General features: G+C 38.3%; 1 protein-coding gene across 1 annotated transcript; it reads right to left on the bottom strand.

The window, feature by feature from the left end:
* Positions 1–29,144: 29,144 nt before the first annotated feature.
* Positions 29,145–51,353, bottom strand: ICOS (inducible T cell costimulator). Its single transcript, XM_059168305.1, has 5 exons — positions 51,217–51,353; positions 35,245–35,583; positions 34,235–34,341; positions 33,145–33,233; positions 29,145–31,197 (listed from the first exon to the last, which is right to left on the bottom strand). The coding sequence occupies exons 1-5, from the start codon at positions 51,272–51,274 to the stop codon at positions 31,161–31,163; spliced, it is 630 nt and encodes a 209-aa protein (XP_059024288.1). The 5' UTR covers positions 51,275–51,353; the 3' UTR covers positions 29,145–31,160.
* Positions 51,354–72,089: the final 20,736 nt, after the last annotated feature.

Here is a 72,089-nt window from a genome sequence, read left to right on the forward strand (position 1 = left end):
CCAAAGGGACTTACAGAAGCAACTAAAATAAGTATCTTGAAGTAAGGAAGTTATCTTGGATTATCCCCATGATCACTAAATGTAATCACAAGTCCTTATAAAAAAGAGACAGGCAAGCCAGTGTTGGAGAGAAGGTCTTGGGATGTTGGAAACAGAGATTGGAGTAAGGCACTTTAAAGATGGAGAAATATACCACAAACCAAGGAATGTAAGCAGACCTCAAAAGCTGGAAAAGATAAGGGAATGGATTCTCCCCTAAAGCCTACAGAAAGATTGATTTTAGCTCAGTAAAACTGGCTTTAGACTTCTGACCCTCATAACTCAGAATTAACTTATATAGTCTTAAACCACTAAGTTTGTGACAGTTTCTTCTTGTTACTATAAGAGTTTACCTTTTTGACCATAATACAATTGAGTACCTCTGTTAATAAAAATAATAGTAGCTGCTAATATTTATTAAGCCAAGTGCTTACTGTGAGTCAGATTCTGTGATAACCACTTACTTTCTTTTCTTAACTCTCACAACAACCTTGTAGGGTTGATAACTTTACTATCTCTCTATTATTGTGGATATCATCCTATGATAATCCAGATTCATCTCTTTCCTTCTCTGCCCTGGAAGGTGAATCCGTATTGACTGCCTCAACAGGCTCCCTTGATCTCTTGCATCTAGGCAAGTTTGTCCAATTTGAGGCAGAAGCATGAGATATGGAAAGTGGGTTGGTGGGGAGGTTTCTAGCTCTCTTTGTCCCAGGTTATTACAGGTGGACTGCATCCCTCTCTAAAGATCACAAGATCATGTCAGGTAACTTCTACATGCAGCTTACTTGCAAGGTCTTCGTTCCTGCAACCTCTGGTAATATCCCATCACTTGTTGCTTTTCCTGAATTCTGCCCACACTTCTGTAAATAAACTTTGATTAAACACTCCTTAAATCACCCAGTTCATAGGTCTTGATTTCTGCCAGGACTCTGCCCAGTATTCTCCAATTTACAACTAAAGAAACTAAGGCTCAGAGTAGTAAAGTAGCTTATACATTTCATCCAAATATAAAGTAACTAAAGAATGGGATGATTAGCAGAGGTTCCATCTGCTTTTGCTGTGGTAGGAAGCATTGCTGAGGTCCTCCCAAACTTAAAAATAAAACAAAATCATTGTTAGTGTTGGGTCTATTGATCACATGCACGTTTAATCTTGCCTGCATTTTTATCAGGCTATCTCCCTTAACTATTGTGCTCTCATTTTGTAGGTGTACCATTGGGTATTTTTTAATAATATATGCAAATTTTGTGAAAATGATTTTCTATCTTGTTTTGATCATCTTGACACCACATTTTCCTGTTACACAAACATTTTAGAGTGTGGTTTGTCCTCAAAGGCCATGCCAATTGAGAGGAAATGTGTCTGTGAGCTGTCTGTGAGTTATATGTGGCCATTTTTTGATGAAGTTTGCAATTTTGACAGCTGTGTCCTAAATTAAGAAGATGGGCTTTTCTCCAGAGATGAACTAATTCATCAAGAACCCATCTTGCACATAATATAAAATTTCAATAATTCAGCCTTACTGAGGGGCTGGCCAGGCTGAAACATGTTGTTTAAAGAAATGCAGTTTGTTGACTTTGGAATACAAACAAGAACTTGAACTAGGTAAATAGAGTGTGGTCAAGCACAGTTATGAGGGAATCTCCTTGAATAAATAGTTCAGAAAGATCTATAATTGGTGCATCAATTATTTCTATGGGAGTGAATGTTTTTATGATACTTGAGGGTACTTAAAAAGTTTGTTCTCATAAGTAATTTAAACATTCTTCTTGAAATACTGTTTGCACTATTTATTTATCAAATTAATCACAGAATAATAACATTTTAGAACTGGAAGAGGCCTCAGAGAATATCCAGTGCAACTTCCATTTTCAAGCAGTTTCTTGGATCATTCTTTGTTCCATGCTCACAGTACAAGGGCCAGACCTCTACACCCCACCCCAATCTAGTTTTGACTCCTGTAGCACTGGCCCAAAGCTGAGGGTCTTGCATAACTGACTGCTTCTTACTTGCAAAAAGAGATAAAAACATGTCATCATGAGGCTGTACAAATAGACTTTGTTCTGCTCTACTTTTTGCTATAGTTTTTGTCAATCACATACCTTCCCAGTCACTTCAACTATGGAAGACTTAGAGGAGGACCAACTTCTTTTTCTTGCTTTGCTAATGTTCCTCTTTCTCTACCCCTCTGGAATCTCATCCTCCAAATGGCATTTGCCAAGGCCATTAATAACAGAGCTCAAGGCTCCCATGACTTGACCATTCCTTGGTAGCATTTGGAATGGCCGCTGCCTCCTTTCTAGAAACTCTTTCCCCCTTAGCTTCAATTAGAGTGGCTCCCTCCTGATTCACCCACACCCCTCTGACCAGCCCCTCTCAGTCCTTCTTGTTGGAGTTTGTTTTCATCTTTTCTTCTCATTCTTCATAAGAAATCCCACCACTTTCTCGACTACCTGTAGGCTATTTACTCTCATAGTTAAGTCTCTGGCCCAGATTTTTTTTTTTTTTAACATTTTATTTTTTGAGAGAGAGACAGTGAGAGAGAGGGTGAACCAGGGGAAGGTCAGTGGGAGAAGCAGACTCCCCGTGGAGAAGGGAGCCTGATGTGGGACTCGATCCCAGGACTCCAGGATCATGACCTGAGCTGAAGGCAGTTGCTTAACCAACTGAGCTACCCAGGTGCCCTCTGGCCCAGATTTTTGACCCAAGCTCCTAATTGTCTATTGGACACCTTCTGAAGTTCCACAAGTTATCCAAACTCTACACATCTAAAACAGAACTATTTTTCCTCCCAAATGTGTCCCATACTTGTGTTTTCTTCTCTTTGAATAACAATATCATGCCCACAGGTGTGCAAGCTAGAAATATGGAAATTACTAGATAAGTCCATCAGTGTCCAAGATAAAAATCCTACCTTAGTGTAAAATGTAAGAAGGTCTGTGAGATCTGGTCTTACTGCTTGCTACAACAAGCTTCATCTTTTATATATGTCAGTCCCCACATCCGCTCCAGATAGACTGTCCTTCCCATAACCCTCCAATAAACACTGACTCATTGTCCAAGACTCAGTTCAAGCATTATCTCTTCTATAAAAGTTTTTCTCACCTATTTCCCCCTCTCTGGAAGACTCAGTCATTCCCTTCGTGCTTCATCTATGACACTTAGCTATGCATTGTCCTAAAAAAAGGTGCTGAACAAGGTTGTCATTAGGAATAGGAAGAAAGTTCGAGGCACAGAAAAGAAACAATAGTGTTGAGGAGATTAAAGTTGTCTCCATTAGGATGAACTAAGTAACAGTTTTAAAAATAAGAGATATTTCAGAACTTTGCCTTCCCTAATACTTCTTTGTGAAAGATGCGTTCCTGAAAGTGAAATAGCTCTATGACTCTGTTCACGTCACTTCTGTGGGTTGTTTGTTTTTTTTTTTTTCCCTTTTTGCTGGTGAATTCTGGAGATCAATATCATTGAGTACTGCTAATCACAACCCTATTAGTGGGGGTTGTGTAGGGGGAGGAATGTAGGTAGGGAAACCTGCCCTGAGTGTTTATTTTTCCACTGTCTGATGTCTTTAATCTTTTAAGACTAGACACAGAGGGTAAAACAAGCTAAATGACAGATGAGCCAAGAAATTGCAGGTAAAAAAAATCTGGGGGATTTTATGGAACCCAGTGAAGGATGAAGGCCGGTGTGGTAAGATGGGGAAAAGGATTTATCTGTTCGTTTTATCTACTTAGAGCTAGGATGGAGTTGTTTGTGACTCTTGTGCCCATGCTGTCTAGGCAAACACCCACATATAAATAATATCTCCAAAGATTCTGCAAGTTATACCAGTCTTTACTTTCTTTCTCTCAAATTCCCTCTAAGACCTCACACAACCAGGGCTACTGAAATCAGATTTCTGGCAACAAGAACAAATAAACGTTCAGTCAGTCCCCACACCCTGCCATGTGTATGTTTATACTCTTTACTTGAGTGTTGAAATATGTCATGTATTTTTATCTAAATAGTCTGAACTCTCATGTAACAATTTGTGAAAGCAAGTCTTTTTCACCTAAAGGTACCTTAATACATGGTTTCTGAGTTGGAATATAAATGTAAGAAAACCCTGAAATCTAAACCTCAGAAACCTTAACTACTTAAAAAGTCTTAACTACCATCTTTCCCAATGAAGTCTTTCATAGCTTTCATCCACTAATGTCAGAATGAATTATCTATAATAATATCAACAAAATTGGCTTTTTTCTGGGATTTTACTGAGGAAAAAAGAAACACTCTTGCACATAATTATCTTTGTCTGACTAAGTTGCAAGTTTCTGAATGATTAAAACACTAGAACTCGACTAAGTCAGAAACCATGTGGTCTATAACAGAACACCTTCTAAAGAAAAACAACATGAATTTCCAGATGAAGCAAACAGATGATTTCTGTAACTTCATAACCAGGACAAGCACTCCATTTGCCTTCAGTTCCAGGTGAAGTCCCTGAATTGAGGCAACACCAGGACAATGGGGTAAAATGTGTTTTCAGTAACTTCTTGGAAAGAGAAGAAGTCTCTATTGAAATTGAGCCCTCTGATTTATTTCAATAATGTCTCCATTTCAGATAGGAAAATGGAAGTAAGGGGAGTGAGTTTTGAATTGCCTGCTTTACGAGTATAAATGGTTTTTACATATAATATTTTTCTAATAAAAAAAAAGCATAATTCTCACTAGTGGAAACCATGCTAATATTCTGTTGAGTCTACCATGGATTAGACACTGAGAGAGGTTCTTTTATATACATGTTCACTTTTAGAGATAGTAACAATGATAGAATTCTATTGGCTCAGCCACCATTGAGAACATCTGTGTGTGTGTGAATGCTAAGTATTTTACACAGATCACCTCACTTTCAGGTTTTCAAGATTCACCCATGGTGTAGCATATGTCACTATATTATTCCTTTTTGTGTTATCTTAAGATAAAACTAAATCAAACTTGACACTAAAGATAACTTCAGTGTCCATTGACTCTCCTCTCTTATTGTAGTCTTATTAGCTCCTCTATAGATACTAATTTCCACACAATCTCAGCAGTCCCCATGAAGTGAAGGCAACCAATATTGTATTTTTTAAGAGGCACACAGCATTGTATGCATCCTTCATTATCTTCTTTTGGAGATCTCAGGCCAGTTGGCTTGGGAATATCTTACTCATTTATAAATCAAAGGCAAAAGGACACAAAGATGCCAGACCTATGCCAGCATAGGATCAGATTAGGAGAAACTAGATTTTTTTAAAGTCTGCTAGCTCTTGTGTGTTTATCACCAAGGTAGTTATCTGTTTTACTGCTCCAGGATTTGGGCTTCCCATGAACTCCCTCTTTTGATTCTTTTCTGCCTGTTAACTGATCTCACTGGTACAAAAATGTAGATGGAGTGACCAGAGTGGGATTGGACACACTATTTCTATGTAGCATTTGAATTCCTTCATTAGATGATATGAGAGAATCACAGTACTAGAAACAACCTTGGTTAGCATCTTCTTTGTAAGGGGTATGACTCCAAGGTCACACAGTCAGTTAGTAGCAGAGCTAGGGTTAGAGGCCAAGGAGAAGTTTTTCATCTTGGTGAATAAAAGATAACATGGATGGACTTCAAAAGGTTTAGCTGAGAATCTTTATGCTGTCTCCTCTTAGCTGGGAATCTTGCATAAGTTACCCAACCTCCCAAACCATTTCATCACAGAGGTATGAATACTAAATTAGATAACATGTAAAGTGCCAAACATTTTATATAGTCTAAATTATGGATGAATGTCAATTGCTATCTTTTCCAGGTCAGAGCTCCTTGATTTTGGACTTTGAGAGGTCCCTAAACAAAACCCATAGTTTTTAATTGTTTCCTCCACTTCCAGGGCAAAGAGACTGTTTGGTCACCTGGCCACCTAGAGATGTGTCCTTTTGGTGAGTTGTAACTGGGTATCAGTGAACACAATGCTAGAACAGAGTAGGGGACTATGCATTTGACAGGCACAGGGCTTTCTTCAAGTCCAGAAGATGCTTCATTTTAGTCCTAAAGCACCTAAAGTCCTTACTCACCTCAATCTCTTAATAGTGATCCCATCCTAAGAGTATCTGGTAGATTCCTAAGAAGTGTTTTGGATGGAAAGTAACAGTTTATTTTTCCCACTTTATAGTTCCTATGGGTGAGAATGAACCCAGAATGCATTCTGAGCTCCCTCTTAGGTCCTAAAAACATTATATTATCAAACACAAACCACTACTTATAATTGAATTTTATTACTTAGTCATAGTCTTCCCAATACAAAATATTGTCTTAATTTTAAGTAGCATGCTTACTCCTCAAAATCTGAGAACTTTCCATGCTACCCAAATGTCCTATCTAAACAAACAGAAGCTCTGTCTTACAGTAATGCTTGTCCCAAACTTCCTCCTTTTTCATAGACTACTGACCCAGAGTATTTTTACATTTTGTTACTTACCCAAATATGGATCTACCTGATTCTGAGACACATTTTCCTCAACTTTAAATTTTCAACATTTCACAGACAAGCCTACTATTCTACTCCTTACTCCTCCTAAATCTTTTTAAGGCTTTTCCCGAGCCCAACCCAAAGCAGTCCACCTTCTCAATACTTTTGCTCCAGCCACTTGGAGAAAAAAATAAAGGACATATTCCCTGACAATTACTCAAAAAATTTTTTTAAAGATTTTATTTATTTATTTGACAGAGAGAAATCACAAGTAGTCGGAGAGGCAGGCAGAGAGAGAGAGAGGGAAGAAGGCTCCCTGCTGAGCAGAGAGCCTGATGCGGGACTCGATCCCAGGACCCTGAGATCATGACCTGAGCCGAAGGCAGTGGCTTAACCCACTGCGCCACCCAGGCACCCCCAATTACTCAAATTTAAGGGAGCCTACGATATGCAAAAACTGAACAGAATTCTGTCACTTCATAAGTGACCTAATGCAAACTACTTAACTTTTTTTTAAAGATTTTATTTGAAAGAAAGAGAGAGGGAGACAGCACATGTTGGGGGAGGGGGAGAAGGAGAAAGAGAAGTAGACTCCCCACCAAGCAGGGAGCCCAACATGGGCCTCTATCCCAGCACCGTGGGATCATGACGCACGCTGAAAGCAGATGCTTAACCAACTGAACAACCCAGGTGCCCTGCTACTTAACATTTCTAAGCTTCAGTCTCCCCGGATGAACAAGGGAGATAGTTATAGAACCCATTACATAAGATAATTTTGAGTAATAAGAGATAGTGAATATAAAGTACTTAGTATAATATCTGGCACATATAAGTAACTAAAGTTTGCTAGTGTTGTTGTTATCATTAGAAAACAGAGAGTACAAAGATACAGAAGACGTATTCCTCACCCTCCGGGAGCTTACAAGTTACTTGGGATAGCAAGACAAAACTGGGTGACAAGACAACAGAACTGTGTGACAAGCCAACAGAATTAGAGATATCCTAATAAACTATGTGATGCTATTATTTCTCAGATGAGTGAAGGACAGAATACTTTGGGCAGAATATAACCTGGAAAGACTTTAGGTTGATGAAGGAATAATGATCTTGACCTTGATGGATGAAATGGCCTTAGGTGGGTAGTGAAAAGAAAGAACATTCAAAGTAGGGAAAAACCTAACAAGCAACAGGCAGAGATAGGAGTGTGCAAATGTTTAGAAAACCGTAAGTGACAAGTTCAGAGGAGGATCATGCCAGTGTAAGTTACAGCCAAATTAAATTGACTAAAACATTAAGTATAACTGTACATTGTGGGCATTTAAGGTTTGAAGACCCAAAGCTATGGAAGCCTAGTGGGGTGGTGGCACACAGGGTGAGTTTGGGAAGAAGGGACAACAGAAGGTGAACACATTGTCAACATCACCTAAACTTCCTGTGAAGTACAGAGATACAGGTGACCATCTAGAGGTGTAAAGTAAAGCTAGGTCTGAAAGACACTGAGAGGGAAGAACTGTGTTCTGACATAGTACCCAAGGGCAGAGTGGAGTGGGTGGTGTCAGGAGGAAGGAGACACAGAGCACTCTAAGGTTTTAATTCCAGGAGGCAGATTTAATCCCAGATGAAGGTCATTTATTAAAGTCATTTGTTCAACAATATGAATTTCCCACAGTCTACATCTGACTCTGTGCCAGGCCTTTGGGATCCCGAGATGAACACAGCAGTCCCTGCCTTCCAGGAAGTAACTGATTTGTCAGAAAGGGAAACTAGCCTGGGGAAGAAAGATGAATATTTACTCATAAGTTATAGATCTGAAAAAACTTAAATGTCATCTAGAGTACTCCTCACTTTGCCCCACCTGAAACAAAATGTAAAGAAAACTGAAGTCCAAAGAGAGTAAAATTCACACCTCCAGTTACTGTCAAAGCTAACCCAGAATTCTTTTATGTTTTTTTTTTTTTTTGAAGGGGAAGTGGTTGGTGAAAGGAGCTGGGAAGGTGGACTGGTAACCCAACAGGTTACCTTCATGCTCATGTGATTCTGAAGGAGAGCCAGGCTTCGATTTAGACTTGCCATCGACCTGTGGAAGGGCCAGACTTTGAATGAGGGAGTCTCACTGGAATATTTGGGGGTAGAAGGGGTGGCACATGGGATCCTTTTTGCCAGGTCCACTCTCCCAGAAACTTCCTCTGAACGATTTAGGCTCTGGAAAAGGTAGATGTGTGCAGACGTGTTGTGAGGCTTCCCTAGGGACATTCTCTTTGGCATTCTCACCCTAGACAGCTGTGGCTGCTGGGGGAGGGTTACAAGCCCTCTGAGGAATAAAGAGCCACTTTAGATGCACCACTTTTGCAAAGAAGAGTTTGTCTGGAAAAAAAATAATGAAATAGATGGTTGAGCCCAGAGGAATGAGAGACCTTAGTAGATTATCTGCCCCTACAACTAGGAAGAACCAGGACTAGGAGTCTTTAGCCCTAAACCCAGAGTTAGAAACTTCCTAGGCAACCAGCTCTGAGGCTGCTGGAGTTTGGCCTTGGCCTTGTCACTCACCAGTGAGTGTGTGGGCACCACCAGCTTCATTAGCTAGACCTCAGCTTACCTTCTGTAAAATGGCAACTTCAGTGTTGGCCCCTTCTAGTAATTCCTTAAAAGAACTTCGAACCAGAGGGAGGTCTACAAGTGCTTTGATTTGATCCCTACAGTTAGTGTTCTAGGATGTAGGCCTACAGAAGCAGGAAGGAGAGGTAGGATTTCTTTCCTTTTTATGGATGGGTAATACGCCACTGTATGGATGTATCTGTCTATGTCCTTCAGTAATGGACACTTAGGATGTTTCCATGTCTTGGCTATCGTAAAGAATGCTGCAACTTTCTTTACAACACAGGGGTGCAGAAATTTTTTCAAGATGAAGATAATGTTTCCTTCAGATAAATACCCAGAATGGAATTCCTGGATCATAAGTAGTTATGATAATAGGTAGTTATGCTAATAGTTAATTTAATTTTTGAGGAACTTTTGTACTGTTTTCCATAGTAGCTGTACCAATTTATATTTCTACCAGTGGTACCCAAGGGTTCCCTTTTCCCTACATCCTTGCCAACACTTATTATTTCTTGTCTTTTTGAAAATAGCTATTTTAACAAGTGTGAGATGATATTTCATTATGGTTTTGATTCCCTTGTATTTCCTTCATGTTGAGTATATTTTCATGTACTTGTAGACCATCTATACATCTTCTTTGGTGGAGGATCCGAAGAGATATTTTTCCAATTTTAATTGGATTTCCTTTTTCTTTTCTTTCTTTTTTCCCTTTTCTTCCTTCCTTTTGTTTTTCTTCTTCCCTTTTTCTTCCCATCCTTCCTTTTGTCCTTCCACTATTGAGTTGTGAGTCCTTACTTATTTCAGGTATTAACCTCTTATTAACTATATGATTTGCAAATATTATCTCCCATTCTGTAGGCTGTCTTTTCATTCTGTTGATGGTTTTCTTTGTTGTATAATGGGTTTTTAGTTTGAAGTGATTCTACTTGTTTACTTTTGCTTTTCATTGGCTTTTCTTTTGGTGTTAATACAAAAACTCATAGTTAAGACCAATGTGAAGGACCTTATCCCTTATGTTGCCTTCAAGGAATTTTATGATTTCCAGTCTTAAACTTGAGTATTTTACTCTTTTAAAAAACATTTTATTTATCTATATGACAGAGAGAGACACAGCGACAAAGGGAATACAAGCAGGGGGAGTGGGAGAGGGAGTAGCAGGCTCCCCATTGACCAGGGAGTCTGATGTGCAGCTTAATCCCAGGACCCTGAGATCATGACGTGAATGGAAGGAGAGGCTTAACGACTGAGCCACCCAGGTGCCCCTTGAATCTTTAAGTCCTTTTGAGATGATTTTTGTATATGGTGTAAGATAGTGGTCCATTCTTTTTTATGTGACTGTCCAGTTTTTCCAGCATCCGTGATTGAAAAGAATTTTCCTCATTGTTTATTCCTGGCTACTTTATTATAAAATGACCATATACTGTGAGTTTATTTCTGGGCTATCTGTACTGTTAGAGTGATCTATGTGGCTGTTTTTATGCCAATACCATACTGTTTTGATTATTAGAGCTTTATAATCTAGTTTGAAGAACGGTCTTCTTGCTTTGTTGTTCTTTCTCAATATGGCTTTAGTTATGCAAGGACTCTAGTGGTTTCACATAAATTTTAGGATTCTTTGTTCTGTTTATTCTTAAGTTTTTATTTAAATTCCTGTTAGTTGACCTATGTGTGATATTAGTAAAGAATGGTCTTCTTGCTTTGTTGTTCTTTCTCAATATGGCTTTAGTTATGCAAGGACTCTAGTGGTTTCACATAAATTTTAGGATTCTTTGTTCTGTTTATTCTTAAGTTTTTATTTAAATTCCTGTTAGTTGACCTATGTGTGATATTAGTTTCAGGTGTACAGTTTCTGATTCAACACTTCCATTCAACACCCAGTGCTCATTACAACAAGTATACTTCTCAGTCCCCATCACCTATTTAACCCATCCCCTCTGGTAACCATCAATTTCTTCTCTACAGTTAAGCGTCTGTTTCTTAGATTTTTCTCTCCCCTCCCATGATTGATTTTTTTTTCTCAAATTACACATATAAGTGAAATCATACGGTATTTATCTTTGATTTATTGTTCTATTTCTATGAAAAATATCAAGGGAATTTTTAGAGACATTTCATTGTAGATTGCTTTGAGTAGTGTGAACATTTTAACAGCATCAGTTCTTCTAGTCCATGAGCATAGAATATTTTTCTATTTGTATCTTCTTCAGTTTCTTTCATGAATGTCTTATAGTTTTTGGTGCACAAGTCTTTCATCTCCTTGGTTATATATATATTCCTCAGCATTTTATTATTTTTGATATGATTATAAATAGGATTGTTTTCTAATTTTTTTTGATCATTTATTAATGTATAGAAATGCATCACACTTCCACATGCTGATTTTGGATCCTCCAACTTCACTGAATTCATTTATTCTAAGAGACTTTTGGTAGAGTCCTCAGGATTTTCTGTATATAATATGTCATCTGCAGATAAAGATATTTTTTTCCCTTTCCATTTTGGATGCCTTTTATTTCTTGCTTAATTGCTCTAGCTAGGACTTCCAGTACTGTGTTGAAGAAAAGTGGTAAGAGTAGGCATCTTTATCATGGTCCTGATTTACAGGAAAGTTTTCAGCTTTTAACAATTGATAATTTCTGTGAGTTTGTCACATAGCCTTATTATGTTGAGATATGTTCCCTCTACACTCACTTTGTTAAGAGTTTTATCATGAATGGATGTTGAATCTTGTCAAATGCCTTTTCTGCATCTATTGAGATCATATGATTTCTATTTTTCATTTAGTTAATGTAGTATATCACTTTGATTTATCAGTGGATATTGAATCATCCTTGTATCCCTGGAATAAATCCAGCTTGATCATGGTGTATGAGGTTTTTAATGTGTTGTTAAATTTGGTTTGCTAATATTTTATTGAGGATTTTTAAATATATATTCATCAGGGATATTGGCCTATAATTTTCTCATAGTGTCCTTATCTGGTTTTGGTATCAGAGTAACGCTGACCTCATAAAATGAGTTTGGAAGAGCTCTCTCCTCTTCTATTTTCTGGAAGAGTTTGAGACAGATCAGTACGAATTCTTCTTTAAATGTTTAATAGAATTACCAGTGAAGATATATGGTCCTAGGCTTTGTTGTTGTTGTGAGGTTTTTTATTACTGATTTAATCTGTTGTAGTCAGTGTGTTCAGATTTTGTATTTCTTCATGAGTCACTCTTGGAAGATTGTATGTTCCTACAAATTTGTTCATTTCTTCTAGGTTGCCTAATTTTTGGTGTATATTTCTTTATCATAGTCTCATAATCCTCTGTATTTCTGTGGAATTGTTCTAACATGTCCTCTTTCATTTCTGATTTTCCTTATTTGATTGAGTCCTTTTTTTTTCGTGGTGAGTATAGCTAAACTTTGTCTATTTGGTTTACTTTTTCAAAATTTAGCTCTTAGTCTCATTGATCTTTCCTATTGTCTTCTTAGTTTCTATTTCATTAATTTCATGCTGATCTTTGTTATTTCCTTCCTTTCACTAACTTTAGGCTTAGTTTGTTGTTGTTGTTGTTTCCTAGTTTTTAGAGGTGCAAAGTTAGGTTGTTTGAGATCTTTCTTTGTTTTGTTATGTCAGCGTCTATCACTATGAAGCTCCCTCTTAAACTGCTTTTGCTATATCCCATAAGCTTTGGCATGTTGTATTTCTGTTTTCATTTGCCTCAATATATTTATTTCTCTTTTGATTTCTTCTTTGACCCATTGGTTATTCAATAGCATATTGCTTAATCATATATTTGTGAATTTTCCCCAGTTTTCTTCTTATAATTGAATTTTAGTTTCATGCCATTGTGGGCAAGAAAGGTGCTTGATATTTCAATCTTGCTAAGGTTATTAAGACTTGTTATGTAGTCTAACATATGATCCTACCTGAAGAATGTTTCATGTACATGTGAGAAGAATGTGTACTCCCCTGCTTTTGGATGGAATGTTCTGTAAATGTCTAAGTCCATCTGGTCTAACATGTCCTTTAAGTCCAGTGTTTCCTTATTGATTTTCTATCTGGATATCTATCCACTGATGTAAGTGAAGTATTGAAGCTCCCTACTATTATCATATCCTACTGCTGTCTATTTCTACCTGTAGGCCTGCTAATATTTGCTTTATGAATTTTAGTACTCCTATGTTGGGTACATAAATATTTACAAATGTCATGTCCCCTTATCGGATAGCTCAGAATTCTTTGTCATATCATGCTACCATCTCCCCACACATAGCCCTCACTGTTGAAACCATTTGTTTGACACTCAGTCATGCATTGACTTGAGATATCATTCACAGGTTATCAAACAAGGGAATGGAAGGCCATCACAAACTGCAAACTGGAGGGAAGGCAAACTATTGCTAACTCACTTTTCATGTACTGATGCCCTCTAATCTCAAAAAGATTCTAAGTTATTTTCAAGGACCCTGTAGTGAATATCTGTGAGAATAAGGACCTCATCAGCCACCCTAGTGAAAGCCTGCCTCCCCTCTCCCCTACTGGCTCTACCTTAACATTCCTGACATCCTACCACTCTGTTCCTTCAGTGTTGCTCAGATTGTTCTTTTATTTATACCACCATTGCTATTGTCTTAGCCCAGGCCCTCGGTGCAGTTATCTCTTCATTTTTTCCCTCCCTCATTACAACCAACATTTTTCACTCTGCTATCACTGAACAAAACATGCCCCTCCTCTCCTTAAAATCACTTGTATTTCCTCATCTTCTAGAGGATAAGAGCCAATCTCCTCAGTACAACTAGTTCTTTTTCTCCTAGAAATTCCTTTCTATTTATTTCTAGGTATTCCATGATCCCACAAAAAACCACCCACCATTGGGTTATCTGAACACCCCAAGATTTTCATCTCCCCATACTATAAATTCTGTTTCTTTCTCTCCTTCCTGCCACCTGAACTCTACCTTTCGATGCCCACCTCAAAAATCAACTTCCTTCAATATAGACCTCTACTAATTTTATTTATTTATAGCATACATTAAGACATAAAATAAAATGATGTTTCATTCAGAGAAACACATTATATAGCAATGTGAAATATATTCTAAAACTTGGCAAATGATACGAAATTAAGATGAAGACAGGAGTAATATTAGGCCATGAAGTGCTTCTCACATAATTCTACACATTTCCTAGCCCTTCATAGTATTCATATAAGTCTCTGGGGCCCCTCAGTTTTTGTGTTTTACTCCTAGACTGCAAGTAGGTAAGAACAAGAAATTCATCTTCATCAATTCTGTGCCTCCAGTGTCTCAAATAATATCTAGTATTTGCTAAGCACTCAATAAATTATTGGATAAATGAGCAAATGAACATTTCAATGGATAGTATACTCATCTTTATACCCCTCTCCCAGTACTGAATAATTTACATGCAATGTATGAAGTGATAGAAATTCAGAGAGAAATATCCAAATACTTGGAAATGTGATCATCTTCTTTGAGGAAAATAGATTAATCTTTGGGGATACGTTAAATATCAGAAAAGAAAACTTGGAAACTAAAAAAAATGGACAAGGGAACCAGTAAAAGAGAATAAAGAAAGTGTTGAATGGAAATGAATAATAAGGAGTTAGGGAAGACAGGGAGAATAATGGGTGAATGCTGTGAATATTTAAGAGACACTAGTTGTTCTAGAGTCTGATGTGTTTCTATTCCCTGTGTCCTTCATATAGTAGGTGCTGAATAAACAGTCGTGTCAGAAGTTGGGCAGAAAAGCTTAAAAGCTCCAAATAAGGAGCACAGCAGGATGAATAACTTTCTTGTCTTCAGATTTAGTTTGGGCCTCCTTGTGAACACATCTTCATAGTATTTTATATATTTGTATTTCTGTCAACTTTAATGCATTTCTGGCCACCTGTTCCTCCCAACACTGGAGCTCCCAGAAACAATTTTTTAATCTGCATTTTTTTATCTGCATTAACAACCCTGGTTGTTAACTCATAGGAAAATAGGCATTCCTCCAGATCCCATTTGACTTGTGCATCTGCCTAGGCATTCCTGACTTACGCCCTAGGATGTAACTAGTGAGTCTACCTGTGCAGTCTTGGGTAGACTCACCTCACTCTTCTAATGTTCATTTGCTCCCTGTACAGTTATATCACTCAGAAACTTTCTTCTCTTTCCCCATTCCCAGCCTTGACCTCTTTGGCCCTCACAGAGTCAGAGATTAAAATGCTTTTTGTCTCTTACCCCAAGTTTTTAAATTTATGCAAAAGGAAAACTATGCTGCTTTGTTTTTTATTCCAATGAAGCTTAAAATCACTATAAATTCTCAAAAGACTGACAGTTGGTGACAAAAGACAGTGATTACATTGAAATATTCTTTATAAATCTCTACTATGTTTTGTGTGAAATCTCATCCAAATGTTTCTGATTTTGAAATTGCTCACTTGTAATTGCTATTTAAGTCCAGGAAGCATTTTGACTATCATCTGTAACATTTTAAAAAGAGTTTTTCCTTTTGAAATAACTTTTTCAGAGCTTGTATCACATATATTCTTGTTCTATAAACCTATGAATTAGTTTGGTTGCTAATTCAAACATATTCCCACTGTAAGACTGCCACAAGTAAAACTGGTTATTTAATTTGCAAAGTCATTCCCTTCTATGCATTCTCATTGGAAGAGCCCCCTTCTCGCCATCTAACTTTCAAGGGGGAAAAAAACCCATATAACTCACAATATAAAAATACGAAAAATGGGAAAATGGGAACTTCCAAAATGAAGTTAAATCTAAACAGACTACCTTAAGCAGGTCAACAAAGGGTAGAAAATGGAAATCAACAAAGATGGTAGAAGATAGAAAATATCTTGCGATCTGGGTGATTTTTTTCTCAGGGACTTTTAGGGGCCTTAGGACTTTCCCAGAAATTAAATAATAATAATAATAAATTGTAAAAAGCATTACTGTGCAGCTTTAAGAAATACGAAGTCTTATAAAAACTGTTTTTTAATGGGAATTCATCTTGCCAATGTAATTTAGATACCTTTGCTTACAAAGATCATCTTGAGAGTACAAATACAAGTTTGTAGCCCTGAACTAAATCAACACAGACTCTGATACTCCCCAAAATTATCACCAGGATAGATTTTAAGAAATGCTGAAATTCAAGTGCTGAGGTTGTAGGTAAAGATTTATAAATCCTAAAATAGTTATACAGATAGCAGAGACTTCAGAAACATTTTGTAAATGAGGAAAACCAGCCCTCGAGTGTATTAAATGGGGAGTGAAACGGCTTAGTGTGTGAAGATAAGGGCACAGACAAAAGGCAACATGCTTTAGATAATAGGAAAAATTATGTGCCAAAGTTAGTCCTAAAAGGGATTGGGTGTAATCCCATTTCTGTGGGATGCAATCATCCTCAAAGACGCCAAGCTTCAGTCTAGGCTTACTAGTGGCACACTCTTGACTTCTTCTCCCTAAGTACAGAACAGTGGGTGACAATGAAGATGGTGATACAAAGAAACTTGAAATTTGAAAACCAGTGATAACTTGGAGAAAATGAAGAGATGTACAGTATGAAAGCCAAAAAGCTCATGATAATTATGAGAACAGAAAATTGACTAATTTTAGACAAATTATTAGTGAAAATTGTATAAGTACATTATGAACTTTCTTTCAGGCATGTAATTAAAAATGTGTCTTAATCTATTTTTTAAGTGTCATTTTGAATTCAGGTTTGTCATTTTTAAAGATTCATACATTAATTTGATCTACAGCAACACTAGGTACTACTTCTTTAGAAAAGCAAATTATACTATGGAAAAGAATGCTTAGCAAAAACTTCTGTTTTGTTCTTTGTGGGGGTGGCGGAGTTTCTAGATTATAGGCACCAGAACCTAGTCTCGTTATGTCTCTGAATACTGTGTCCTAACTTTGCTACACCCCTATGTAAAAATGGCTCCCAAGGTGGCCTCAGAGCCAGCTGGTGTTCAAGGTACTTTTCACAAACATAATAGGCTTGAGTTTGAGTTAGGTGGGGTGCTTAAAATGATAATATTTCGTGCCTCTAGGCACCAGAGTTAGCTGTTGATAAAGAAGATAATAAAAGGAGGGGAAAACCCAAATGACTTCAAATAAGCCTAAACTTCAGAAGTTTCAAAACTCAGAGGCTGGTAATTTGAGTTAAGGATCTTTTGTGGGCTGAACTCGACTTAATTAATGCCCCACCCCTGCCTTTACCATAATGCATTCAAAAAAGAGAAATAGAAACCATCTTTTGGAAATCAGGTAGAGGAAAAACTAGGTCCATTTGGCCAAAAGAGAATTGGAAAAGAGGTTAACAAACCATTCTCAAGGATATAACATGATATCATGAGAGAGTTGGCAGACTTCTAACAGTAATGTGAGCTATCATCACTAATGGCAAGAAGAAATTGGTTTAAATTTCAAAAACTAAGCACAGCCTAGTAGATAATTACTGAAAAATTCCTATATATGAAGATATTTTAAGAACAGAGCAGAAGGCAAGAGAATAGATTGTCCTTTCCTAGATCATATCTTATTTGAACATATCAAAAGTAATATGGGATTATTTGGAAGGAAAATTATTGTATTGTCTCTGTGTTCCCAAATTCCTAATATATTTTATAGAAGGAAGAGAGAAAACCTTGCGCTAGCTACAAGTGTCTCTTGCCAAGCCTTCGAGCAGTAGAGGACCATGGAAGTGGGATAAAAAGACTAGGAGAATAGAGGGAAGGAGAAGTGAGAGTGAAAGATTCCTCAGAATCAGTGCCATCCCAGCCCAAAGGAAAAAATATGACTGTTGAGTCTAAGCTGATACCAAGGACTCCTCTTCCACCAGAACCCAAGCTGTTCCATCAGAGGCATAAGAATTTCTGGGAACACCAGTTGTAAATGAAGACAGTAACTATGGACTCTGACTGTCCTGTAACATGTTATCTGAGCCCACGTTTATAGAACTCCCACCATCTCTCCAGCCCCAGGAGATCATTCTTCTCTGCAAAATCCCAAATTGAGACAGAAAATTTAGGGGTTTTTTTAGTTGATTCCTTATTATATTTGGCAAAACGTATTTTCCAAGCTTTTCCTCTTCCCTTGAAGCTACCAGGCTTTCTATAATAGGAATAATAAGGACATCTGATGAAAATTCTCAGGTATCAATTCTCCAAAAGACCCCTCACCCCAGAAAAATCTGTTACTCAAGCAAAACTCACTGAAGTAAGGGAGGATACCACTTTGATAGTCTCAAAACAGAAAATTGAAACAAGTTATCTATAGAGTTTTAGGGCCCAGGCCGGATGATTCTAAGGCAGGGTTTCTAAGGCAGGAAAATGGTTGAGATTGGGCTGAATTTATGATGAAATAACTTGATTTGGTGAATACAGTGGGTCATGGATGTTAAAGCAAGTCCTGAAGTAAACTGGTGAGCTGACATTATAGGTTGCATTTTTTGTGAAGCAGGCTTTGGGGTATAGCTTAATATTCAGGATAGTCACTAGGGAATGCACTTGAGATCAACACCTGTGCTATAGAGGGAGAGAAAACCAGATTGGTCAGGGGGAGAAGTCAAGCTTGTGATCTTTAGTCTCTGCCAATCTCCATAGAGAGCTCTGTGTGTATAAAATGAGGCCTCAGAAATGTCCCACACTGGACCACAACACTGGACATGAGCTACCTCTGGAAGGAAGCAATGGGCAAGGCAGCTTTCTGCAGCTGAGGCAATCTTTGAAGGGAATGGCGGATAAAAGCTTTCTGCCAACAGCATTTGCCAGCAGCTAGGGCAGAAGGAGCGAGACAGTATGGTCCAGAGTCTCATCAGCCACGAACATGTATTCCTTAAACAAACAGCCTTGGTTATTGCTTGGTCTTAGCACTGTTTAGCATAAGAATAGGAAAATATGTCTGGTTCCATTAACTAACACAGGAATACAGAATTAGGACAGTTCAGTTTTCAAAACAAGTTCAGCTTCTTTCCTCCTGATAAGCCATTGACCTGAATCTCAGAGAAAGAGATGCCCTTCCTTTAGGTCAGTTTGGTTCTTAATCCATCTATATTACCCACATTTTTCCATTCATGTATTCCATGTATTAGTCCCGTATTCTATGCATATTCCATTATCCCACGCCACCCATAACTTCTCTACATAAAAACTTTAAGCTTTCCTGGTTTCATTAATTCATTTGATTTATTTAGGCTTATAGATCTCTGTATAATCTCTATCTTCCTTTCATCATCATCAAAAAAAAAAAAAAAAAAAGAAAAGAAAGATTTTAGTGGCCTCATTTTTCCTACCAATTCTTCCTATTATAACTTTACTGTTCTATTGAAACTACCCTTGGGAAGTCACAGTAATCTCCCTTGCTATATATAGGATGATCCCCTATTGGCAACCTTTCTCTTAAAAGTCTTCTTGCCTTCTTGTATTCTGCAGGTTTATCTTCTGCCTCTCAGGCAATTACTTATTTGTCCTGCTCATTGTCTTTCCTACCTTCATCATTTCTCTCAAAAACAAAGATGTTTCCCATTTATAGCTTTTCCGCTCTAGCTATACGTTCCTAGTTATTGATGTCCGCTCATAGAAATAACACCTTTATATGAATAATACATCCATGACTTTTTTCAATATCCAATTCCCAGCTAGAAGTTTAGAAGTGATTTATTTGTCAGTACTTCAAACTCATCATTTCTAAAAGTAGACTCAACATCTCCCCCTTCAAGACTACATTTCTCATATTGGCTATCTACATCCCTATGTAAATTCCTATTCTACACAGAATGTTCCGTATTAGTCAGGATGCTGTCAAAGACACCATACCAGTTATTCCAATAGAGAGAATTCAATACAAGAAATAAGTTAAACAAGCATTGGTGAATTGCAAGGAGAAAGCAAAAGGGAATTCTGGAGTAACACAAAGACAGTAACTGCAGGAAGCTGTTACCACTGGTAGTGCTGGTAAGGCAGAGGGAAAAGGTTAGGGTTGTTAGGACCTAGACTCCCAGATCTGGGGAGAGAGCTCTGCATGGCTGGGACTGATGCCTTAGGATCTCAGAGGAGATGCCTCGTGATGCCAGACTCCAACTCCTGTGTAGGGGCTGCCAGGCAGCTGCTGCTAGTATCTCTGAGGAAGGGAACAAACTGGAAATCCAAACCAACTGCAGTTGCCAAGGTAAAGAACCACTGTGGAGATGACCTGGCAGGAAATAGTGAGCAAAACAGGGAGGAGTATATCCCTTCTCCCCACTCCAGATCTCATAGGGAGCAGCTGGGAAAACAGAAACGTGCTTTGGTCTACATGGGTAATGAATGGGAGATAGTATAGTAGGAAGTGTCAGTACACCATTTTTATTATGTAAATGACCACATATGCCACCCCACCTTTCATAATAGTTAAGTCTAATATTTTGATCTCCATTTTCCTGAGTAACTAAGAGTCTATCCCCCAGCATCCTGGGGCAGGGAACACGGAGAGTTTGGAGCTCAAAGGGGATAGCTTAATAACCAGCACTGATGTTATAGCCTTGTAAAGCAGGGATTGGTAAACCATGGCCTGTGGCCTGGATGTTTTAGTAATAAAGTTGTATTGGCATACAGCCTTGCTCATTCATTTACATACTAGCTATGCTTTCATGCGACAGTGGCAGAGTTGAATAGTTGCCATGAGACTGTATGGTTCGCAAAGCCTAGAATATGTATCTGGCCCTTTACAGAAAAAGTTTTGTAACCCCCGCTCCAAACTTCCAAAGTTTGTATTTTGACAACTGCACTCCCTTCACCCTCAATAGAGAATTATCTACCAAGTTGTACCTCTAGCATTATCATCCCTTCTTCCTGTTCCTCAGCCATTACATTTCCCCTTGGTCATCTCCTTTCATCTGTCTTCAGTCTGTTTACCTGTTACCAAATTTCTTTTTAGAAAACCCATCTCTCTGGCAATGTTTCCGTTCTGCTCAAATACTTACAATGCTTCTCACATTTGCTAAAAAAAATTAAACCAATTACCCATGTTTGGAGCCAGATACATTTCCTAACTCATTCTCGCTATTTTCATACAAACTCCAATCACGGACTTGTCTCTAACAAACCCAATTCTTTACTATCTTTGTGATTTTGTACTGATGCTTCCAGTTTGAGAGAATCCCCCCAAAATAAATAAATAAATAGTAAAAATAAAAATAAAATAATAGCACCTCTACCCCTCACCTGAGTTAAAAACCAACTGTGAAATAGACTCTCAGTTGTAGTCAGGAAAATGGAGATCCAAATATTAGACTTGCTATTATGAAAGCTGGGGTGGGGTATGTGGTCATTTACACAATAAAAATGGTGTACGGACACTTCCTACTATGCAATCTCCCATTCGTTACCCAGGTAGACCTTAGGAAAGCCCACTTGAGGGAAAAACTTAAGATCTGCAAAATAAAACACTCTCTAGGATCTCAGCCGCCTACTGAGCCAGGACGGAGAGGATATAATAAAAATTAGCACCCCATTCCTTGGGACATTATAATAAATCAACTCTGTCAAATGAAGCAACGCGGGCTAATAGAGGTCTCTTCTTATCAGAAGGGGTGGAGTAAGAGATAAGATGGGTAAAAGACATGGGTGTCAGCTAAAGACCCTCTGATTAGAAAAGAAAAGATTGTGGAAGGTGAAGGGGGGTGGGTTCCTACATCATTTCCTATATATATTTTTTTAATCTTATTCTTTGGGATTCACCATGAATTATAACAACCAAGGGAGTGGCAATCTTCTGAAAGAGAGGAGATCCGCTGCTCAAGGCAATCTTGTTTCTACCTTCATGGGCGGCTTCCTCAATACCACCTACTGCTCCTTTGTTACCCTCCTGTGACTACTAGTAGGAAGAATAAAAATGCTCCCAATAGTACATTCATTAGATTAACTCCAAATCCACACTATATCTAAGGCTGAGCATTTGCTCCCTCTGTTTCCCATCCCAAATTATGCCCAATATAGCTCACCAGAGGTTAGGCAATATGATTAAATGGCAACACTAACATATTCCACTAATAAGTTTGCCGCAACATAAAGGTGCCTGAAATCTGCATATAAACTCTCTCTCATTCTGAAATTCCCAGAAGAAATTGAAGTCGAAAGATTAAATTCAATTGCAATTTAGAATTCAAATAATTTAATGGGTGAAAGAATTAACATCCTTAATTCTTTCTCCCCAGTTCTTATTCTACTTAGGCTCAGAAAAAGAACTTAGACTCAGATATCTGGTAGAGTCTGGGTTCTCTCATCCACTGCTGCCTGGGATTTTTATCACTAAAATGAACATAATTTCTTATGTTCTCTGATAGTTAAAGAACCCAAAGACATAACCAGATTATCACAGCAGTAGCACTACAGTCATGAAATTTTAAATGAGACAAAACCCAGCCCCTAGAAAATTTATCTAAGATGAAACTGTTTCCCAAACTCAACCATAGTCTAGATCCACATTAATGGGGCCAAAGATCATGGCAGCAAATCAGTGGTACTGAAGGAAAAGAGGAGTCGGAGAGGAGAAGATCTCAATTTTAGTCTTTTCAGGATGCTAGTCAGCTGATGTCGGTTATCTAAAATTCATAACTATGAAGTAAAACTCAACTGGGAGAAATTTCTCATAAGAGACTAATTTCTCCCAAGGGGTTAATGTCATATCTGAGGGAAAAATCTAAGAGCATCCAAGAGCTTTTCTCAGAGAGAAGTGTTGAAGACCTTGTAGCCTTCTTAGAAAGTGTAGAAACTTACAGTGGTTACTGTACCAGTCAGAAGATCTTATTGCCACTTCCCCTTCAAGTCTTTTGTTTCTGGTGCCTGGTGCCATGCCTAGCACAGTATCTCTTCAGACCATCATTTCCACACCCATTTCCTAGCAAGCATTTTCAGCCTTATGATACAATGGCTCCTGCCCCTACCTCTTGAGGTAGAATTGTTTGGGCCTGAAATCCATTTCCTAGAAAAGATGTTAATACTTTCCACGTTTTTGGTTTTTTTTTTTTTTTCTTTTTTTGTCTGCCAGAGTCTTAGCCTCAGTAGATCTCTAAGCTGAAGTGCCTATGACTGTTTCAGAGTATTTTCTTCCTACAAGTCTAACGCAAGTTGATTTCTCTGCCTGTATCCTTAAAGCATTATTGTCTTCCCTCAACTTTTGGATGTTCTAGGCTTTGAGAAGAATTTCATTCTCCATTTTGTTCGTCAGTCATGGGGTATATCTGTGCGGGCGGGGGTCATTTTTCTCTTCTGTTCTGTAAATTCTTTCTGAAAGTCTTAGTTGAGATTCTAACAATTAAATCTAATGCTTAAATGGATCATTTCCTAATTTATCATAAGTAGAGCTACCATAATTTTTGGACCTGAATATCACCAGTTAATGGGCATTTTGGTGGTTTTCAGTTATTATGAATAATGTTGCTATGAACATTTCAATAAAGGCTTTTGTGAAGATGTGTATTTCCATTTCTTTGGGGAAGATTCCTATTAGTGGACTGTGGATCATATGGAAAGGGTATGCTTAACTTTATACAAAATTGCCAAACTGTTTCTTAAAGTGGCTTTACCATTTTGTGCTTTCACAAGCAATGAATAAAAGTTCCAGAGGCTCCATATCCATCTCCATACTTCAATTTTAGCCGTAACTGTGGATGGGTAGAACTATTTTATCATAGTTTTAATTTGCATTAACCTGATAAATATGATGCTGAACATCTTTTAAATTGTGTTTTATATATATATATATATATATATATATATATATACACATACATACACACACACACATATATATAATATTGTATATTGTGTGTGTGTGTGTGTGTGTATTCCATAAATCCAAATCAGTGGCAGGCCCAGAGCCTGAAGGTTAGTAGTTACACTGGTGGATTACACAGGCTAGAGTTGTAATGCGGAGTAAACTATAGATTCAGATAAGGTAGGGCTCTGGAACTTTAGTGACTGAGAGTAACCATTTCTCTTACTCAGAATTCTTAGAAACCAAGGTTAGTCCTGGCAAGTTATTTATCACTTGGAGTGGTGATGAGGTAACTGTATAACTCTCAGGTTTTAGCAAAGGTGGTGATCAGTAGAGATGCAATTAAACTGAAAGGATTTAGTGGAGAATGAAAAGATAAGAGTCTGAGTCCCAGAATTCAGGTATATAGCCCTCATCTTCTCTGATCCTTTCATTCAAAAACAGTTTTTGGCCGGAGCGTCTCAAATGTGGCTAGAACTCGGAGGAAGAAGGAGGTTACACCAGTGTCTCTTGTGTCGGGGCAGAGTAGGGTTTTGGGAGAACACTGGTACTGCAGGGCAGGCAGTGGGCTTGGAGATGGGGACCGGTCTTGGTAAAGAAGGAAAGTGAGAAGGAAACTAGAATTGACACATCGTCTGTCATAGAGGCTGCTTGCCCACTTGTTGCCCTATGATTCCTCTTCCTTAACCTCTTTGGTCTTGCCTTGGTGGGTGGTAGAAAGTGGGAGATAAGAGGGGAGAATGAGTGTTTAGGGAAAGGAAATTAGGTATGGGAAGTTGAGTTAGGTGAGATAAAGCAAGTGGAAAGAGATAAGAAATGTGTCAAAAGTAAAAGGCACAGTTTCTAGTCTGCTTCTGATACTCACGAAGAATGTAAGCATGAGCAATCATTTTACTTCTTCAGAGCATCTATCAGGTTTGACTTTGTCTGGATCCTTGGAAATTCTGTGGTTAGACAGCATGTGGGAGATTCTGTGGTTGTTCCATTGAGCTTTATAAATGCTTTTCCTTGTCATCAGATTTGAAACCTCAGACCTTGCCTTCACTCATATAAAGCTGATTGTTCTAAACATTTGAAAATCTGGACAGTTGGATTTCTGTAACATTTTGCTTGAAACCTAGAATTCAACATAAAGTAATTGCTCCTTGAAGATGAGAGAGTAGGATTGGGCAGGAAAGAAAAGGATAAAGAAGCACTTTGATTACTTTAAATCACTCTTTGGGTCCTCACATACCAATAATATTTATGCTCAAAGCACCGTTTGGGAAAAGCTAGACTGAATCCAAGCTCCAACTAGAAGGCAGACGAAGGCTCCCGTATCTCTCATGTTCATTCACTTGGGTTTCCTTATATTAAAAGAGGAGTGTTTCCCAGAAATATCCATTTTTCTTGACTGTTGCTAGGAAATAAATTCAGATCCCATAGCATTTAATATATTCCATGGGATGGAGGCAAATAGAAAATCCCACCCTGATTTCCATTAGAGGGGAAACTCTGACCCAAAATAATTTCATTAGGTCCAGCCTCCTTCCCACATTAATAAAGTGAACAACCATTAAAAGCTAACGTCAACTTCTTTTAGAACTCTGAAAGGCCCTGCCAGATAAAGCAAGAAAAACATTTTTATTTCACAGTAATGTGGATCCAGTGACATAAAGGATAGGGTGGGGTCTTGGCTAAGTGAGGCAACCGAGTCCTTTCTTAACTTGGTTTCAGACTATACTTACTCCCAAGTAGAGTCTGTTCTTCAGGGATGTGTTTACTATAAGGACCAACTAGCAAACAAACCAGTGATCTTCAGCTCCTTTTGGTAGATGCAATGGAAAGAAAACCTAAGGGAAATGATATGGTGCTTTGTCAAGAAGGGTATGGAGTTTCCAAAGAGAACTAGAAGAGAGAATGGGGAATCCTAAGTATAGAAACCAAGATTCATAGAGAATTCCCCACCCCCAAAATCCCTGGTGTTTAGGGAACTCTGGTTGGCTGAAAAATGGCCCATGAAAGATATCCTAGCCCTAATCCCTGGAACCTGTGAATTACCTCGTACGGCAAAAAGGACTCTGCAGATGAGACTGGTTAAGGATCTTGAGATGGCGAATTATCCCAGATTATCCAGGTGGGACCTAAATGCAACCATAAGTATCCTTATAAGAGGTAGGCAGAGGGAGATGCCACAGTAGAAATGGGGAAGGCAGTTAGAATACAGAAGAAGAGACTGGAGTGATGACAAACCAAAGAATGTTGGCAGCCACCAGAAGATTTGGAAAAGCAAAAAAAAAAAAAAAAAAGAAGAGAAGGAGAAAGAGAGATACTCTCCCCATGAGTCTCCAGAACTAGCCCTGCCAACACATTGGCTTTAATCAGTGAAACCGATTTTAGACTTCTGGCCTTCAGAACCATGAAAGAACAACAATTTTTTTTTTAAAGATTTTATTTATGTTTTTTTGACAGAGAGCAAGACAGTGAGAGCAGGAACACAAATGGGGAGTGAGAGAGGGAGAAGCAGAGGGAGAAGCAGGTTTCCCGCAGAGCGGGGAGCCCAGTGTGGGGCTCTCAATCCCAGGACCCTGGGATCACGACCTGAGCTGAAGGTAGACACTTAATGAATGAACCACCCAGGTGCCCCACAAATGTGTGTTGTTTTAAGCCACCACAATTTGTGGTAATTGGTTATAGCAGTGATAGGAAACCTATACACGTACAGCATGAATTAGGAAGAGAGCTATTTTATCAGGTGCTTTGAAAGGGACAGTGTAGGGAGGGAACGGAAGAGATGTCCTGGTGGCTTGGAAAAGACTTGAGGAGAAAAGGAGGGAGGAGCTGCTTTGAGAGCCGCCTGCAGATATAGAAGAGGCGCTGAGAATGAGGAAAAGCTTGGTGGAAAGCTTTGAGGAAAAGTTTTGTGAATGAAGTTTTGTTGTGCTTTGAGAATGAAACACATTCCCATTTTGGTATATTTTCAAAAGACTGAGAAGAGCCATGTTTTCAGTTAAAATTTATTTCTGATGGAGTGTCACCTCTTTCAGTGTAATTCTGAGTTGGCCCAGAGGTATCTTGATTTTATTCTAGGGGTTTGAGGATAATTTTTCTGATGTTTTGGATATGACAGGGTGTTCGGCTGCATTTTGAAATCAAGTCCTCAGGGCGCCTGGGTGGCTCAGTGGGTTAAAGCTTCTGCCTTCAGCTCAGGTCATGATCTCAGGGTCCTGGGATCGAGTCCCGCATCGGGCTTTCTGCTCAGCAGGGAGCCTGCTTCCTTCTCTCTCTCTCTCTCTCTCTCTCTCTGCCTGCCTCTCTGCCTCCTTGTGATCTCTCTCTCTATCCAGTAAATAAATAAAATCTTAAAAAAAAAAAAAAGTGAAATCAAGTCCTCTTCCTAGTCCAGCCCAAGAGAACATTTCATCATGACTTCCAAAGTATTGGAATACTGTTGGAAGAATGCCATGTCCTCTAGACAAGCTTTAGTCATTTTGAACTATAACCACTGAGTCAGAAGAAACGAGTAGAGAGAAATCATACAAAGGAGAATGTAGAATTCAGTATTTTTCTCAAAGAGCCATGCTTTGCCATTATAATCTTCATTACCATAAAGACTAAAAACCTCTCCCTGTGAAGCCAGAGATTTTTTTTTTTTTTTTTTTTTTTTTTTTTTGAGAGAGTCAGTGGGAGAGGGAATCTTAAGATCTTAAGCAGACTCCATGGTCAGTGTGAGGTCTGACGCAGGAATCAGTCTCATGATCTGACATCATGACCTGACCTGAAATTAAGATTTAGACCCTTAACCGACAGAGCCACCCAGGCACCTTCTGAGATTCATTTTTAATCCTGTATCAATGAATGCCCTTTCTTATTGAGAGGGGTCAGTGAAGGATATTCATGGGTTAGTTGGAGGCTTCTGTCTGACTCTACCTGCAGAGATCAGATTCCTGTTGAATTTGCCTAATCACCTCCATTAGCTTCTTAAAAATGGAAAAAGACATAAGAAGCACTATGCTAAGGGGACAGAGGAAGAAGTTATGATTTTTAGTCATGGTCAGAGCATGTCCCTGAAATGACACACCTTGGTGTGTGCATCCTGGTTCTGTCCACCAAAGGTCCTAGGAGCAGGGAAACCCTAATAATAATGAGCATTGACTAATGCCTAGATCTTGGATTCTAAAAACCACTGGCTACTCAAAGAAACCAGGGCTTTTTGGAGAAATGGCTGATGCCAGCACTGGGATGGGAAAACACTAACTGAGCGGGGAGTATCTTGTTCTGCCAGAAAGCAAGGAAGTGCCAAAAGAATGTTGGGGGGTGTGGCAGAAGGACTCCTAAACAGAGTTCCTGCAGGCCAGGAATGGGATAAGGTGAGCAACAGAATAAGATAATTACATAACAAATGTTTGCCCATTGCACAGGACAGGAAACCGTACAGATAAAAATGAACGAATGAATACATTGAAAATTTGACAAGGAACAGACAATTTAGAAGGTTTCAAAGGACCTCCCACAAACTGCTTGTTAACTATAAAGAGGAAAAGAGTATTTTCCGGTGGAGAAGCTTCACAGACACCAACTTAGTCAAGGTGATCAAAATGAACATTATCAGTAATAGATCAAGATCGTGAGCCACCTGACAGGATGCTGCTAGAAAAACACGGCATCGCTCTTGTACTATTTTTGCCAAAGATCGATAACCTGATTTTAATTATCAAGAAACCTCAGACTAAACCAAATCAAGGGACATTTTACAAAATGACTGCTTGCAATATTCAAAAGTCAAGGCCATGCCAGTCTAGACTGAGGATCTGTCAGACTGAAGGACGCCACAAAGACATGACGACTAAATACAAAGGGAGATTCTGAACGTAATCTTCCACTGCAAAAGACATTAGGAAGACACCAAACAAACTTGAATACAGCTTGAGGATGAGAAGGCAGCAGTGTATCAGACTTAACTTTCTGATGAGAGTGGTCCTATCGTGGTTATGGAGACTAGGGTGTTCCTGTCTCTAGGAAATATACACCGTTCAGAGGTGAATAGGGCATTAGACCAGAAACTCACTGAGGAAAAGAAGAGTCCTTCTGCTACACTTTCAGCTTTTTCACAAGTCTGTGGTTATTTCAGTATTTAAAAAGGAAAAAGAAAAAACAAAGAGGGACTATTCCGAGCAGTATAATACCTTCAAGAAGGTCAAGTTTGCAAGCGCTAGTTTGCAAAGAAGGTCAAGTTTGCAAGCGCTAGTTTGCGAGGCAACCATTTCTGCCCCAAGAAAACACTGTGAGGTAGTTTCAGTTGCTGAATATCAAACATTTATTCCTTAGTTTCGTACTACTGCTAAAATCTAGTTCATGAGTAGCTCCTCTTAAAACAAGTCTTTATTTCACAGAAATTGTATCTTTTAATAATTCCCTTTGAAATGTCCAGTGCTGAGGAGGAGAATGCTTCAGATCCCCAGTTTGGACTACCAGGCCAGGTGGACCCCACATGAAGGCTCCACTCCCCACTCCAACCCCTCACCCAGCAAGCTGCAGGCCACTTTGGGAACACCTCTGCGGAGCCAGCCAGGTTGTCCAAGTCAGCTGGAAACAGAATCCCATACTTGATTCAAATTACAAATGCAGTACTGTACTGTACACATCCAGCATTATACACGCTTACAACAACATAAGTGTGCATAATGACATACCTGGTCTCACTTTTAAAGTATGCTAGAAGCAGGCACCTACAAATTTTAACACTACTAAACAACGCCATTTGACCTAAAGTTAAAAATATCGTTGCACATATACTGGCTGCTTCAGAAACATTGGGCATGCAAACAGGAATTGGAGAAAATAACACAGCTAAGACCAATCACATATTATGAGTATTTAGGAATCTTTCCAACGAAATTGTATTCAAAGGAAGCCTATCCTGAGGGCCAGGGCCATATTCCAGGCTGAATGTTTCCTAGGAGAGGGAATCGTGATGTTCCCTGAGACATCTGTGCTTCCTCCCAGACCTCGGAAGAACAAACGCAGGTGGACTCGCCGTGATCCCCAGAGTGACTTCTGCCACTCGGGTTGAGAGCAGATGGTTGTCCTTGGCTCATGGGAGTCTCTCAACCCTTCAAATTCCTTCCCATGTCTGGAGGGCTGCTCCAGGCTGATAGGATCATTTCAACCTGTAAAGCCCAGGGGTCAACGTGGCTATAGTTGGGAAGTGACCTCTAGGAACTATAGCTTTCTGCTGAGTGAATCATTGGCTCTTTCTCCAGGACAATGCTTGAGAGAGAAAGATGATTTTGGTAGTTTTTGTTCTGCAATTTTAAATATGCTCTGCAGAAACAGCCTGGCTTGTTATTAATAGCACCATGAAAACATAGCTAATGGTAGAAAATAGAATCATACAGTAACGTCCTTTCTGCTTCTAAGCAATGTTTTGTTGTGTAGGGGTTTTGTTTGTTTGTTTGTGTTTTTACCACTACTGTGGTCAAAATAAGTCCACAAAGTAAATCATTTTTACTGAATTTGGGAAAATAAGATGTCTTTCTGGAGCAAAAATATTCTTATAGGAAGAATATAGGCCAATGATATTCATTAGGCTGCAACTAAGTATGTATTATATGTGTTTTATTGAGAAGTAGAGGGGAGAAATGTAGATCTAGATCCTTACTCAGAATGTCTGTCAAGTGGTCGCATAGAAATATTTTAAAAAGGAAAATTGAAGGCAGACGAGGGCATCTAAACCTTGGAGTGGGAGTCTGGGGCTCAGAAGTTTGAAAAGAGTCCTGTGTACTAATGGATTTTAAAAAGTATGGTTACATGTCCACACCTCAGAAATAAACTAATGAATTTTGAAGCATCTCCCTCCAGTATTTCATTAAAAAGGAATGCTCATTCCTACAGGAAGAAGAGGTAGTCTGTTAGTGAAATGCAAACAGATACTGGCCCTCGGCTGCCCATTTGCTCTGCAGATTTAGTACCCTTGGCCTCTCTTAAAAATATTGGTAGACGTGTTTGTTTTACTCACTGGTGCATTGCTAGAAGCAGGTATGAGGATAGGAATTCTGGCCCAGTGACATCTGTTTGCTGCGCACACATGAGCTGGGCTTTCTGTAAAACTAGTTGCATAAAGGTGTTTTGATAACCCAACAGTACTGAAGCAGCCTGTTAAAATCCCTTTTGACTGATAGAGTCACTGATCCAGGTTGAACAAAACACCAGCAGAAGATGTATGTACTCCAATCAAGTGTTACTCTCCATGGTCCAGGGAATGTGGGAATCTTGCACTTCATGTCACGGGGGAGCTGACCAGCATGGTTCATGCCTGGGTGCTACAGAGTTCCAAGTTATGAGTCGTACCTGTAACAACATGAAGCATAACATTTTTAAAAGCACTCTATTCCAATTCCCCTCAACGTATTTGTCCTTTTGATCTGCCTCCTGTACACACACACGTGTGTACACACACACGTGCCATCCAAACTCTTCTGTATGCTTCAAGACTCAGCACCAGTTCCACATTTTCCATGAAGTTTTTCCCAGCCCACTCTTGACTCTTGTAATAGACATTATCTGAACTCTACACTTTGCTTAATTGAGTACTTTTGACATGTTCACATGATTCCACCCTCTCTGCAAACACATCAGCTTTCCCAATGACATTACAGACTGAACACGAGGACTGTCCTGAGTCTCCCCTCCCTCTAACCCAACACGGATTACTCAGCATGATATCAAGTATATAATTATCATACAATAAATATTGGCAACTGAGACATGCTCTTCTTGAAATTGTGACTGCTTGGTGGTTTCAGAATACAGAGAGACCCTACCTACCTTCAAGAAGTTTGCACTCTGGTCATGTTCAGTTATTACACTTGGTAGGTGGGGTGTGAAACTTCCCACCTCTGGTTCAGCCACAGCCTGGGTAGATACTTTGGCACATGCTGTCTGTTCTAGCACAAGAGCGCCACCATGCATTTCTCTACTTTCTACCTCAGGGCTTTCTCTGAAGACTTGTGAGACACCGTTCCATGCATAGAGCATTGCTCCAGGAGGCTCTGGCAGGCAACCCTGAGCCAATGGATAGATACCTCACCTGCCATCCTTGGGAAGAACAATTCTGGGAGACATCTAAACACTTCTCAGAGGTTCTGTGGCCTCCAGCTGAGATCTCAGTAATACAACCTTGATTTGCTTTTCCTCTTTGCTTATCTCATACTCCCTGCTCCCTCACCCCTTTTTTCCTAGGGTCACCTTCCAAATAAACTACTTATAAACTCAAGTCTCTGTCTCAGGGTCTGCTTTCAGGGATCTGAGCTAAAATGGACACATTATCATCAGCAGGAAGATTAGAAGAACAGTTGTTGTTTTCAACAGCAAAGCCAGGAAACACACACTCTTTGCTAGTCACAAAGCTAGGGTAGGAAATCTCTAGGGAGCAAAAGAAATCACTGAACACCCTGGACATAATTGATTCTCTCACCCAATGAATGAAGAGTTACACTGAAGGAGCATTAACCCTGCTCCCATGCTTTAAGTCCATGATTACAAATGCTGCTTGCATCCAAGGACTTGTGGACAAGTCCTTCACCACTGAATGGTGGCAAAAATTTAGAAACTTCCTCATTACGTCCTTCAACTCATCCCAACCTCAAAGGCATAGGACTTATAATTTTCCACAAGGGATGCTTCAAACTTTCTAGGTGCTCTATGCTTAACAACCCTCAAATTGGCAATGTTCACTCTGAATGGAAAAAAGCAAAGTCACACCTAACTGGCCTTGTGCCGTCATCCAGACTCTCAGACCTTGTACTTTCTTTTCATCAGAATAACACCAGGCTCCCCGACTCCCCCTCCTTCCCCTGGGGAGCACCAGCCCAGATCTTTCTTCCAAATCTCTGCCCCAAACACTCCTCCACATGTTTGTGTATCTCCTATGCCTCAACTCAGTAATTTGCACTTCATCAAAACCTAATAAATGTTCCTCGGGTGACTTAAAGAACTTGTTCCCAAGGAAGACTTAGAATCATCTCAGTTTTTGAAATACTAGTTGGAAAACTGCCTTGATACAACAGTGGCTTGTGAATCTTCTGCTTGTTTACTTTTAATAGTGGTTTACAGACTTAATGTTTATTTTCAATGTACTGCAGAAAGTAAAAACTTAAAGTGAAAATTCAGAATTTCACAGAAAATCTAAAATTGGGCCTTAGAGACATTGGCCCGTCCTCTAAAATAAAAAATGAAAATTCCAGACTTAATGTGAAGAACACACTGCTCTGCCCAAAGCCCCGGATGGAGAGGTACCTGTGAATCCAGGTTTTTTGGCTGTGTTCACTGCTGCCATGAACATGTATTCACTGTTAGGGTCATGAACACTGGATCGATATTTCTGGAAGAAAAGTCAGAAGCATGGTTTGTCATCTGCTCTTCCTTATCTCCATCCCTGGTCTCCCTGGTCTTTTTTTTTTTTTTTCCCCTTTACTGTTTTTATTCTTGAAGTGGTATGTGACAAAAGTATTAGGTTATGACTCAGGCTTCTGACCTGTAGCTAAGTAGGAAAACAATATGAAAAGGGTTTTAAATAAAGAGACCTCTGCCCTATTTTCTTCCTCATTTTTGTTTTAATTGTTTCTTCCTCTGTAGATTTAGATAATGGACCCTATCCCACTGTCTTCCGTCTTTCTCTTTCTTTCCAAATTCCATTCTGGCACAGATATACCCACGGTCTGGTCAATGATCACACTGTGGATATACTTGGGTATTAGTATACTTGTGTCATATGAAAATGATGTTAACTTCTTTCATTGAGAACCTCTATTGTGAAAAGCTAAAAAGAATATCCCCAGCACAGAGAGATTGCTTTGTCCTTGTTGAGTTATTTCCCTAGTTTTTCTGTGCTGTTCTTTAAAAACCGAGTCCTAACAACTTACCATGGGAAGAAGCTGGTCATTTCCCACTGATTGTTCAATTGACAAGTTCAGGGAAACATTAAAACTGGCAGTTTCATCTTTGCCCTGGCTCTGAAAACTTAAACTCAAATGCAGCCTGCATGTAATAATTCTTAGAAATCAGAAGCATCTATTTTTATGTTTCAATCTTTGTCCTGCCTTTTTGTGTTTTCTTGGCCCCGATTCCCTTCTCTTTTTTGAATAATAACAATAACAGCTCCCTCTGTAAGCCATCAAATCCTTTTTTAGACTGAAGCAGCTGTAAAATAAATAAGCTTCTCTGCCAAGTTAGTAGTTTAATTAGTAGGCATATCTTGTGGAAAAGAAATTGTCTGTCTGTTAATTGAATTACTCTGGCTAGAGCAATATGTGCTTTGATGAGTAAATAACTACTGATATTCTTCAGTAAAAACAAATGCAAGAAAAAATAGACATCGCTCACCTTTTTTGTAAGCCAACAAAGAAATACGCATCCAAAAATATAGACTCCAACAAAAGCTGCACATCCTATGGGTAACCAGAACTTCAGTTGGCAGCAAGTCTGTGATTCTGGGTTGGAAAAGAGATGTGTTAAGGGAAAACAGAGAATCAAATCTCCTCTTTCAGTCCTGAATCACAGGTTCTTTTACCCAATTTTTAAAAGTGATTTAATCAAATGAAGCTTGGCTTCACTACAATCATAGAATCCAATAAGTTGTAAATAACATCCTCTCAGTACCATAGCAAGAATTTAAAAGCTAAAACCTAAAAAAACTCTATGCACATATATGTTTATGAATGGGGTTAATAGAAAGGACTTTTTTGGTCTATATTTTTGCAGAAAAGTAAGTAAGAACAGTAATGGTATAAAACTATTATTTTCAGGGATGCTTGGGTGGCTCAGTTGGTTAAGCATCTGCTTTCAGCTCAGGTCATGATCCTACAGTCCTGGGAGCGAGTCCCCCATCGAGTTCCTTGCTCAGCAGAGAGCCTGCTTCTCCCTCTGCCTGCTGCTCTCTCTGATTGTACTCTTGTTCTCTCCCTCTCTCTCTCCCCCAGGCACTCTCTCTGGCAAATAAATAAGTAAAATCTTCAATTAAAAAAACTATTGTTTTCAATTATTTCACTCCATAAACCAAAACCTAAACTTTATGTGAATAGAGGTAATGACGATGAAGCCATGGATTTAGGTAATTTTTCTTAATTTTTTTCCTGATTTCTAATGGCATATGCAATTTAAAGACAACATGATCTATTTCTAACCTAGCAATCTACATGACCAAATTGCATATTACTGATTAATACTAATTATTATTAATCAGTTATCCCTTGCATATTTTCATAATAAATGACTGTCATCAATTGCACCAAAATGAACTCACAGAAGATACTTATTTGCATGTTTACATTCTTGAGAAACGTTGTTAAAAATGCAAACGTACTCCTGAGTCTGAAAGGAAAACATCGTCTTACCATAAACATTCAGATATTCTCTGCTAATGTTCTTTTCCTGAAAAGGAGGAGGATCAAAAATTGACAGTTGGCAGGTATAGTAACTGGCATGCGAACTGTCCAAGTTATTCAGGAAAAAGGAGACTCCGTCATCCGATAACTCAGACTGACAAAATTTGGGATGCTTAGTGGGCACTGTGTTTCCACTTTCCTTTGTCTTAGTGAGATCACAGAGCACTTCCGTCCCTTTCCGCAACTCCATTTTAAATTGCCAGACAGTATCACTGAATTTGCACAAAATTTGTACACCTCCATCGCGAAACGTAAACATCTCAGACTTGGCAGAATCCTTGGTTTCTCCTGAATAAAAAAGAAGAAAACAAAGCAAAAACGACATTTAATGAAGATGTTACTCTAGTAATTATACTTAAACACAGAAGTAATGTCTTCTTTTCATAGAGTCCCCTCTATTGAATCAAAACAAAAGAATTTTAAAACCAAAAGAACATCGCAAAGAAAAAACTGTGCCCTTGGGGAGAAAAAAAAAAAAACCTAAACAGAATTTTTTTTGTTATATATGAATATATCATATGTAATATATTAAGTAATATATTTACATGGTATAATCAGACAGATATGGGCCTGCCCTTTCATATTGGAGACAGATGGTAAACAAATAAATACATAGTAAACCATCCTAATTAATGCTAGCACTGGAGTACTGTTCAAATAAATGTGGGAAAATTATTAGCAGGAAAGTTTCTTGCTTACGTTTTGAATTCTCTGCCTTTATTCCTAAAAAGAATATATAACAAATGTAATGAATGTTTAAGGAAAAAAAGTTGCCCAGCCCTACAATGAAATAGGTATGCTATTTATGTGTATTTGCTCTTTACCTTCCAGATATATGCAACAAACATATTACTTTGCATCCTGCTATTGCCATTTAATGGTATATAATAAATGTCCCATTTTTTATATAGTTGCCACAAGTATCCTTTTTAATGACTACATATTAGGACATAGTATTAATACATAATTTGTTAAAGTGTTCCACTAAGATTGAATATTATGGTTATCTTTAGCATTTTGCTTTTATGACACATCACCAAAATGCCTAAACATGCTTATAACATTATGTATTGCCACACTGCTTTCTGAAAGAACTCCCATTTGTGAGAGGACTAGCATTAGACAGGTGGATTCATTTGCCACAACTCTGCTAGCACTGGTTGCCTTGATTTTATTTAAGACCTAGCACAGTTAGGGGTGCCTGGATGGCTCAGTGAGTTAAACCTCTGCCTTCGGTCCAGGTCGTAATCTCACCACCCTGGGATTGAGCCGGGCATCGGGAATCTCTGCTCAGCAGGGAGCCTGCCTGCCTCTCTGCCTGCCTCTCTCCCTACTCATGATCTCTTTCTCTCTGTCAAAAAAATAAATAAAATCTTAAAAAAAAAAAGACTTAGCACAGTTATTTTCCTTAATATCTATAGTCTTTAACTTATGGCTCTCATATTACAAGGGAAATAGAGTTTCCGCTTGGGGATTTGATTGTGAAAATATGTACAAATGTTCTAGTTTTTCAGCTACAGCAGTCCAAATCCAAACAAATTCCTACACCAAAACAACCAAAAATGCTGAACAAAAAGGTCTAAAAATATTATCAAAAAGCGAGGGGTGATTGGGTGGCTCAGTCAGTTGGACATCTGCCTTCAGCTCAAGTCATGATCCCAGGGTCCTGGGATAGAGCCCCACATCAGGCTCCCTGCCCCTTTCTATCCCTCTGTTTGCCACTCTCCCTCCTTGTACTCTATCAAATAAATAAATATTTTATTTTTTAAAAAGGCTTAACAAGTTTTCACAAAGAGGAGAACCAGACTCCAGAGAGAAGAGAAGAGCTCAGAAGTTGCTTTTATTCTGAGAGCATTTGCTGTTCTGCCAAGTTCAAGCTTTTGTTTGTATGTCTCAACTCCTAGAGTCTGCAAAGCAAGAAATCTAAAGAGCCTCTCCTCAATAAATTGGGATCTCAAAGGGTTTCCATCCTGGAATACAGTTAAGCCAGAAGAAACCCAGCTCTTATGCGGATTATAGCTCATCTTCAAATCTCTTCAATAGTCCAGAAAACCCAAATCCTTGAATTTTGTTTAAGATGGTTTGGATCATTATTATCCTTAGGCTTTTGAGAGTAAAAATGCAACTCTTCCAGGAAGAAGAGATTTACATCCTAGACCTCAAATCCTATCTGCAAATAATATTTAAAAACAACAATATGCAAGGAAACAAAACAGTAGAAACAACAGACTACAGAAACAAACCCCCCAAAATCATATATTTGAATTATAAGATACCCAAAATAAACAATTGAGCTTACTACATTTAAGGCAATAAAAGAGAAACTTATAATAATATCTGCAAAGCACAGGAAACTAAAAAAAACAACTAATTTTAAAAAAGAATCAAGTAGAACTGGCAAAAAGAAACATAGTAACTATGATCAGGGTAGGTTCAAAGAATATCAGAGCTAAAGAGAGAATTGGTGAACTAGAAAATTAGATTGGAAAATTATTTGAAATGCAGTCCTCATCCAGATTTAAGAATCCCAACAAATCACAAGCAAACTTTATAAATATGCATGTCTGGACAAATCATAATCAAAGTCCATAGAAAAAAGACTTTAAAAAGCCATAGAAAAGAGACTGATTACCTCCAGAGAAGGAGCTATTAGACTAACAGGTGATGTCTCAACATTAACAGTAAAAAGTAAAGTGAAAAAGAGTAAAGGTATACATAATAAGAAAAACTTCAATAAGTGAAGCATGCACATTATCTCTTACGTAATGACTCAAAGAATAGAAACAATATTTAACCTAAACAGATATCACAAAATGCAGCCTAATGATCTGGTATGAAGGGAAGGAAGCATTGAAATCAGAAAGGAAAACACAGGGATGGAAAGCCTTCTGAGTGCTGACAATGTTCCATTTCTTGAGCTGTGGTGATTATGGGAGTAAGGTAGTAATGTTTTACAATGATTCATTAAGTTGTACATTTATGTTTGCTTTTCTGTATAGATTTTTTTTCTGGAATACAAAATTAAAAATACAGAAGGAAAATAATGCTTGTTTCATTTATTTATTTTTTTTTTTTTTTTTTTTTTTTTAAGATTTTATTTATTTATTTGACAGAGAGAAATCACAAGTAGATGGAGAGGCAGGCAGAGAGAGAGAGAGAGGGAAGCAGGCTCCCTGCCGAGCAGAGAGCCCGATGCGGGACTCGATCCCAGGACCCTGAGATCATGACCTGAGCCGAAGGCAGCGGCTTAACCCACTGAGCCACCCAGGCGCCCCTTGTTTCATTTAAAAAATAGAGGAAGCAATGTAGGCACAAGGAAAAAAAGGAAAAAATGGATAGCATGAGCCTGTGTAGTCTACATTAGATTCAAAGAAAGGCTTTCTTGCTTGGGGACTTATTTATCTGAAAGTAAATGATGTTGCATGACTATTGTTCTGATGTTTAAGTCTCTATAGCTTGTTGCCAATGATAAAATCAGTGGGCTCATTCTCAGTTTCTTCAGAAATGTTCAGAGTACATTTCCCAAGGACTTTAGAATGACAGCAAGAAAGCCACAAAGAGATCTTGGAGCAAAAGTGACTGTGACCACCATGTAAACACTTAGACAGAGATGCACTGTCTTGTGTTTCTGAAGATGTTTTGTCAGCAGCTTTCCTTCTCCACCCTATGCCCACACTATGACCTGTAACCCAACACAAGATGAAATGTCATAGTCAGCAGAGCAGAGTAGTAGGAGTACAATGTCGTGATTCCTGAGGAAATGAGAGGAAAATTCTTGTCTTGCCTTTAGCAAGTCTGTGACTCTGGTACCCTTCTGGACTTCAGCCTCTTGATCTGAGAAATAAAGAAGTAAAACCAAGACATAAAATTCTTTCCAACACTTACTCTCTAGGGATCCAGGATCAAAGTATATCCAGAGGAGACTGCAAACAACTAAGAGAGCTATGACTTTGTTGTTGTTCCCATAGTTCTCTGTCCCAGCATCTTACTGAGGGATTCCAGAGAGTCAGGAAAAATGAAAATGAATGAGACATTCACATTCCCTATGAAAGTATTTAGGTAGGGCTAAGAAGACTACCTAAATTTTTCTTGAGGGATAAGTGCCAAGGTCCTGTGCCATTGACATTAGAGGAGTAACTGGGGATTCCATAGTGTAATTTCTGCTGGACGGTGTGACTTGTTCATTTTTTGATATTTAATCTAAAAACTTCTCAGGTGAGGGGCACCTGGGTGGCTCATATGATTAAGCGTCTGCCTTCAGCTCAGGTCATGATCTCTAGGTCCTGGGACGGAGCCCCACGTAGGGCTCCCATATCGGGCTCCATCTCAGCAGGGAGTCAGCTTCTTCCTTCCCTCTTCCTCTCCCCCTGCTCATGCTCTCTCTCTGTATCTTTCTGTCTCAAAGGAATAAATAAAATCTTACAAAAAATGTTTATAAAAACTTCCCAGGTGAGCTTTTTATTATGAAACGTAGTGATAAGACACCTGACTTGTATCTCTACATATCCACTGCTTAGGTTTTTCATCTGGAAAACCTTTTGACAACTCTAAGTCTGCAATTTGAATGTTTTCAATTAAAAGAGTCAGGTATGATATTGAATCAATTATTTCCTAATTACCTGGTAGACCCTGTAGAACAGATACGCTGAAATACCTAATTACAAGTGCTCCTTAGCCTTTGATGACATGTGAAAAATTAGTATCAAAAGAAGATCATCCCTAGAACCGTGGCTAAAGCATTTAGTGGATCAGCAGACAATATAAAGAAAACCTGAATGTATTAGTTTCTTAAACTGCAGAAACAGCTAGAATCTTTTCTTCACCCTCCCTGGATGTTCTCATCTCAACTCTAACATTCAATCATGAGTGCTGGTATCCCAGCACCAATTTTTGTAACCAGTGTTTGTTTTGGTTGAGTATCAGATCTTTTTGGTCAATTCTTCTGCCATATTGGAAGTTAAAAATTGTGAGTATTCCCCTTACCAATCTCTTTCTTTTTGTTCTTTCTTCTTTTCTCTCAGCCCAATTTTTTTTTTCATGTATCACCTCTTAATATAAAATCATCCGCCATGGGCACCTGGGTGGCTCAGTCAGTTAAGCAGGTACTTTTTACTCAGGTCATTATCCCAGGGTCCTGGGATCAAGCCCCATGTGGTGCTCCCTGCTCAGCGTGGAGTCTGCCTCTTACGCTCCCTCTACCACTGTCCCTGCTTGTGCATGCACACTCACTCTCTCACTCTCTCTCAGTCAAATAAATAAATAAAATCTTAAAAAATCATGCCCCAAAATATTCCTTCTCACAGTCTTTGATATATTCCTCATCCTCCCTAATATCCTATCTCCATCTCCAGCACCCATAGGTGTTCATAGACAACTGTCCATGTTACACCTTCTCCTTCACATTTTCTATAACATGATTCAAACTCCACCCAGCGTCATAAACAACCAGACCTGGTAAACTTAGAAATTATACAGCAAGTCTAATTCTTTTGTTCAGACAACTAAAGACCCAGACAGATGAGATTATTTGTCTGAGGCTATACAACTTCTTAGGTGCATAAAAGATTCTAGGTTCAATCTAAGGTTGAAGTGCCACTAGCAACAATCGAGGGAAGTATAATGGAAGCAGGCAACCACATGAAGCTAGATACTTCATGATCACTACAGACTGACTCTTATAAGATCATATTAAAATCTGTCTACAGGAAGAAGGGCTAATTTCCTGTACCTCTCTTTTATGTCTGGTAGAGTCTATCCACTACTCTTGCACCTAAACTTCAACTGAGCCAAACCAGCATCCTCTCTCCGCAGGACTACAAGAGCCTCCTGATTTTCTGCTCTCACTCCAGCCCATTTACTATTTATTCTCCTCAGGAAAGCCAGAATGATCTTCTAACATTCACAGATAATATCCTTCCCTTGCTTATAAAACATATATCTCACTTAGAATAAAATCCTACTCCTTAGCCTGGTTTCTATGACCTGCATGACCTACCTACCTCTCTAACACCATTTTACACCAGTCATTCACTATACTGCAGCCACACTGCACTTCCTTCTATTCCTCAAACATAAGCAACTGGTCCCCTGGGCTTTGAAATAGTTGGTTTTTCACCTGGGATGTTCTCTCAGATCTTCACATGACAGCTTCTTACTTCTTCAGCGGCCACTGACTGACCACTCAATCCAACATAGACCCCATGTCATTTTCTATCATACGTACCTGAAGGAAAGTATTTATTATTATCTAAAATTATCTGGTTTGTTTATTTATTTATTTATTGTCTGGCTACCCCACCATAACCTGATCAGCCTTAAAATCAGGCACCTTGTTGATCTTATTCATCAACCCCTCCCAAGTATCTACAATAGCACCTTGTATGTAGTAAGTCATCATAAATATTTATTGGAAGGATGGATAGATGAACAAACGAATATGTAGATCTCAGTGATGTTATAAATCTGGGGAGATGAATAGAATAAACTATGTAAAAACCAAAAAGTCTCTTAGAAATGATCCAGTTAAGCCTTTCATTTTATCTTTACATTTATCAAGCTAGACCAGGAGCAGATAAGTGAGTATCTTGCCCAGGATTACAGAGCTCATAGCTGGAACATGATCCTGTGATTAGCTATGTCACATTGTCTTTCTTCTGGAAACAAGTACGTGCAAATATATAATCAAGCAAAATGTATAATCAATCAATCAATCCCCTGAAATGGAATGTCAGATTCTAATGAAAATTCTGTCTGAGCCTCAAAGAAACGGGTTCTTTATCTATAAATATACACTAGATTCGTAAAGGCTTGTTTAGATAATTGATGATTCTCTTGACTGTTTTTTTGTCTACAGAGGAGAGGACAAGTTTAAGCCTGGTTGATTATTTAGATCCTCCAGAGTGCACACTTCTTAAATTTTCCCAATGTATGGCCACAATAAGGGCCCCTGGACCAATGATTTTTCCAATATATCCAGATGTTTCATAACCACAGCATGTTATGTTAGTGACTTGTGATAAAATGCCACACTATATCTTTTAGCATTTACTCCACTATTAAAAACACAATAAAAATATGTTCTCTTGAATCCTGGTAATGGGTCTTAAAAATCTGAATATTAAGTATCGGTTTTTGTTTTCTTACCATATCTATGTACTTCTTGTTGATATTCCTAGATTATAAGTACTCTAGGAAACAGGTACTATGTCTTCTTAAACAAATCACATTGAATACCATATCTAAAGGGTAACACCTTCCCAATAGAGGTTCCAACCTGTTAACTGCTGCCATGATTTTATAACATTACTCTTGACATTAGTAGACTAATGTTTTCAAGAGTAAATTCAGAGTCTTTATATTTAGGTGATTTCTTTAGTCTTTATATTTAGGTGATTTCAAATTGTTTAAGGGATAAGAACATTCATATCTCCAGAGTGAGGGCAGTATGGAGGCTGTTAAACTTGGAAGAAAAGATCATTCACCTGAGAATTGTACTGTGGCTCAGAAAGTTTATTTGTAAATTTGTTCTTTTAATATCTAAACTCTTCCATTTCTTCAGTATCCGATGGTCTTGCTAGAACCCATCCTGCCAGGACTCTTTAAAAGCAGTTGTGTTATCCTCAACTGAAAATCTTTTGGCAAAAACATGTTAGAAAACCCACACAATTGCAGAGTGTGTGAGACTAATCAGCAATTTGACTTTTTCTCCTCAACTCAGACTAACCACAAACCTTCACAAAGATCTGAGTGATAGAAAGATAAGATCTCCTGAGTTTGCAATTAATGATAGTGCTTATTAAACATATTTTCTGTAATCAAACAATAAGCTTTAGCTTAGCACAGCACATGAGTGTGACATAAGTGAAGTTCTAAAAATTGCAGTGTTTAAGTTCTGTTACGTTTGATCTATTACTAAGAAATTTTGGTTTAAAAAAAATCTGCATTTACCACTTTTTTCCACCTTTCATAAAAGAATTGTCATTTCTTGTAAGTCTACTGGCTATGACTTGGATTTTTATACATGCATCATTTCTATACTTACATTGCTCTTCAAAGGCATCCATACTCTAAAGAAGTGATTGAAGTCAGTAGGTAGGATAGGCAAAATAAACCCAATCTGACCTAATTTTTTAAAAATTCTATTTATTTATTTATAAATAAATAAAGCAAGAGTGAGAGAGAGAAAACATGAGAGGGGGGGAATGGTCAGTGGGAGAAGCAGACTCCCCACTCAGTGGGGAGCCCAATGGGGCACTTGACCCTGGGACTCAGGGATCATGACCTGAGCCAAAGGCAGACGCTTCACCAGCTGAGCCATTCAGGTGCCCAGTCTGATCTAAATTCTTAACATGTGTTGGAGAGAAAGATAAAAAATGTGAAGAAGAAAAGTGAGGAGAAAATCAAAAAAGCCAAAAGAGCATACAAACACACACACACACAAACACACTAAATGTGTGAATTGTTTTTACTCTCCAAGGAACTTTGTATGGAGGAATAAAAACAATGCTTGGTCCTCTCAAGTGTGCATCTTATTATATATATAATAAGAAATAATAGACTGACTTTCTTCTAGCAAAAACTTCCTTTGTGAAAATGGAAGAATGTCAAATAGGTTATAAAACTTTATAGCAATATTCATGATGTAGTTAATTTTCAAACAAGTTATTTTGTTAGTTAATTCATTGTTATTGATTTGAAATTGTCCTACCAGCAATATCACAAGAGATTAAATGAACCGAGTCTCTTCCACAGAAAAGGGAGGAGAAAGAATTTCATTAGCAACCAAAAATGTCCACATTATTTCCCATCCCTCAGCTGCTATCTAAAGCCCTTTGGGCACAGAAACAAGGAAAGCATTGGCTTGGTGAACTTGTTACGTTTAAGGCTCCAGCTCTCATCTCTGCTCCAATAACCCACGCCTTTATCTCAGCCACCCCTTCCCTTGTCTCCCATCCCTTATTTCCAATTTCCTTTAACATCTCCATCTGGTTTCTTCTGATGATCAAGAGTAACATTTCCACCCTGAACTCAATATTCACTCTCAAACTCAAACCTCATCATTTAAGCGAGTCACTAATCTGACCCCTCCTGACTCTCCTGTCCCAATTGACCACCAAGTCCAGCTGACTATAGCTCCAACATATCTCCTGAATTCAGTTGCTTTTCTCTATTCCTATTGCCAATCTAAGAACGTTTTTATCTTCCCTCATCTATGGGAGCTTCTTGATTAACCTTCTCCAGAGTGTTCTCTCCCTTTCCAAGTCCAGCCTCCATGCTATTCTCAAAATTGTGTTTCTAAAAAGCATTTCATTCCCCAGCTTAAAGTCTCTATTAGATGGTGGCTTATGAGGCAAAAAATAAATAAATAAATAAATAAATCAGTTGTCTTAGCATTATACAAAATCCTTTCACAATCCGTGGACCACATATGTTCAAGCCACGCTAAACTTTTTGGCAATTCTTCTCACATCCTTATACTATTCCCATAAACTAGAATATCCCAGTGTATCTTTATCTTTCTAGAGACCCCATTTATTTTTTCCCCATCATGCTTTAAGAACCATTTTTAAGGTCCTGAGACCTCAAAGACTCCTCTTTATCCTCTCAATAACACTTAGTTTACACCAATGTATTAGAATGCATTATTGGCTTAGATCACAATTATTTTGTCTGTGTTCCTCATTTAAACATAAGCTTCACAAAGATAAGTATTATAGTATGGTCACCTAAATCATCCCAAGACCTGGGCCATATTAGAGGCTCAATGAAATAAATGGATACATAGAAAAACGGAGACTGAGCCTGGATGGCAAATGTCCCACAATGGACTGAGGAGAAGAATGAGAAAAACAGAGCAAGAGACTTCGTTTACTGGATCTTGTTCTCCAGTCCAAAGGCAAAGGTTCAAACTAGTAATACTCAACCAGTTCTCTGAAGCCTAGTAAGTCTGGAAGCTAAATGAATATTTAAGCTTCCAAAAGCTTCCAAATAATAATATAACAACAACTGGTAAGCCTTGAGAGTTTATCATGCTTTGAATACTGTGCTAAATGCATTAAATGAAATATTTGATGTTCATAACAGCCTTTTATGTCAGCCGTTTATTTGAGGAAACTGAGGCTTGAATAAATGCCCCAAGGCTACTGAGCCAATATATGGTGAAACCCTGATATGAACCTAGACAATCTGAGACCAGAATCCACATTCTTAAGGAGTTTTTTAGTCCAAAAATCTAGTCCAACCCCCTAACTTTATAGAAGCTACAGCGTAAAAGCTCAAGAGACTTGCTAAAGAACAAAAACAAAAAAGAAAGAAAGAACAAAGAAGAAGCTTTTAACATTAAATTTGACTGGATAGTTTTGTTCAGGTATTTCTTTTCCTTCCAGATTTATTAGGTATATTAATGTCCTAAGTACTTAAAGTACTATTTAGATTGATGCCTCATATGTATTCTGTGATTTAAAGTTATCATATGCCAAAAATATATAAAATAATTTCTTAGATATGAAATTATTTTTGCTGAAGACACTCATTTCTCTACACATCCTCATTCATCAACCATTATGTGTTGAACTGTCCCATGTATTTGAATCTGTAGCAAAGTCTAGCTCCTTTTTCTGACAGGGTCTAAATTTTTAATGATTATTCTGAAACTTATCTGCCTGTAGACATGTAAAAATATGGATTCACATACAAGAACTTTCATCATCATTAAATAAGTACAAACAGGAACTACTATGAGATATTTGCTTTAGATCTAGAGAGTACAAAATAAACACAACTTTAATTATGAGCACCCTAGAAGCTTTGTTTGTTGTTTTCTATGAATGGAAGTTTTTTGGTGCCGAGTCCTAGAAAAATATAAATGTTGGTTGCAAAAAGTTTGATCTCTCAAATTTAAAACAGCAACATTTAAGTCATTTTCAGTTGCTTGTTGAAAGTGCCATGCTTGTGTCAACAGGGCTTAGACAAACAAAAGGTTCTATCGGGTCAAGTGGTTGACAGAATCAAAATTCTGTCATCCTCCCTAAAGACTACTTGATTTTTCTTAGCTCTTCCTCAAGCAAAGTAGAAACAGGCATCAATGCATTATATGTGACCCAGAGAAAGCCCATATCCCCAACATTTGACTCTCATTGAATTTGTAGATCTTGGTCTGTTTTGATCAACCTTTCATTTTAAACCAATGAAAAAAAATCATATTTTTACTAACAGTTTTCATTTATGTTCTATATTTTCTACCTATTTAAGTTCCACTTTCTAAAATATAGTTTTGAGTTTTCATGAGAAAGTTTCAAATGCCAAAGGTCTTATTTTACTTAGAATGACCAAAAAGTACCATTTGGTAGACTCAATTTATTAGAATAGTGGTAGCACAGAAATACCTTTTATGGAGTAAATGTAGCCCTTTCCTAGGGTATTGAATGCAACAGATGATTTTTAATTTTTTTAATTTACAAAGGGTAATAAATCCTTTTACATATAAAATGTATATCCTTAAGATAGGAAGGTAGCTTAAGCTGTGGGTTTTGCACAGTTTGCAACTGTGAATATAGAGGCCATTTTTTTTTTTTAAAGTCAAACAAGTCTATGTACCCTACAGTGAGCAAAACTGAGAATTAGGTCCTCTCTACACACCTACATTCTGTTTCTACCAAGAAATGAGATTATGCTGCTAGCAATTTAAAAACTATAATATTCCATTTCACCTGAAGGAGTTGCTAATAACAATGGCAAGTTATGAAAGCCACTGTGTTCAAAATGATGAAAAAACAAGGCACTCAAAATCTTTTGTGAGAATAATTAGGTATTCCTAGAAAGAAGAGAAAAAGGCAAAGAAAACGATATGATCAGACAGCTACAGGGAGAAAAATATCCCTGAAATTTAAAAAACAAAAAGCAAAACAAACAAACAAACAACAACAAAAAAAAACCACCAAGTCTACAGATGGAAAAGTCTCACCCAGTCCCAAGCAATGCTCATGAAAATCCTCACAAAGCTAGGCACATATTGGTGGAATGCCTGAATTCCAATATTGAAATAAATAGCATATGAGATTCTAGAGAATTTTTTTTTAAAGTTGCTTACAAATGAACGAGAATCAGACTATCAGGAAACTATTCACCTGCCATTCTAGAAGCCAGCAGGCCACAAAGGGGATCCACAGATCATTAAGAGAGAAGATGTCAGTCCTGGAATCCTAGTCCCAGAAAAGATATTAGTCACTCATCAGAGTAGAAGAAAGACTTCTTTACCCGTGCCGGAATTCATAGAGTTCAGGGTATCTGAGGAAAGTAATGGAAGCTACCAATCACTGTATCAGAATAGAGATCACAGGACAGGAGCAGAAAGCAAGAGTGATACTGTCACTGAAAATCCATGAAGGAAGCATAAAGAAGGGAGTCTTAAAACAGAAGAGAAATACTGTAAGAGGAAACTAGCAATGATCTATAATTATTATTTCAACAGAGCCCAAATTTGGGGCTGGGGTGCATTAACAGGGCAGCATAAGAGTGGAACAGGAGGAACCTTCAGAAGTTCTCAGGTTAATGGGGAGTGTGGGGTCAGCACATCAGGCAAGGCCATTGTTATTATTTATTTTAAGCCAATAATAAATAAATAGACATTCAAGATGCTCCGAACATAATGACTTACTCAGTTAAGAACTGTAGCCAACCCTCTAAATTACAGAGGCAAAGAGGGGAAGTTAAAAGAATTTGACGAAGATTAAAAAAAACAAACAAACAAAAAAGATAAAATGGCAAAAGAAGATAGATAGAAATAAGCATAACAATGAAGGGATAAAATGAAGTACAGACTTATCACACTGAATGGAAATGACCTGAATTCTTCTCTGGGGCTGGGGGGTTGCTGGGGGGCGGGGGCGGGGGGGGGAGGATTTGGATTTTTAAAAAGCCAATATGAATACTTGAAGGGAGTTGTGGGAGGAGTTGAAGGTCGGCTCAGATCAGCAGACTTCTCTCTGAGCTCTGGGGAGGAACCGATCTGCAGACACCAAAGGGCTGTTTTTCTTGGGGTGATGGAATTCCGGAATCATGGATTGGAAGGCTTAGAAACAAAAGCAAGATTCAAAATGAACCTGAGGGTTATCTCCCAGCTTCTTCCCAGAACACACTCTGAGACATGAACGTTTATTAAGCACCATCTGACTTCCATCTTTCCCACTCGTGCGCAATCTCCACATTGATTTCAGAGTGGTCTTTCTAAAGTCAGAATTCATAAGGTCACCAGCATGCTTCTCACTGGGGTGTAGGAAGAGGGTCTTCCAAATGGAGGTAGAGGTTCACATTTTTCCCAGATCCTTTTACAAACAAGAGCTTCCTATTGCTCGAGAATCATTAAAAGAAGATGGCTTTGTTAAATTTCACACTAAGAACAATAGATAAGAAATCACCAAGATTTCCTGCCTATTAACTCACTAACCAAATGTAACACTGATGAGAATTTCTCCCTTTTAAGATTATGTTTTATCTCTTGCTACTTCAGTGCAATGTGGAACATATGAATATTGGAGTCCGATACATTTGTGTTCTCATCTTTGTTCTGCTATGAATTACTACATAACAAATCACTTAGCCTTTCCTGGTCTGAGATTCTTCAAACATCCACTGGCAGTAAGAATGCTTAACCTTTTAGGGGGATGAGAAAACCTACTTAGTTTAGAAGACTATGCCAAAGGAAAAAACCCTGCAGGTGCTTGGTGTAGGCTTTGAAGAATGGGTAGGTGCTAGATAAATGCGTCCTAATGGTATTTTGAACATGGAGAAGGTTAGCAATTTACAATCTCCATTTAGTCACTCATACCTCAAACCAACAAATGGCTTGTCATGTAGCATCGTTTTCTAAGTGGTGAGAGTGAACATTGGTTTTCTTCCATTGGAGCCCATGATGAATATCATTCTAGAAGCACAATGTCTTCAGCAGCTTAGTCTAGTAATTTGAAATATTCTACCTAGGTTGGATCTCTCCTTCCATCTATCTTTCCACAGAGAAAACACAATTGTTAATTCAAATTTAAAGCTGATAATAAGCACACTATCAGCAACCATAGGTGCCTAAATGGGTTTAGCATATTGGGGTAACTTATGGCAGTACAAATCCTTCAATGACTTATACCAATGTTCTTGGGAAAAAATCCAAAATCCTTTACATGACCCATATAGTCTAAGTGGTCCTTGGCTTCTGCTTTTCTTTCCAGCATCATCTTGTACAATCCCAAACCCATCTCCTTCTGTGCTGAGGAACACCCACCATCTTACAGTTCCCTGACCTTATCTCATTTCCTCCTGCCACCGGTCCTTTGCACTTCCTCTTCTCCTCTTGTGTAATGTTCTTCCTCCCTCACATACACTATCCTTCCCATTTATTCCACTTATCCTTCAAATCTTAATTCAAGTGTCATTGCCACAGAAAAGATTTTGATGAACACCACTCCTCAACCCCACCCCAAAACAGGCCCAGGCTAGAGAGGCTTCTTTGTTACATTCTCTGAGTTCTGCCTGCAATTATCATTAAGTCATGAGATTATTCGAAAAATGTCTCTCTCCCAGCCATTCAGTTAGCTTCCTGAGAGCAGGGACTGATGTGGTTTTGTTCATCATGGTACACACAGCAGCTAGCACTGTACCTCCCGCATGGCAAGTGCTTGGTGTTGTGTGAATGAACAGAGAAGTGAATGAATGAATCAATGAATATCAGCTAGCTCCAAAATGACTTATTTGTCATTCATGCTGCTAAAAGATTTCACTGGGTTGTAGACAAGGCTTAAATAAGCAAGTAGCCCCCCAAACTGACTTTGGAACTTGTAAGTAGACTCTAATTGTTCACTCTTCATTCCTCTTTACGTAAGAGCATTCGAATCACCTTGAGCTACCAGAAGATGAAACATTCGACCAATCTGCTTTTGTGTTTTAATTCTTTGGAGAGAAAAGTAAACCCTATTTCCTTGCACCACTACAAAGTTTATGTCCTAGGCAAGTTTATACCTACTAGATTTCTTCTTTCATTTTTAGTGTTAATAGAACTTTCCAGTTTAATACAATTTCACTTTGCTTTTGCCAGCCTCGAGAACATGACTCAAAGTGAAGGATAAAAAGTAATACAAAAATGTACCAAGTAAAAAGCAACAAAAACACATTTTTCAGTTTAGTTGTAGGTCACATTATTTAAATTGTCCAAATAGTCTGATATATACCATCTAAGAAAGAATTGAGGACTTCAGAATAGTGGTTTGCTTTTCTTTAATGTCTCCAGGGTCCAGGGAGCCTTTTTGCAGTGTCCGTTACTCCCTGGCCTTTTAGAGGGACCCTGACACTTTGTGTCAAAAACAAAAACAAAACAAAACTCAGTGGCAGCCTGGACATTTCTGACAACAGATCACCCAGATAAAATTAAAATCAAAATTCTTTTTTTCAAAGCCCTTCCATTTTATTTTCTCCTTCAAAAAGAGTTCCCAGCCCAGATGCCAGGATTATTTTACTTTCATTCAGTTGACACAAGTCATTTTGCCTTTCATCTTTCTCTGAGAAGAGTAAGCCACTCTTCTACTTTCTCCACTAACAGGTAACTCCAAGCAAGTAATTTAAAATTTTAATGGTCTGATGAAATATTTTTTCTTCATCTTAAAAAACACAGTATCAAAGGAAGCAACACAAACTCAATGCCATCTACTGTGACATGGCGACACAGATTCCCTGAGCCAAGGGCTTGGGGTTCTTCTGCAATTGTTTCTACTTTCAAAAACAAAACAAAAAAAATAAAATAAAATAAAACAAAACACAGGAAAAAACCAACAAACAAAAAGCCCTCCTATGGGGTGCCTGATTTTTTTTTTCCTTTTGGGTTTTCTTAATGTTCACTTGAATAATAATTTAATAAGAAATAATCAATGGGCCACTTACCTGTTAGGACTTCAACTTGGAAGCAGAAGAGAAGGAAATACCACAAGTCTGACTTCATGTTTGCCAGAAACAGATGCAGTCCTCACCAGTGTTCAAAGCTGACAGTGAATTCATGTTCTCAACTGTTTTCTATTTGCTGGAAAGGAAGTGGGTTTTATGAGGGTTGACACTTACCATCAAGGCAAGGAGGTGTCTCTCCATTGATGTCAGTGACTATGTGAGAGGCATTACTATTTACAGAGGTTTAGTTTAATCCATTGGATTGCTGAAAATTTTGACAACAGAGGGAAATGTTACCCTCATTCTGGTTCCAATATAATGAGGGAAAGAAGCAATGCCTATTTTCAAAGCCACCCTACTCCACTGAATCAGTAGTTACTGGGGATAACAGGATCTAAAAATAGCCACATGATAAATAACATGTTTTTTGATACCTTTCTATCTTCCACGATTTGCTCCAGAGATAGAAACCCTTTGAAACAGGACAAGAAAAAAAGGGAATTATTACAGAAATGGAAATGAAGATGTATCTGGAAGAAGAGACACGTAGGAATCAGAGAAATATTTATATCACATTCACTGCAGATTGTAATTCTTCAAATGATAGGGTCTATTTTAATCAAAACTAAACTCTGTCCTGCATATTACAGCAGAGTTTGTAGAAACCAGGAATTCTGTTCCTATAGCCTCAGATGAAAACAAGAAAGTTGAAAAGCCTACCCATGGTCTCTCCATCTCTGCAATAACAACAATAGTAATAATAATATAAATAAGTAGATTTGTATATATGTGTTTGTATAGATTTGAATATATATATTTGTATATATGTGTTTATATGGGATATTCATCTTAATGTAAAACATACATAAAATTAAATGTAAAACCATATATACTTACTATGTATAAAACAGAATAGAAATAGCTAATATTACTATTTTAATTTGGATTATTTGTGTATATGAATTTATATTATGTTTTATACAAATATTATTTCATTTAATTCTCCTAACCATTTTATGATATGGGGACTGCTAATCTCCCATTTTATAGATGAGAAAAACTGAGGCAGAGAGTTGTATAGTACTGGCACAAATCAAATAGTAAGTGGCAATGCTGGGATTTGGAGAGTCTAGTTCCAGAGTCCTCACTCATAACCAAAGGGGTAGAGGCTCTCAAGCCAACCATCTGGAGGTCTGAACCACTTCCAAGATGCTGGATCCAGGTTGGGTTTCTGGGGAATAACAGGGCAAGACCAACTATCAGTCTGCAGAAGGGACATCCAGGTGAGAAGCTGAGATCAGGAGGTCAGGGCAACCAAGGTTTCAGTTCAATGTATGACCTCTGAAGCAGAATCCAGGTGTGAAGCTCTAGGAGAGCAATGGGGGCTCCCAGATCAGAGCCAAGGGGTCACACAAATAAGGTAGGAGGCTGATCCTACAGTGATTCCACTAAGGCTCTGATGTTCCCCAACCTTTTTTTTTAGAGCTCCTAGGCCTCAGTAGTGGGTGTGAAAGAAACTATTTGAGCTGTTGAGCTAGCCTGACCAAGAAATACTGACCCACCAAGACCCCTGGGAACCTGTTACCCGGATTTCCTTCTTTTCCTTTCCAGTGTACTCCCTGATAGCATCAAGAGGAAATGCTTCCAGATCTATGATCATGGTACTGGAGTCCTTTTCCAGCCAAAAGGACACAGTGGAGAATAATTGATTTTTTCTAACCTTGTTGTGGTCAAGCTCTGGAATTAAGTCTAGAAAGCTCTTCGTTTCATCTGATAAAAGCTACCACAAATTCTAGAGCTCAGCTGTGGCTCTGCAGAGGACACTAGGGCAGGAATCTAATAGTGAACATTTATGGAATACATACCATGTGCCAAAACTGCGTTTCATGTGAATGATCTCATTCATGCTCACAGCTACTCTAGAACAGAGATCTCACTATTATTCCCATTTCACAATGAGAAAACTGAGACTTAACGAGATTAAGTAATTAGTCCCAGCTCACACAGCCAATAAGTAATGGAATCAGGTCAACCCCAGACAAAGAAACCAAGTTCCATGGGATGCCTGGGGGACATCCATTAAGCAGCCATTAAGCAGCCAACTCTGGATTTCAGCTCAGGTCCCTGGGCTCGAGCCCCGTACTAGGATCCCCATTCTCTCCCTCTCTCTGCCCCTCTCCCTGCTCACTCTCTCTAAGATAAAGAAACCTTTAAAAAAAAAAAAAGGAAAGGAATGGAAGTGAATTCCACACTCTTAATTACCACTCTATACTCATGTGCTTGTCTTCATTTATCTGGTCAGAAATTACTGGTAACATGATTTGGGGCCTCATATTTTGGTGGAAGAAGGGTACACTTAGGTCCCAGACGAAGTTTTAAAATATTCTAATGCAAAAAAGTTTTCCTAATAAATTCAGGAGCTGTGTTTCCATCTCAAGGAGAGGAAACACACTTTATGTATGGTATGGCTCGCATTAGTTCAACTGGGTATGCATATTCTTATTTGTTCTGAATCTCTTTGCTTTTTCCCAACCAACACGATTCTTTGTAAGCCACTTGGTCATAACTGATATTAAAGGGGAACAGGCCTTGCTCTGATGTAAATGTGCCTTATGTCCAAGACCCCTGGGAGTGATCCTGTCCGGGCTGCCTCTTCTAAAAAATCTCAGTTAAGAATGCAGTTACTTGTGGTTTTAAATATTCAGAACTACTTTTCATGTGCTTGGAAAATAAACTGGGCAACAATTTCCGTTCACCCCCCCCAGGAAGCACTTTATATTTGCTTTTTTCTTTTTTTCATTCCATGACTTAAGAGGGTTTTGATTTGTGTGTGCAGAGGCCTGGGGTGAGGGTGGGGAATGGAAAGTCTGTTACGTTAAAAATGGAATGTTTATTATTCCTTGCCTTGTGGGCACCAGCCTGGGTGGTGCTGTGTGCTTGCTTTTTTGAAGTTCCACAGGTGAATAGCTTTCTTTTGCTTTGCTTGAAACCTACTGAAAGCAACATGTGCATGTGTAGAGGAGCCCACACGCCAGAGCCACTGAGCTCCAACAATGGGGTTTTTAAAAAGCTCCTGCAAAGTTATTCATGCTTCACCTAAACTTGGTTTGCCATTCTCTGGGAGAAAAGCATCGAAAGAGAAGTGTTCTCCTTCATCAGGATGGTTTCTCCTCCTCACTTCTCTCCATTGTTGAGAGGTACCACCATTCAGTCGGTGAATCAGCCAGAAACCTGTGTATCAGCTCCCTCTGCTCCTCAGAAATTCACTAGCACACCCTATTGTTCTACTTCCTGGCTGCAGCCATCTTGTTTCTTTTCTTTTCTTGCCAGTGTCATTGCTTTAAATCAGGCCTCCAGCATCTCTCTCCTGATCTCTCTGTTCCCACGTTTGTCCCATTTCAATCTGTCTCCACAGTATACCAAGAGTAAGTAATCTTTACAAAATGTAAATCTAATTCATCTTGCTCCCCTACTTAGCACCCTCCGTTGGCTTCCTGTAAGTCTTAGGTAAGACCTAACCTCCTTACAAGATGCTTTACAATAGGCCCCCCGTTTAACTTCATCTCTTGCCACATCTGCTCTTTCTTCCTTCTGCAATGGATGCCTCAGCCATATTGAATGATGTGGTGTTCTTCAGATTCCCCAAGCTACCCTTCCTCCAAATGCCAGGAGCCCTCTTCTTGTCCCTACTCTCCCTTCCCAATACCTCAGCCCCCCTTCTCTATCAAGAATCCTACCATGCTTCAGGCCTTTGCTTACACACCCATCAATACATCAAAGATGCCTTTCCTGATTCATTCACTACCAACAACTTCCATAACTAAAGTCCAAAGAAGATGCCTTCTTTGCATCCATATCGTCAATGTTTACCACAGCACCAGGGGCACTAATAAGACACTATATGTTAACTAACTTGAATTTAAATTTAAGAAAATTTCCACCATCACTATTTGCTGAATGAATGAATGTTTGAAAAATCCTTGATTTTTTTAAGGAACCATATTACCTCTGGAATAACCACCAATTAAACACTTTGCTCTTTGAATCATAATTTGAGGACAGAAAATTATCAAGATGTCTGCATTTCACACAGAAATTAATTCAATAATATAATAATCATTCTGATTTATCTCTTATCCAACCTTTTGTCCATCTCTAAACATCAAACAAAAGAACAGTCTGTTTTAACAGGCAAATAGTTTCTAAATTAAAAGTAATTAATTCATGAAGCCCAGAAAAATAATTGCACATTTCCATAAACAGTGAAAACATCCAGTGTAAGATGTAACTATAAAATGAATTATTTATATTTTTAGCAAAAATACCCCAACATAGTCACTTTGGCAAAGAAGGCCTTCCTTCTGGTGATGGTGCCATTGCACAAAAACATCATAAAGCACCTCCCTGCATCTCATTCCCTTTAGCCTCTCCAGGGTTCTGGTCCCCTCGGTCCCATATTTAGCCCCTGGACCACCTACTATAGTTCCTTCCCTTTTATTGAGGGAGCTGGGAGCTCTCCGGTCATTAACACATTTCCTCAGACCCAGCAACCCTTGCCATCTCTTGCTATCTCTCCTTTCTTAGAAAGGAGATGTCCATACTTAGTCTTCCTAGATATTCTTGAATGCACTGTAGATTAATTTTTGTCTCTATCATTCCATTGAAACTCTTTTCCCTAAGCCCACTCATGAGCTCTACAATGCCAACTCCAACCAACATCCTCTATCTTTCCCTTCCTTGACCTCTCTGAATCATTTGATGCTATACTACTTTATGTTGATATTACACAGACTTTATCTTGAAACAGTAACACCCATTTCTGACTGAGTAATCAGAACCAAGAACCATTATGCTTTTTTAGACTACTTTGCATATGCTTAATCAGATCTATTCTGTGTTGAATTAAAGTCAAACTCTCAGAAGGAAACCTTTAGCTTCCTGATCTCAAACATTTCACTGCAGCCCCTTCATGGTCCCCATATATGGTCAGAATCATTGCTGTCTTCTTTTTAACATCTCTCAAGCCCCTTCCAGTGTGAGCCTCTTTGCTAGTTCTTCCCATGTTTCTGTCCTCCTAAATGCTGATTTGATATTCCCCAGAACTGAAGCTTCAATTCTCTGCTTTCCTCCTTCTATATACTTTACCTAAGTGATCAAGCAGATAATGTCTTGTTAATTAAAAAATTACATGGGTTAAAATATCTGCCCCATGTCTCTTCTGTGATTCTGTGATTCAAACAAATGTTTGAACTGTAATGGTATTGCTGAAATAAGTGCATAATCTTTCCCAAAAGACTGAAACTCAAAAGACTCACAAGCTTATACGCATACAGGGGCCAGGCAGATGGAACACATGAATGAAGTGGACCTGGTATAAAGCAATAGGGAGGGGAGGAAACCGGGGCAAATTGGAGACCACAAAGGAGAAGTAGCCAATTAGATCCAGCTATACATTGCTAAAACAGAATAGAAGTCCAATGGAGCCATACTTGCTGAATTTTCCCAAAGAGATTGGAAAGTCTAGTTTTGATGGGAAATATTCCAATTCTTAAATTTTGCAACTCATTTAAATAATTTAAAATATAGTGTGAGCCAGCACAATAGAAGACAGGTAAAACATTCAAGGATCCAGTTTGGCCCATGAACTATCAATTTTTAACCTCTGTTTTAAAAGATAACTCTTTTGCGGTGCCTGGGTGGCTCTGTGGGTTAAGCCTCTGCCTTCAGCTCAGGTCATGATCTCAGGGTCCTGGGATCGAGCCCCGCATCGGGCTCTCTGCTCAGCAGGGAGCCTGCTTCCCATCTTTCTCTGTCTGCCTCTCTGCCTACTTGTGATCTGTCTGTCAAAGAAATAAATAAAAATCTTTAAAAAAATAAAAAATAAAAGATAACTCTTTTGGCAATACATAAATATGCATATAAAGTCAGAAGACTCTTGTTCTAGACCTCGCTTTATCATTTACCAGCTGTGAGGCCCTGAGCAAGATACCTAACTTCTCTGAACAGAAATTTATTTTCTATAACCTTCGGGGTTCTTGTGAGGACCAAAAGCTGATGGACATGAAAGCTCTTAAGAACTATCACATGCTACCAAGTGATCTAATTATTATAATGTTTAAATTTCATGACTTTTTACATAAGTTTCTGATATTTTAAAAATACTTTATTATATTTTGACACATCTCAAATTTTGCACATAAGATCAAGATGCGTGACCCTCTTTTTCTGAAAACATGACAATATCATTGACCTTTCTTGAGTGGCTACTCAGAGTAAGATTTTAATAACTTCTTCCAGTAATTAATGTATTTTTAGAATGTAAAATGACTTCAAGCTTATGAAATTTATTCCATTTTAAAACTGTTTCTTTTTTTTCTGGCTTGCTTTGCAAGCACCCTCAGGGCAAAGGTAGCTAAAACACAACATTGGAATTTGGTAGAAATTATGGAGGTTAAGTCAAATTACATTAGGTTTCTTGGGTTGTGCTTTGTGTGAACGGATGACACCTACTGGCATAAACTGAAAATCTGCTTTTTTCTTTTTAAGAAGAAAAATAAATGTTCATCTTTTAAGATTTAAGGGGTGGGGAGAACATGTAACAGAGTCCTCCACTGGCAAAGTGTAATTGCTAGAGGTACAGGTTCCATAGAATTCCATAGAATCATGAGAAAATGTCCATGATACAATTAGTAGAAAAAAACGAGTTACATGTATTATACATATATGAGGTTAATGTTTAAATTTTGTATGAAAATTTATAAATAAAAAATATAAAGTGTATATAAAAATTCAAAGGATAGGCACCAGAAATTAATTTGCTTGTATAACAAATGTTTGTTTTCCCTTTGTGTTTTTCTGAACTTTTGAAATCTTTTCCTATGAACATGTATCATTCTCATAACAGGAACAACTAAGCACTGTGTGTGTGTGAGATACTTTTTTTTTTCTTTAGCAAAAGTCTTATGAAATTATCTTATGCATGAGGAAGCAAAATACCAAAAGCACAAAGGACAAAAGTGATTAGATAGCTTAATAACAAGCTTTACATTTTGGCCAGGCGAAGCCTCTGATTTGTTCTTCGTTTTTAAAAATATCCATTGTTACCTAATTATTTTTCCAAATGAACCTAATAACCATTGTCAAATGTTCACAAGTTCTCTCTGTCCAACATCCTCACACCTCAAATCCCACTGGGATTTTGAGTTCATTTGGCATTTCGTGCCCAGATCTATGGTACTGCTTCTAATCCCAGGAGCATCCTACAGCCTGGTAATTCATAGCTTTCATTAACCATTTCATCTTAAAAGTCCAATGAAAGTTTAACATGTACAAAATTAATCTCATATTTTTTAATCAACGTCCATCTTTATTTCCTAAGCACTATTTCATGTCCTGAGGAGTCGTTACTAGCTACAGGAAATTAGCATGTAACAAGAGTTTTCCTCAGTCTTGAGTCCAAACCACTTGAGGAGAGAAGGGCAAGGATCTTACAAAGACTAGTGGTGTTCACCAGGAGATTAAATGGGTGATAATAACTAAGGCAAATGAGTAGCTGTTTTAGATTCATGATAGGTCAAGAATAATCAGAGATGGCTGCAAAGCTTGATAAAGAAGATAGAGCAGAATGTCTTGATGATGAAGCTAGGTAAAAGAGGTGATAAAAGACAGAAAATGTGTTAATTCATATTTGTATGGCATGGTGGAGGTCATGTGACACCTGCACATACACTAAGTTAAAAACCATTGATTTGCACAGAATAGTTATTATTTCCCTTCTTACAGGAATGGAAACCTGAGTCTCAGGGAAGTTGAGTATTTTGCCCAAATTAGCTAGATCAGAGTGAAAATCAAAACTCCTCTGTACTTGCTTCAGATTAGTATTCTTATAAGTATGTAGGAAGAAAGAGAGAAACATGCTGGGCTTATTGAAGATTATCTCGGAGGCTTTGTTCTATATCAGTCTCTGACAGTTTATAATTTCCTACGCTTAAAGAATGCAGTTAGGAATAATCTTGGACCTAGCCTCTTCTCATGCAACCATTGCTCGTTCTCCAGATTATATATGTATCGAAATATCCAGACTTCTTTGATGTTAGCTTTTCGTAAATCATTTGATATTAAAATATAAAAAAGTTTTGGTGGGTACAGTTATAAAGCAATAAAAATCAATGCCCCCCCCAAAAAAAGAAAATTAATGTCCCACTTTATTATCGAAACTTCAACCATAAGAGACTCTTAACTCTAGGGAACAAACTCTAGGGAACAAACTCTTAACTTCCTAGAGGAGAGGTGTGGGGGGATGGGATATTTGGGTGATGGGTATTAAGGAGGGCACTTGATATAATGACCACTGGGTGTTGTATGTAAATGATGAATCACTAAATTCTACCACTGAAATTAATAAGACACTATATGTTAGCTAACTTGAATTTAAATTTAAAAAAATTTCTACCTTAAATCTTAGAATTATTTGTAACCATTATAGTGGGCTTATTATCAAGAGTCCAACCTGGACCCCCAGCCCAGATGATGAGCAGTTTCCTCAAATGTTTGATAAAATCATTATACTACGTAGGGTTCTATTGCAGATAACAGAAACCATTCTCTCTAGATTAACCAGGAAGTGATTTGTTATCAGATATTACAAAATACTTGGAAAGTCTGAAGAAGTAAACTCTGGGCTTAGCTTCCAAAAATAATTCCCCAACCCTACAGCTAACAGAGTTCCTATGATGATCATAAAAGCTACCATGGACACTGTTGGAGACTGTTGTGTCAGAAATCTGCTGACTGTAAGACTATCCTGCCTCTGCCGTAATTTGTGCTAGCAAAATAGATGTCTTCCCCTTCTCTTCCATTAATGTGATTCCAAAAGTTAGTGCTGTGTTGGCACATCTGATTGGCTGAACCAAAATTCAGTTGAACCTTAGCCATAAGAGAGCCCAGAAAAGTAGCTTTCCTATTTCCCACATTGGCAGGAGAACTCATTCAGAGGCTGGAACGAAACTTGAGCAAGCCAATTTTTAGTATCTATAAAAACAGCGTTTCACATCAGCTAGAAGGAGAGTTAATTAATAAATAATGACAAAATCTTTGGATACCTGGTTGGAAAAAAATTTATTTAGATCTATAGTTTACCATACACCAAAATAAAATGCATATGAATTTAAAAGTTATCAAATTCACATTAAAAAATAAAAGAATATTAAAAAGTATATTCTAGGTGTAAAAGCAACAAAACAAATCTCCTAGAGAAACAGTAATAGGTTAGATCCAAAAAGAATTCTACAACATAAAAATTAAGGATTATAATTCAAACAGATTACAAACAATATTTATAAGAAAGAGGCAAAGGATTGATATTTTCATATGTAAAATGCTATGAAAACTGACAGGAAAACATTAAGACCCCACAGAGAGGTTAGGCTAAGCACTTGATATAAAATTGACAAAGGAAAGTATAAAAAGACGTGTCTCTGTATGATAAACAGTAACAAAAATGGAGTCAAAACATTATCAAAGAAAAACTCAAAACAAAAAAGTTTGTTTTATCTTGATTAAAAAATCTAATCAGTTTCATATTGATTAAAAAATTCACAGTGAAGCTTTAATAGTCAGAAATCTTAGTACTTACATGATATATCATTGAAATATAGAAATAAAACTGCCAGAAATATATAGAAAATTGACAGAAACAGAACAGTAATGAGAGATTATTTTTGTCTTTGAGAGTTCAAGTAAGCAAAAAGTATAAAGATAAAATTTGAAAAACAAAATATAAAGGTTGATTTTATTAGATACATATTAAACTTTTAGTCTATTAGAGAATATATCTGCTTTTCCAATACATCTGGAATATTTATAAAAAATGATTATGTATTGACTCAAAGAAACCCTCAATATAATTCAAGAACAGAAGATATACACTTTCTGTGATCACTATTAAATTAAGAACTAGTAAGAAAAGTTTAAATGTTAAAACTATGTCTGCTTGTGGGACACCTGGGTGGCTCAGTTGGTTAGGCATCTGTGACCTTAGGGTGCTGGGATCAAGCCCCACATCAGGCTCCCTGCTCAGCAGAGAATCTGTTTCTCCCTCTCTCCTTCTCACCCTCCTCCCCGATTGTTCATTCTCTCTTTCTCCAAAAAAAAAAAATAATAATAACAAATAAAAATAATTTAAAAATATGTCTTAGAATTTTCAAAAATCACTCTACAATAACTCTTTGGTCAAAAAGTAAATAGTAAATTGAAATTATAGACTCTTTGGGAAAAAACACAACTTACCAAAATATGTTGGATGTTGCCAAAGCTGTAATTGGCAAAAAAAAAAAAAAAAGTATTCATATAACTTTAGTTTTTTTACTATTAAATAAGAATAAAATAATACTAATGAGCTAATCACTTAGAATATGAGATACAAAAATAAAAACTAAGCCTTTAAAAAGCAGAGACATAGAATTAATATATATTTACAAATAGAAAAACTAAATTTGGAAACATATTATATATACTAAAATTTATGTTTTTATTTTAAAAATCTTTAACTTGAGCAAGACTATCTCTGTATGAGGGAAAAAATATATACATGCACAATGTTAGGAAAAAAATACAGATACTGATGAGATTTTTTTTTTAAGAAAATACAACATCTAGTAAGCTGTATCTTTTTAAAATATGGTTGCAATGGCCAATTTTCTGGGACATAGAAAATTGAAACAAATAGAAAACTGATTAGACTAATAACCTAAGAAGAAAATAAAAATGAAACCAAGAAACCAGCCCAAACAAAAGAGCTGAACCCAGACTATTCTGTGAGTGGCTTCAATTATTTTAAATTGAAAATAACCAAAACAATTAATGGACTGGAAGGTGAGGTGTCAAAGTGGCTGAACCCCAAGAATGGTGTATGAATTTGCTAAACTAAATACAAGGTCCAGAAGCAAATCCACACAACATAGGAATTTGACAAAATGATAGATATGTAAATTTCAAGGCATTTCTCATTAAATAAAGTTAGAAATAATTAGCCAACAATTAAAAAAAATTAAGTTGGAGTAGGGTTCTAACCTCACATAAAATGGCAAAATAAATTCCTGATACAAAATTAAATTTTAAAAAATCATAAAAGAGTTCGGAGAAAATTTAAATGAGAAAAGTTCTTAACTTCTTGAAAGGTTAACGCTCCTCATAGTTATTTTTCAAACATTCTCCTCATCTCTACTATCATGGTTTTTAAATAAAAAATCATGTGTTAGAAAAAAAATAGTAAATATTTCTTTGGAAAAATATATAGATGACTATGTGCCTCATCTCAGGGTGAAGAAATTATTTTAAATACAAAATCAAAGAGAAAATAAGACAAAGGAAAAACCTTAATAAGTCTAATTCACAAAAACTCACAAATGTTCATGCATCAAAATCTAAAGTTAGGGAGCCTGGGTGGCTCAGTTGGTAAGTGTCTGCCTTCAGCTTCAGTCATGATCTCAGGGTCCTGGTATTGAGCCCTGCATCAGGCTCTGTACTCAGCAGGGAGTCTGCTTGAGGATTCTCTCTCCCTTTCCCTTTGCCCCACCCCCTGTTCTCTCTCTCTCTCTCTCAAATAAATAAATAAATCTTTTTAAAAATCTAAAGTTAAAGGTCAACTGGGAAGGCAGAAAAGGTATTTGTAACTCTGACAGCAAAAGGCCAATATGATCAATATATAAAATTGCTTACAAGTCATCCATAGTAAGATGAACCTTCTAAAAAGTCGATAAAGAGCTCAAGGGGGCAATCTACACAAAGAGAGAATGGCAAAAATTCAAAATCTACATTAAGGAAAATAAAGTTCAAATTCCCTAGTAAGTGAAACGATATGGAAAGCAAAACATATATTTTTGTCCTCCCAAGTTGGCAAAGATATTTAAATGAGATTTAAAAGATATAACATTATATCTAGAAGATTTTATTTCTTATTTTTTTAAAAGATTTTACCTATTTATTTGAGAGGGAAATAGAAAGAATGAGCACAAGAGCAGGGAGAGGGAGAAGCAGACTCCTGCTGAGCAGGGAGCCCAGTGGGGGCTGGGACTTGATCCCAGGATCCTGGGATTATCATCTGAGCCAAAGGCAGACAACTGACTGAGCCACCCAGGAACCTGATATCTAAAAGATTTTAAACAAAATCTAATGTTCAGTTTTAGATCAAGAAATAATAAATGGGCACTTTGATATAAACAGGAGGTAGTAGTGAACAGTGGTACAACCTCCCTAAGAGCACGTTGATAATAAATATCCCAAGTCTTCAAGCCCACCATGCAGCTTCCCGACCAAGGGACCTGTCCCAGGAAGTCTGCTCTACCACTTTATCAGAGAGTTCCAAACAGATCCTGGCCTTTGCTTACTGAAACTCTGATGGACCCTCAAGCCCATAGGCCGATGGTTCTCTACATTACAAATCTACACAAACTCTGAACATTGAGATGTTTCCTCTTCTTTAGAGCCATCTAGAATCATCCAAGGATTGAATTCTATTCTTTTAATTGTTTAGTGTTGAGAAATGTGCTAGAGTATATACCTGTTCCAGCTTTGAAAATCTGCCCTGGAAATAGCCAAAACCTACGTATCATCACAAAGAGAATAATATCAAAAACAAATAAAAAAGGTAATAGGAACTTTTCTGCTTTTCCTTCCCAGACTGAGGAAAGGAGGCTTTGGAATATGGTTAATGTAACTTAAAGATCTATAAGAAATAAGAGCAGCTTCTAAATGTGCTATATGTTTCGTTGCTCCAGTAACCTGGTTCTATAGTATACACACATTAAAAAAAAAAAAAAAAAAAAAAACCTAAAAGTTAATGCTCCATACTCCCTGGATGGCCTATGTCTTCATTCTGCATTATTCCATAAAAAAAGTGATATTCTTTACAATGGATAGGTGGCTTCTATTCCCACAAAAACATGCCAGTTGATAGCCTGTACAGAATTTTACTTTTCTGCTAAAAAATGAACCTTCAACATTGTAATCCACCTATCCCTGTGATGAAACACAAAGTGCAGGACTGAACCCAGACCATTTATATAATGTATATAGAACCCAACGTAAAGCAATATTGACTTTTAAGACCACAGAGAATATATTAGTCAGAAATTTCCATTACAAGTGACAGAAACCCAAACTGGCTTAAGAAAAGAAAAGGAATTATTGTTCATGAAACTTAAAATAAGTTCAAGAGAACTTCAGGTAGTTCCTGAAGTTAGATCTTCAGGATCTAACTAGATCCAGTTAGTTAGATCCAGAAATCTATCTTTATTTGTATCTCTTTTCTGCTGTTTTCTGTCATGGCGTCATTCTGAAGTTAATAAACTCTGGGCTTACACACTGTCAGCTTTACAAATGCGGCAGCTTATAAAGCATGTAGTGTTCCTGGGTGGCTCAGTCGGTGAGGCCTTTGACTCTGGATTTCAGCTCAGGTTATGATCTCCAGCTGCTGAACTCCAACCCAGCCTTGGGCTCTGTGCTCAGTGGGGAGTCTGCTTCTCTCCCTCTTCCTCTGCCCCTCCCCCCACTTGCATGTACTTTCTCTCTCTCTCCCAAACAGATAAATCTTTAATAAATAAATAAATAAAAGAGTATATTGCACTAGCAGAAGTCATGGGTGTCTGATGCATCAACTGATAGAAGTCCATGACTTTGTAAAAAAATAATCCCATGGCAAAGAGGATGCTGAGCCCTGCTTAGCCCTGGAGCCCAGGGCCAGCCTGCCCCAAGCACAACTAAGAGTCTGAGGACAGTGACCCCTAAAGGAAACCCAAGGTGCTGTTTCCAGAAAGGAAGAAAAGGAATGTTAAGCAGATAAAAGCAGCAGAAGTCTGCACAGATGGGAAAATGCCTCCTTCATCTTGACACTGCTGATAAAATAAAGGTTCAAGGCACAGTATGAGAACTCATTACAGTAGGTGGTATACAAGACTCTTAAACTAAATAATTGACAGTGATTAACAGAGGCCTTTTCTTAGTCATTTCATCATTAGAAACAGAGGAGGAGAAAAATGGGATCCTGGAGTTTGCTCTCACTGTTGGACTGTTCCTCGTACGCCCCAAAGAGATGAAACACAGAGTGAGAAGGACCTGGTCCTCTCTGCTCTGCTTTGGTCTGCTCTGCTGAACCTTATAGACCACACTGACTTCCTCAACCTCTGGCTTCCATTTGCTTTCAGTAGAGGGAGCACTGGCAGGAGATGGCAGGTCAGGAGGAGAGTGAGGTTGACTGTTCCCTAATCTAGCTCCCTGCAAACCCATAGCTTCGGTCCTGGGACCCTCTAACACTGGCAGCTACTCCTATGGCTCTGTCTGCATTCTGGTCAGCATTTCCTGCCCTTGATGTTCAGACTACAGTTGGTAAGGGCTTCCTGCTGTCGCTTGCCTTGGGATGTCCACCCATTCCTTACTGGCTTTCCTTAACCCTATACACACCCTTGCAACTAGTCTCTTTTTACTAAGCTTTCCTCAGCTACTCCTGCTTGCATTTACTGCTTGTTTCCTTTATGGCGGGCAGTGGGCCAGGGTACCCCCATTGATCCCAAGGACAAATTTTGTAAAAAGATGAATTTAGTTAGTGTCTGGCTACATCTTGTTATTTCAGGGGCGGGGCAAGGAGAAGTCATTGATCTCACTTCCCTGTCACCTACTGATGCACTCATTACTGGGTGGATTTCCTTGAAATGGAGACAGAGCCTTTCATTACAATGTTACGTGCAAATTGCCCTGAGTTAAAATATTCCCACTATATAAATGACTGATAACAGATTCTCTCAAGAGAGATAGAACTGATGGTAGAGTGAGGCTGATGACAGAACAGTGAGGCACAGACTCTGATAAGGATAAAGAAAATGTTGACAACACAGTGAAGACAGGATCCAGGGCAAAAAAAAAAAACAAAAAAAAAAAAAACTGTGTATACTAAAGATAGACTTTTTCAACTTAAAATTTGTAGGCTAGCTCTAAAGTTAAACACCTCTATCAGCATAGAACAAATGAAGTTACCCATGGTTAGGAGCTGAATTGTGTCTCCCCCAGATTTTATATGTCAAAGTCCTACCCCCAATTCCTCAGAATGTGACTAGATTTGGAGATATGACTTTGAAAGAGATAATCAAGGTAAAGTGAGGTCAGGGGAGGGAGCCATAATCTAGTATGACTAGGTTCTTTCTAAAAAGAAGAGATTAGGACAGATGGGCAGAAAGGAAAGACTGTGTGAAAACGTGAAGAAAATAACAACCATCTCTCAGCCAAGGAGAGACACCTGGAACACATCATTCCCTCGTGGACCTTTAGAAGAAACTAATCCTGCCAACCCCTTAATTTTGTACTTCCGCTTCCAAAATTGTGAGACGTTTCTGTTGTTTACCCAATCTGTAGCATTTCCTCACGGCAGCCCTAGCAGGCTAATTTATACCCAACCCCAAAGGGTCCTAAAGTAAAGACTTCTTTTTGGGGGGAGGGGGAAAAAAAAGCCTCCTCCACAAGACCAAGAAAAACGCATTAATTCATTGTTTAGCATCATGAAGCTGCAAGTTGTATGTATAAACCCTAAGGCAAGCCATTTTGTTATCTATCTGTTCAGCAATATATGCCATCAGATCCATCATTTGAGGCAGTAAAATTGTCAGTGCATGTATTTGCCAGCCATTCGGGGGAAATTAACCTGGGGTTGGGCTATTGCCCATCGTCCCACCAAATACGCAGACAAGCCTCATTTCTAAACAAGGACTTGGCCGGTTAGGACTTAATGTGTTTTCTCTTCTCACACAATGATAAAGTGCAAGGATTAGCAGGTGGCGAGATATGGCAATTCAACTGGGGTGAAGAGTAAGAAATAAATAATAAAATAAGATACGATAAGACTCTTCCTGGATCATAGAGGTCAGTTCCCTACCCAGCCTCTAGGTGTTGCTACTCCAACAAACATTATTCATCGCCTTACCTGAGACCGCAAGGTCTCCGGGAGCCCTGACCTAAACCAAACCCCTTAATTTGCCAGATTTGCTTCCTAAGGATTAATGGTCTATTCCGTTTGTTGTTGGCCAGTGCCTTATATGAACAGGGAAGGTCTAAACAGCAATGAGAACAAAGAAAGAGCCCCCAGGAAATCACATTTATTTTTTTTTCTCTCTCTAGAAGTAAATACTACCAAGATACCTCCTGCTTCTATTGCAATCATTAAAAAGTAATAAGTCATGGGGATGTAACACGCTACATAGGGAATGTAGTCAATAATATTGTAATAACTTTGTATGCCCACAAAAGGTAACTAGACTTATCATGGGGATCATTTAAAAATGTATAAAAATATTGAATCACTATGATGTACACCTGAAACTAATAGGTTATCATATGTCTGCTATAGTGGAAATTTAAAAAAAAAAATAGATTTCTCTTTTGGAATTTGTGCTTGGGAACCCACTGCCTGAAAAATAAATGTAAAAGCATCAAGTAGGTTTGGGACTGATTAAAAAACAAACTCAAAGAAAATCAGAACCAAACTGCTAGGGTTTTAGAGATCTCGGCCTCAAAAAACGGACTGCCATCTGTGACAGAAACCCTCTTCGTGGAGTCATTTGTTTTATACTGTCTCATTTTCCTTTCAAGTTCCAGAGCTGTTCATTTTTATTTAATTTAATGAGGCTTCATGTTCTTAATGATAGTTTCTGGGAGTTTTTCCTTCAAATGCATAAAATTAGAAGTTTTCTCTCATTCTCAAATGTGGTATTCATTACCCCCCAATGCCTAGTAATTTTTCCTGTGGAATACCACTGGATTCCCAAAAGGGAAAACTGGATTCCCTTCACAGACTCTGGTTAGCTACAAGACTGTGGAGTCAGCCGTACCCCTGGCCCGCAGAGGCCCATTCACGGTGCAGGGGTGAAGCTGGGCTGAGCAGGGCTGAGCGGGCCTCCTGCAGCCACGCCTTCTGGGCTCGAGCCCAAGGTTCCCCACCCTTGCTTTCTAGCTGCATGCAGACCCACAGGCAGGTGACAGAACCCAAGGTCCCCGTTCTCCAGGGTAAAATGAAAACAGTGACAATCTCTGCCTCATTGGCTTGTTGTAGGCATTGGGTAAGTTAGCACAGGTCAAGTACTTCCACTAGAATCTAACATGTTTCGCTGGGTCGGTAAGTGTGGGCTGCACTGGTTTTACAGACAAAGAGCACGTGACTCTCACCCCTTCTTCACACTTCTCCGCCATGACCTGCGTGGTTAAATGGTCAATACCATTTAACCGCAGGTTGTCTTTTAGGGGCCCTGCACTGGGCCTGCGGTGGTGGTGAGGTTTATGTGACACCAGATTTCTCAGTGGGTTTTGTTTTGAAGAGGCAGGGCTTGTTCAATGTCATCAAAACCAAACCAAACCAAACCAAAAAAACTCCAACTTTCTCTGGTCCAACCTGTAAGATTTAGCAAAAAGTTGAAGCTATCCCTTATTATGTGCTCAAAAGCTGAATCTAGAGACAAGAGGACTAATATGAGATGTGAAAAAACATAGGACACCTCGGTGGCTCAGTGGGTTAAGCATCTGACTCTTGGTTTGGCTCAGGTCATGATTTCAGGGTCATGGGATTCAGCCTCCCGTGGGGCTCCCTGCTCAGGACAGAGTCTGCTTGTCCCTCTCCCTTGCCTTCTGTTCCTTCCTCTGCTCATACTCTCTCTCTCAAATAAGTAAAATCTTGAAAAAGAAAGGAAAAGAAAAGAAAAGAAAAGAAAAAGATTGCGAGAAAAGAGAAGTCACGTCAAAGGACCTTAAATGCAGCATTGGACATTAGTTTCAGCTCTGGGGTGTGAGGTTTTCTCATATTGTCTCACGGTTGGGAACAATTCCCTTGAGTCTCTCTTTCCTATCCAACTCCACCCAGGACCATGGTGGGAAAAAGGGAAATTGTCATTGCTTTCCCCTAGGTCGTTTCCAAATGGATGGCCTTGTTGGACATATTTAGTTTCATGTTGGTAGTGCTTTTCCTAAGCACCCCCAGAACTTTATGTTACAATATCAGTCCTTCAAGAACATAAGTTATCCAAAGCCACACTCCAGAAGTTTCATTGTGCTGTCCCAGCAGTGCACAAAGTACATAAAATGGTGTGCACCACCACACGGAAAACCCACCCGTGGGTCCAAGAGAAGTCAAGCATGAAAGCATCATGGGCAGGGTTACTCTCTACAGATAAAAGTACCCTCCAGTTATGCAGAATTTGAACCCGGAAGTTGTTAAAGTCACCTTAACTGGATTCAAAATATCCAAGGAGGGGCCTTTCTGTATGCGAGTCCTCTTCTGAAGACCCCAGAGGAACCTGGAAAGTGCCAGGTGTCTGACCCAGCACCTTGATTGGTCAGAAGGTGGAAGATACAGAGGCAGAGGCAACAAATGAGGGGGTGAGGAGAACGTGAGGGGGGTGGAGAAAGGGCTCAGGCACGAGAAATAAAATAAAAGAGGGAAGGAGAGACAACAGCCCGAGGAACAGGGGACTATGAGAAGGAAACTAATCTCTAGAGAAAGGTTTACTGATTTACTGAGAATACCTCGTTCTGCCTTTCTAGGCTTAAATATTTTCTTCGAGCTTCTATAAAAGGAGGGTACCTCTGAAACGAAGATCTGATCCGTAAATTCCCCAAACTTGAAACATTCTTGTAGTCACGGGAGATTTTGGTGGTTGTTATTCTTGGGTGTTTTTTCTGTTTTTATTTTTTCCCAAATTGGGCTATAAGATTATCTTAATATTTGTGTTTTTACTAAATTTGTCCTTACATTTTTTTTACTTAAAACTTAAAGGGGCACGCGCTGCTGCCTCAGTTGGTAGAGCGCGTGACTCTTGAACTTGGGGTCCTGAGTTCAAGCCTCAGCTTAGGCATAGAGATTGTTTAAAAAATAAATAAATAAAATATTAAAAGAAAGTCTTTCATTTAGATAAAAAAAACTTCAAAATTTTTCATATCAGTAATTAAATGGAAAGCTAGTATTATCTGCCAAGAATAAAAGGCAATGACAAAAATAAACAAAATGGAAACAAATAAAGCATTAAACTCTAGCAAGAGAGAGTTTGAGATTAGCCTCTGTTAACAATATGCTAACGATACAAAGGAACTAAATGAGACTTGTTCTTTAATGTAATCAAAAAGAATAAAAATTGAAATGAGAAAAATGTATTCTCACTTTGTGAGTCAATGTTATTCAGTGTCCAAATACCACTCAAAATCATTTTGTCTTACACCTCTTAAAATTAATTGTATCCATTCCACCCTTTGGAGAGTACAGGGGCTATGAACATTTCATTCCTTAGAAAGGACTATGGTCTTTACACATTATACATTTTCTCAGAGCCCAGAAAACAATGGTAACCAGACTTAGTCTACCTGAGCCCCCTCCTAGGGGCTAATCATCTCTGTGGGCTCAGAGTTTCTAGGGGAAGGCCCAAGACCAGAGCTGGAAAAGGTGTCACTGCAGAGAAATGCTGCCAAGTAGACACTGGCCCCCAGAATGACATCCATCATTCCTGTGCTGTCCAATATGGCAGCCTCCAGACACGTGTGGCTACTGAACACTTAAAAATGGCTAGTTAAAACTGAGATGTGCTGCCAGTCTAGAATACACAGCAGATTTTTTTAAGACCATAAAAAACCCATAAAATATTATTAATAATTTCATAACAATTACATGTTGAAATAATATTTTGGATGTATTGAGTTGAATAAAACATTAAAGCTAAGTTCACTTGTTTCTTTTTTCATTTTTGATATTTATTTATTTATTAGAAAGAGAAAGAGCATGCAAGTGGGGAGAGAGGAAATCTCAGAAAGACTCCCCACTGAGCGAGGACCCCCCAACCCAAGTTTCAATTGCACAATCCCCCAACTCATGAAATCATGACCTGAGCTGCACCAAGAGTCAGACACTTAGCCGACTGAACCACCCAGGTGTCCCTACTTGTTTCTTTTTAAATTTTAAGTTACTTAAACCAATTGAAGACCCACAGAAAAGTTGCACAGCTATATGGAGTTCCCATATAATCTCCACCTTGCTTCCTCTCAAATTAATATCTTACATAACCATAGTACAATTCTCAAAACCAAAAACTTAACATTGATCTGATACTATCAACTACAAATCATACTCACTTTCACCACTTGTTTCTACTGGGTTTGTTCCGTTTTGCTTTGTTTCCAGGACTGAATCCAAGATACCACATGGAATTTAGTTGCCATGTTTCTTTAGTCTCAACCTGTGCCAGTTCCCCAGTCTTTCCTCATCCTTCATGAACCTAATGCTGTTGAAGAGCAGTTCATCTTTCATTTTGCAGAACAACCCTCAGTTCAGGCTTATCTGTGTTTTCTCTTGGTTGGAATGAGGCTTTCTCTTTGGGGCAGGAAAAATTACAGATGAGAGTTATCCTTTCCAGTGTATCCAACCAAGGGATTTGGGGTGTTACTATGCCTTCTCACTGCTGACTTTTACTTTTATTTAGTGTGGCTACTACAAAAGCTTTAATCCTGTAAGGGGTCACAGTATTGTTCTATTGGGCAGTGTTGGTTGACACCACACAAAATAATGAAGTATATGACTTAAAAGAGCACGTTCACAGTAGAAAATGTAGGGATTTAATTATCTTTGATTTTCTAGGCTCTTTTGATGTATTTCTCCTTTTAATACAGATAACAACCAAGGTTTGCTGAGAATCTACTATATGCCAGACTCTTTTGTAAACACTTACTTGTATTAAATCACTTAAGCCCAGGGCACCTGCGTGGCTTAGTCTGCTAAGCATCTGCCTTTGGCTCAGGTCATGATCTCAGGGTTCTGGAATCGAGAGCTCAGTGTGGAGCCTGCTTCTCCCGCTCCCTCT

The sequence above is a fragment of the Mustela lutreola genome, chromosome 3 (assembly GCF_030435805.1).
Source record: "Mustela lutreola isolate mMusLut2 chromosome 3, mMusLut2.pri, whole genome shotgun sequence".
NCBI classification, from domain to species: domain Eukaryota; kingdom Metazoa; phylum Chordata; class Mammalia; order Carnivora; family Mustelidae; genus Mustela; species Mustela lutreola.

Bases quoted from the DNA above. Each gene is read 5' to 3' on its own strand.
- ICOS (XM_059168305.1), bottom strand. From the start codon at position 51,274: ATGAAGTCAGACTTGTGGTATTTCCTTCTCTTCTGCTTCCAAGTTGAA. The intron at 35,584-51,216 runs GTAAGTGGCCCA...TTTTTTATTCAG, and splicing joins CCAAGTTGAAGTCCTAACAG to GAGAAACCAAGGATTCTGCC. The intron at 33,234-34,234 runs GTGAGCGATGTC...CTTTTCTTCCAG, and splicing joins TTTGTTGGCTTACAAAAAAG to AAATATCGATCCAGTGTTCA.